The 56,619-nt window shown below is 54.8% G+C and overlaps 1 protein-coding gene across 8 annotated transcripts; it reads left to right on the top strand.

Moving 5' to 3' along the window:
- The first annotated feature begins 11,051 nt into the window (after positions 1-11,051).
- On the top strand, positions 11,052-55,072 carry OSBPL2 (oxysterol binding protein like 2). 8 transcript variants are annotated; one of them, XM_081033417.1, is made up of 15 exons: positions 12,295-12,362; positions 21,413-21,522; positions 28,929-29,102; positions 33,231-33,375; positions 35,890-35,965; positions 39,697-39,831; positions 40,549-40,646; positions 43,943-44,125; positions 45,629-45,736; positions 46,562-46,651; positions 48,503-48,626; positions 50,180-50,308; positions 51,024-51,147; positions 51,992-52,082; positions 53,515-55,072. In XM_081033417.1, exons 3-15 carry the CDS (start codon positions 29,066-29,068, stop codon positions 53,615-53,617), a joined length of 1,443 nt encoding a protein of 480 aa, XP_080889543.1. In that variant the 5' UTR covers positions 12,295-12,362; positions 21,413-21,522; positions 28,929-29,065; the 3' UTR covers positions 53,618-55,072. The 8 variants fall into 8 exon arrangements, with proteins under 8 accessions (XP_080889547.1, XP_080889544.1, XP_080889541.1 ...); XM_081033416.1 differs by having other exon boundaries at positions 12,305-12,362; positions 21,413-21,646; XM_081033420.1 differs by having other exon boundaries at positions 12,307-12,362; positions 21,413-21,646; positions 33,267-33,375.
- The last annotated feature ends 1,547 nt before the right edge of the window (positions 55,073-56,619 follow it).

Genomic DNA, 56,619 nt, shown 5'->3' with positions numbered 1-56,619 from the left:
CAACAACAACAACAACAAAAAACCCACACAAAAAAATGAAAAAAAGTATGTATCAAAACAATAAAGAATGATTAAAAAAAAATCACACATCAACTTATAAAAAATAAATAAATAAATAAATAAATAAATAAATAAATAAATAAATAAATAAATAAATAAATAAATTTTTTTTTTGGAGAACAATGTGTTTCTCCAGGGCCCATCAGTTCCAAGTCATTGTCCTTCAATCTAGTTGTAGAGGGCGCAGCTCACTGTCCCATGTGAGAATCGAACCAGCAACCCTGTTGTTACGAGCTCACACTCTAACCAACTGCATCCAGCTGCCCCAAATGGCACATTTTTGGAGGACAGCAAATCGCCACCTGGTGGCCAGTTGCCCACATTGGGCCCGTGGGTACAGGATGGCTGTCACACACCTGCTGAGAGGGGGCTTGCCTCCCCCCCCTGCCCACTGAGGCTGCACCAATTTCCAGGGCATGTGGAGGCCTGATCCGCGGGTGGGGGACCCCACACAGCCCGTCACCCAGGCTGGGGCCCACTGCCTAGACAAGGACCTGCTGGTTGTGTCGCCCGCTGGCCACACCATCCTGCAGCTGCTCAAGCCAAGGGCAGCGGGACATCCTTCCAGAGGCACAGCAGCGGGGGCCAAGCTGCAGGATGGGCACCACCCTGCAGGTGCTGAGCCTGTGCGTGGCACCACGTCTCCAACGAGAAGAGCATGCGCGTCCTGGACCCAGCGGAAGGCTGGTATGGCCCCACTGGCCCCCCTTCCAGTGACCCGCTGGGGAATGTGTGCCTCTGCCCTTGGCTGCAGGGTTCCGGCCCGTCCCCACAGGCCACACTCTCACCAGGGCGCGCAGAAAGGGTGCGTTGAACTGGGTTACGGCTGCCACCAGGCACTTTGAGCCCCTCAGGCCCAGAGAGCAGTGGAGAGGAGTTGTCACAGTTTGGGGCTTTCTCAGGGCTGATTGGCCTCATCAGCAGGAGGAAGTGGGGCTGGCACTCCAAGCCACCAGGGGACGTGTGGAATTCAGGGCCCTCTTGGCACCAGGGTGCCCCTGCATGCCTGTGACTGTGAGTGGACAGTGCGGCTACCCTGCAGAGAAGGAACAGTAACCAGGGGCTCAGTGCCGAAGGAATGAGGGCGTGGGTCACACCCCCAGGTAGGCCCCCAAAACCTGCAGAGATGACAGCTGAGGTGGGGTGTAGGCTGCAGAGTGGAGGAGGGAGGGGACCAGCTGCAGCAATGGGGCTCACCATCTTCCCCCTCCTGAGTCTCCCTCCAGGAAGAGAGGCTGGGCCACACCTGCAGGAGCCCCCACGTGCAGGGAGAGAACCTGTGGCATGCAGAGGTGTGCTGCTCAGATGTGCCATGCAGTGAAGAGGGCAGTGTGATGGCTCCCAGTTGCCAAATTCAAGGGGAGGGCACTTCCTCCCAGGCCTGCCCCTTCCAGCCAGCCGAGCTGAGCACGGGGGACACGGTCCAGGCCGTGGTGCTGGACTCCCCTACGGCCAGTCTCTGCTGTGGGGCTGGCTGTCAGCGCCCCTCCCCGCCCCCCCCCCCGTCAGCCAGCCCACACTGCAGTGTCACCCAATAGCCTCTGGACCTCATACCCTGTCTTGTCTGCTTCCTGGAGGGCCCAAGTCCACAGAGGCCAGGTTCCACTTTTGAAAGGATGGTCAGGGAGGCTCCACTGGGAAGGAGAGCAAAGACCTACAGGAGCAGCAGGCAGCCAGGTGACGGTCTGGAGGGAGCAGCATCCAGGCCGAGGGGCCGGGAGCGTGTGCGCCTGCGGCTGGAGCAGAGAGCGGTGGGCGTGGGACAGGGCCGATGTGTTCTTCCTGCCATGGGAAGGATGCTGAGTGGGAAACCAGGAGGGTTTGAGACGTTTGACAGGATTCAGTGCACAGAAGTCTCTGGAAGGAGACGGCAGAGGCCGAGAGACCAGTGGGGAGACTGCTGCAGTGCCCCAGGCGAGGGCCCTGGTGGCGGGCCGAGGGCGGCATGGACGCGGAGGCCTGGCCAGATCCTGGGTGTCCTCTGACGCTGACACATGAGAGTGTCAGACAAAGACAGGGTTCAAGGCTGCCCCAGGATTCCGGCTCAAATATGTTGAAGGATGGCGCTCACAGGAATGAGCCGTTGAGTCTGCGGGAGGCGCAGACTGGGGGGCCATGGGGGCAGTTTGATTGCCAATCGGACGTTCTGGAGAGAAGCTCGTTAGTCCCCCGAGGGCCCAGAGACCCTGCCCTGGAATTGGCAGCCTGGCCCAGCAGCGCCCACCTACCTCCTCCTGGGTCTGGAGACACAAAGTTGGGACTTGCCAGCCTCAGGCCAGCAGGACACCATCGCACGTGTCCCATGTGTGCCCTGCATCTAGTACATCGTGGGGCAGCCGGCTTTGCCCCCAGCCATTCTCACTGCACCTACAAAACGTTTCTCCTTCAGCCAACTGCAGGCCCAGCACTGTCACATAGAGTTCTGCCCTTGTGCGTGGGTGCATGGCCCACTAGGAATGAGAAATAATGAGGGCAGCCGGGCAGCCAAGGCCAGCTGCAGGGCAATTGTCCTGCCAGCTCTGGCCACGGCACGTTTCCAGAGTGCTAGTCAGGGCTCTGGGGCAAGCGCCTGACCCTTCTTTAGGGGAATGCTGCTTGCCCTCTTTCTGTAGGAGCTCATGTGAGTACGGAAATGCAGATTTTTCTTTTTTTGTTCCTTGTCTTTTTTTTTCTCTTGGTGACATTCTGAGCCAGCTCCGGGTAAGTCCTGATGAGCTCAGGGCCCAGATGTCATCAGAATGGCTTCCAAGGCCACCAACTTGGAATAAACGTGGAGTCTGATTTCCCCACCATTAGGGACAAGGTTGAATTGGGCCCAGGGTCTGGGTGACAGGAAGGAGAGGGGACAAGTGAACGGGGACATAGTCACTGTGGTTTGGCTACAACTCAAACAGGTCTCAGGAAAAGGAGTGTTTATTGTGGCCACGGCGGAAAAGTCCAGAAGGTGGGCTTCAGACACAGCTGTATCCAGAAGCGGCTTCTTTCCCTCTGTCTTTTGCCTGGGTTTGCCTCATTCTCAGTCGGGAGTGTCTCCCTAAAGTCTCTTCCTACAGCTCCTGGCTGATCTCGTGTCCTCTGGCTCACTCCCCAGGAGGAAGAGGGAGCTGCCAACAGCACCCCAGAATTAGCCCCATTGGCCTGGCTCAGACAATCCTGGGTCCACCCCTGTGGATAATAGAAGAATGGAGGGCGAGAGGTGTCAGGCAGGTGGCACAGTGGTCCCCTGAGGCTGACCCCGGGGAGCCTGTGAAGGGCCCCTGCCTCTTTCCCAAACAGCGTTTTTCTTGGTGGTGCTGAGGGTCCCGGGCATGGTCCTGGGGGGGCAGTGGGCTGGGCACTGACACCTCCTCAGTCTTGGTGGAGCTGCGCCATTCCTTTGTCTGGACTCCTGGCCAGCAGCTGGCCCGTTGCTGGCTGCCACGTGCCTGCCCCAGCGCCGCGTGTGCCTGCTCTGAGCCCTCTGCCCAGCAGAGCCACCATCACACACAGCAGCGCAGGAATGCGTTGTCCCAGCCTGACCTTCCCAGGCCGCCCTCCTTTCGGGTTCCTGCCCCCATTGGACCTCTCCTGCAGTGACCAGATGGAGTGGCCCTGTGACAATGCTGAGGAGGTGAACTGGACCTGGTGACTGCGGTCCATTCTGCAGACCCCACCTCAAACCTCATCAGGGTCCCCTAACCCCTGTCCTCAGGCAAGCTCAGCCCCACCTGACCCCTTTCCCCACAACCCCCCATGCATGCCGCCCTGCCCTCTCAGAAGCCTCGGGGTTACTCCAGGCTCTGAAATCTTGCCTGTGCTGTTCTATGCTGATCCAGAGAGCGTGTGCGCATGTGCCGTGCTTGGCCCCAGCCCCTGGGCAAACGAGCAGCACCCTGACCTGCCATGACACCCTGCAGCCTTCTTCCTCCAGAAGCAGCCTTGGGGGAGTGCAGGGGCTGCACTGAAGGGCCCAGCTGGAAGCTGCTTCCCGCAGGAGGAGACAGAGCCTGGCCCCAACGTGGTGCCTCTGTTTACCCTGGAGTCCCCTGAGGACGCAGGGCAGCTCCTGGGGAGCCCATACTTGTCAGGAAAATAACGAATGAGCCACTGTCTCAGAGCGCAGACTCCGGATCCAACTAATGAAGACATTGCGAGTCCTTGAGGGAGGCAGAGGGGGCCTGGGGAACCCCCAGGGACAGCGCGAGGTGTGTGCATGTGTGTGTGCACATGTGTATGCCCACGTGTGTCTGTGTCTAGTATGTGGCATGTGGGTCTGGCTGTGTGTCTGGGTGTTCTTGTGTCTGTTTTTCCAGTTGCATATCTGCGTGTGTGTCTCTGCAAGTGTGTTTCTGACTCGAGCCAGGGGCAGGGCTCCTGGAAGAAGCTGGCGCTTGTCTTTCTCCCACCCTGTGGGGACAGGGCAGGTCAGAAACATCCCCTCACTCCATGGAACCCTGACGGTAAGACCAGATGGTGAGCCAGGGCAGGGGTCAGCCCCCACCCTGGGTCTGAGCCCCAGTCTTAGCCTCTCAGTGGCTGCACACACTCACACAACTAGAAAACACAGGAAAGAAGCTATCCCTCGTGGACAGTCTTCAGGAAGCATGGGGGCCCACTGGGCAGAGGTGGGGCAGGAGCTCAGCAGGAGGAAGGGGCCAGTGGGGGCCGGGGCTCATGGGGGGCCTGGGGTACCCTGGAAGCAGCCTCTGGGGGCCTAGGAGCTTTGGGTAGCAGGCGGGCTGGTTTGCTCAGTACCCGCCCAGCTGACAGGATGGCAGTGCACTGCCCCCCACAGCCTGGAAAACGATGACCAAAGTCACCAGCTGAAAGTGCAGCCCTGGGTATTCACTGAGGACGATGGAGTCCCAGCCCCCTGACCCAGACCACAGCCCTGCTTTCCACAGGGGCACAGCGGGCCAGCTGGGTTTTCCTACAGCCCTGGGGAAGGGTGCTAGCTACCCCAGTGGGACCCCCTGCGCACTCCCCCACATCCTGGCCACAGTGCACTCTGCCCACCTTCTCCTGGCATTGCATAATCCTCACATTTTCTAAATGTGCTTGGCTGATTCATGCGGACCTGGAAATATCCATGTGACGAGTAACAACGTTCGCTGGGAGGCTCTTCTCTTCCATGTGCTCAATTTTCCCATCTGTACAATGGCGCAGTACTGGATAAGCCAGTGTCTGAAAGCCACCTGGTGGAAACATCTGGGAGGTGCCCTCCTGGGGGGCCCTGACGAAGGGAGGAGGGCTCCAGGGACATGTCCTCCCATGAGTGGAGACCTCGGCTCACCAGGGCATGTGCCTGACAGTGGGCTGGTGGTGTGTTTCCTGGGTCAGGCGTGGCTGCATCCAGGAGCCCAACTGCTCCCATCTTTCAGCCCTCAGCTTAGCCCTTCTCTGCCTCAGGCAGCTGTCCCCTCGCTGTGGCACCTCAGGCTGATGTCCCAGGGCGCTCAGCCCCGGGAGCAGATGCAGGGCCTCGTGCTCAGGCCCCAGGCCCGACTCTCCCAAGCTGTCCCGGGCTGCCACCTGGGGCTAGAGGTAGGTTCAGCCTGTGGGTGGGGGTCCCCGCAGGAGGGTGCGGGGACGTTCACAGAAGACAGCGTGGATGCTGGGCAGAGCACTAGTTGCCCCTCCCACCCTCCAAGTGCGTGCCATTCGGCGTCCTCTACCAGGTGCTTTCACACACGTCTCCTCAGCCTCACCAAGCCCTGGGGAAACTGAGGCTTGGAGAGACCCTGTCCTACTTTTTTTTTTTCTTTTAAGATTTTATTGGGGAAGGGGAACAGGACTTTATTGGACTTTTTTCCAAGTCAAGTTGTTGTCTTTTCAGTCTTAGTTGTGGAGGGCGCAGCTCAGCTCCAGGTCCAGTTGCCGTTGCTAGTTGCAGGGGGCGCAGCCCACCATCCCTTACGGGAGTCAAACCGGTGGTTGAGAGGACACGCTCCAACCAACTGAGCCATCCGGGAGCTCAAATTGAACTGGCAACCTTGTGGTTGAGAGCCCACTGGCCCATGTGGGAATCGAACCGGCAGCCTTCGGAGTTAGGAGCCTGGAGCTCTAACCGCCTGAGCCACTGGGCCGGCCGACCCTGTCTTACTTAGCAAGTGGTAGAGCCTGCACTTGCATGGGGCTGCAGGCTCCACCCCAAGCCCCGGCTGTCTGCCCAGACTAGACCACCCCCGCCCACCTCCTGCCAGCATCCCGGGGCATTTATTGAGCACCTACTATGTGCATCTTAACCAGGAGCCCAGAAGACAGCTTTGTTCCTGAGGCCAGTGAGTGGGTGGATGTTGCAGGCTAGCTTTGTCCCCAGTGTGTGCCTTGGAGAGGACCCTGCCCTGAGGGTCCCCAGAGCCCTGAGCCGTGGAACTCTCGGGCAGGCTGTCCTCCCTTGGCTGGCGCTATGCCCAGGGTGAGGTCTCTTGTCAGCCCTTTTGCCTCTTCCCCAGAACAAGTCTGGCCTGCTTGCCCAGCGTGCCACCCTGCCTGGAGAGGGCAAAGCCACCCAGCCAGATGCATGTCCCTCCTGAGGCCTGAAATTGGAGAGGCAGCACCCCATCAGCCCTGACTCCTGACCTGAACCCTCCTCACCCAGGACAGCTACAGAATTGGTGGGGCCCATTGCAAAGCAAAGTGTGGGGCCCCTCCCCAAAATAAAGAATTTCAGGATGGTGAGAGCGGAGCAGTAAATTGAGCATGAGCCCCATGCAATTAAACATGCTGAACCCCTGTGAGCCATGACACTCCCAGCCCGGACACAGTGCAGCCTGCTAGGGCCACTTCTCATGCCCTCCACTGTGAGCCCTGAGGGCAGGCCTAGGCTGTGCCTGGCCCAGCGCTATGACTCAGCGCCTGGCACACAATTGTAGGTGTCCCTGTCACAGATGAAATGGGAGGAGTGTGCCTATCCCTAGAAGGACCCAAAAGCCTGCCGACTCTTACCCAACTCAAACCCCCTAAACCCACCAGCCAGAGCGTGATGGCGGCTGCTCCTGCAGCCAGCCCCCTCCCCGCTGGCCCTGGCTGCTCTCAGGAAGAGAAATGGATGATGCTGCTCTGGGCCGCCCCCATCCCCGCTCCCCAGACATGTGTAAACTTTGTCCTCTCCCACCCCCATGCCTGGCAGCTCCCCTGGCACCGCGGCTGGCCAGCAGCTCCAGCAAGTTAAATTTAACGCAGCCCAAGCTGTCTTTCCTCCTGCTCCCACTCGCCCCACTGGTCCCCTGCGCACAGATGCGCCCACACCCGTCCCTGACCACGTCAGCCCCTGGGAAGGGTGGCGAGAGCCCTCTGGGCCTGGGCCTACACATGGCGGCACCCCAGTGCCCACCCCGTGTTGGGCCACCAGTGCAAGCACTCAGCAGGTACTGTGAGGAAAGCAGGTGCCAGCCGTCAGGGCACAGCCAGCAGACAGAAACCACGGGCCCGCCATGAGTGATTCAGCAGCCTCCAGGGACAGCACTGGGGCTCCCTGCCCAGCACGGTGCTGGGGCACACAGTAGGGGACCAGACTGTGTGGCGAGAGTGTGGGGGCCGTGAGCTGAGACTTCTGCCTTGCATCTGGCGCTGTGCCTTCTTCCCAGGCAATTATTGTGATCCACACTTCTCAAGGTGTCCACAGTTCTGTGCCTGGCCTGGTCAAAGCTGGAGGACAGCTGGGGATCCCAGGCAGACCTAACCACAGGGCTCTGGTGGTCTCAGGGGTCTCCGGAGAGGCCAGCAGGCAGGTGCAATGGCAGGCAATGCACTCAGCTAAAATGCTGCTGTCCAATCAAGAGTGCCATGGGACGAAGTGCTGGCCAGTGAGATGTCAGCAGAAGTGCCCGATGTATCTTCTGGCACAGATCCTCAGAGGGAGCTGACTCACCTGGCGGGGCAGCACCTCTGCCTTTGTTCTCTCCCATCCTCCTTCTTCCTGATCAAATATGCATGTGATGGCTAGAGCACAAGCAGCTGGATTGGGCCATGAGGTGCCAAGGAGGATGGAAGCCAGCACCGGGAGATACAATAAGGCAGAAACTGGGCCCCTGGTGATGCCTGGTACCCTGCCTAGACTTGTGTCACTTGGGAGACAAGTACATTTCTATTTTGTTGAAGACTCTGTTCTGCATTTTCTCATATATGTAGCTCTAACTCATCCTAAAGGCCAGGCAGCCAAATTGGCCCCAAAGCCCCCACACTCAGACATCCTGCAAGAAATTCTGTAGAAAAAAGCCTCCCAGTTTTAATCAACCCTGGGTCTTCAGGATTTATGAATCTGTACCCTGGAGGCTCCCATGTCCGCAAGTGGGCCCGGCCCTCCCTGGGAAGCCGTGCACTGGAGTGGGACACTGGTTGGCTTTCCCAGACCTACTTGACCATGGAACCCTTTCCTCTGCAACACCTCATAACAGCCAGAGGCCTTGGCATTCCATGGCACTGGTTTGGGAATCAGGGCATTTAGCTGAGACAACACACTGAAAGGGACGCAGACCAGTGCCAGGCACACAGTAGGTGCTCAATAAATGCTAGGACTGCTACTGAAGCTAGAAGTGCAGCCCCATCAGCTCTGTGGGCATGGAAGTTGCGCCCCTGCCCCCTCGTTCCTGCTCCTGCCCTGCCCTTTCTCTCGACTCCTTCACAGCCAGATTTCCTCCCAGAGGCCAGGCAGGGTGAGGAAGCACAGGGTAAGGAGTCGGTGAGAGGCGTGCATGCTTCCGTTTGGCAGAACCTAACCGGTGCAGATTGCTCAGGTCCCATGGCAGAAAGAAGAAAAAGCCCTTTGCCGCTGCTATTGATAACTTGTCTCTCTCCACGTGGTGGGTTCAACACTAAAAATACTCTCCTCCGACGACAGGGTGCCGAGTGCTGTCACGTTGCACAGGAGATTGGAAAGTCGCGTGGGAAAGGATCAGCTTGGGCCACGTGAGGGCCAGGGCTAGGCCTCAGTGGCCAGCTGCACTCTGGCCACCCAGGTTGCATCCAGATAGAAGATTCCCCAGCATTCCATAGAAGGGAGTGGGGACTGTCTGCTCCAATGGCCTGGGGGCCATTGGGAGAGGAGCAAGCCTCAGGCCGGGCTCCCTAGGTCAGGCTGGATGCCCGGCCCCACTGGAGCTCATGGGGCAGTTCTGGCCACAGCAGCCAGAGATAAGAGACCAGCCCAGGCCCAGAAACCTGCTGGCGAGGTGAGAGTGGAGTAGGTGAAAGGGCAGGAGGTTTGCAGGGCTGGCACTGCTGCCCTGCTCTGCTGTGTGGCCCTGGGAAGACCCTTCCACTCTCTGAGCCTCGGTTTCCCCATCTGAAAGGGGAGCAATTGCCTCTGTTTTGCTTCCTTGAGGTGAGATGGAAGAAAGGAGGATAGTGCATGTGAGAGTGCTTCCTCAGGAGAAAACTAGGGCACGCGTTCCCACGTGGCTGGGACCTCTGACCCCAGCACACCAGGCTTCACGCCCACAGGATCTGCTGGCCGCTGAGGGGAGGAAGGGCTGCTTTCCGGGGGGCTCGTAGGCCATGATATCCACTGGCTCTCTCTGAGAAGGAGTTGGGATAGGAAGGGTCTGAATATCTCTGCCTGAGGGGGCAGTGGTCACAGACAGACGTGACTGTGGGGTTTACTTTTGGGTTTGGCCTGGTCTGAGAGCAGTTCCAGTGGTAGCAGACGCTCCTCAAAAAATCTACTAGACCAGCACTTCTCAAACTCTGAGAGCCACACACAGAAGGACCCCTGGGGTCCTGAGAGGCTCTGGGAACTGAGCCAGGCCTGAGTGCTCAGCATGGAGAGGTCACTCTGACAACCCCCCACCATGGGGTAGGTAATCATTCAGTTGATATCATGAAGCATGAGGCCCCCGAGGTGCCAGCTGCCCAGGAACAGCTGGGCGTCACGTTCAGGTACAGATGCTGGCCTGGAAGGAGTGTGCATGACTTGGCCGTTCTGACCACCTCCTGGGCCAGGCCAGGCCGTTGGGTGGCAAGACCACACTGTGCAGGGGCGACTTCCTCACCAGGGGGCAGGGTCTGCACTTCTCCCGCTGGGCTCAGTCTGCTCACCTGGAAAGTAGGAATGGTGACACATAGTATCTCTATTGGCTGCTGCAAATGTGAAACTGGATGAGGTATGGAAATCCCAGCACCAGATACTGTCAGCTGTCATCGTCCTCGAGTCATTATTGCATGGCCCAAATTGCTTTGTCTCCTTTTCTGCTCCTGTCTTCCATGCCATTCCTGGGAATTTTTGCCTCTGGAATTGGCCTCTTGACCTAGTGAAGATCATGAAAACGCTCCTGTGTTGGCCCCAAGGCACCGTTCTTCCAGCCTGTGGAGGGTAGCGGGGAGAGGCAGAGGCTGATAGCCCAGCTTATTGTATCTGTTTAAACAGGGTGGTCCGCGGTCATTCTCACTTGACCCCAGCCTCTCCTTGGCTCCCAGCTCTCTGATGCCGCCTCAGGGCCAAAGGGGGGGCCGTGACGTTGAGCCCCTCAGGAGCCCGTGCTTTGCATGGGGGTCAGAGTCTTAGGGACTTGTTAGGGTGAGAGGCGTGGAGGATGATGGTTTTCGGCAGCCCTGCACAGGACTTAGGCCAGGCATGCAAGGGAAACTGTGAGCATCTCCGTGGCAACCGGCCTTGTCCCTGTCCTGGCTTGGGGACCTGCACTCCACTCCCTTCCCTTTCCTGCTGGAGTGGGTTTCTTCATGGGTAACCATGGCAACGCCTTTGTTTCTGAGTCCTGGCCCCACCTCCCTCCTTGTTTCTCTCTGTAGCAGAGGCCAGTAGAAGTCTTTCTCAGTCCCTGCACGTCGCAGTTGCCCACTGACAGCAGGCCCACCAGTGTGGTGGGCCAGCCCAAGGATGGGGGACCACTGGCTTTCTTCCCCCAGAAATGCTGCCTGGGCCCCACCCCTGCTGCAGAGGGTCAATCCACTCACTTATGTCCTGCTGTTTATAGGGGACACCATCGTCTGCAGCCAAGGCCTACCCCTGCCCTCAAGGCACCCACATTCTGCTAGGGGCAACCTGTGTGTCAGTCCCCCTGTGCCGGAAATGGGGAAAAACGTTCTGAGGAGGGAGTTCTGGGGCTGGCTTTGTGGAAGAGGCAGCAAAGAGTGGGACCTTCAGAATGCGCGCTGCGAGCCAGGGATCTGTGAGTACTCTGTGATTCCCCCTCACTGGCTTAAGCAGAAAGGAAAATGTCTGTAACTGGAAAATCTAGGATAGAGCTTGCTTACAGTGCACCTGGTTCCAGATGACTCAGGCGTATTTGTTCTTGCTTTCCTCTGGGTTGGCCTAATTCCCAAGTGCCCTCTCCCCTCAGGTTGACAGGAGGCCATCAGTAGCCCCAAACTTACATCTTTTTTTCCCTTAGCCCGGTTCTGGAGAGGTCTGCGGGCAGATGGGAGAGTCATTTGACCTCAGCCATCCCTCTGGCTTGAGCTCTCTGACCCCCAGCAGAAGTCCCAAGGCTGACCCTCACTAGCCAGCACAGGCGCACTTGCTTGCCCCTGAGCCAGCCTGGTTCATGTTACTCCACCCACCACAAACCAGATCCATGATTTAAATGGGGTGAAGGTGGGAGACACCTGGCTTGCAAAGGAAAATCTTGGTGCTTAAAGGCTCAGAGAGGTTAGTTGACTTTCTCAAGGGCACACAGCTAGTAAGGATACAAGCTGAAGGTCTGACTCTAGAGCTTCTGGGCTTAACCACGGAGAAACTGCAGGTCAGTGGGAGACCCGAAAGGTTTTTAACAGGGGAGTGAACGGTCAGGGATGCAGCTGGAGGGTAAATCGGCACTGGGTTGTGGTGAGCGGCGACAGGCCAGACAAGGAGGGCAGGCGGTGGGGAATCCTGCAAAGGCGCTTGAGCTGAGGTAGGCAGCTTTGGGAGGATGACTCCCGCTTCTGAGCCACCAGCCTGCGAGTGTCCGCGCCAGGGCCACCTGACTCTGTTTGTAAACTCAGCTCTGCCAGCCACGCCCTTCCTCTCGCCCGCCCGCACTTTTCGGGTGGATATATGTATAACCCCGCCTCTCCGTGCTATGATTGGTTGTCCGCATCGTCACTCCTCCGCGTGGGCGGGACTCCCGAGGGTGGAGGGAGGTGCCGCTCCGGGGAGGTGATTAGCATAGTCCCGCCTCCCGGCGCGGCTCTCGGGCCGGGCGCTGATTGGCCAGGCGGCGGTCGACGCGACGGCGCGGGGCGCAGCGAGTGGGGGGCGCCGGCTGTCAGTCGCCCGGGCGGCCGGCCGCACTTCCGCCTCGGTGTCAGTGGGTCGCGGGCCTGCGGGGTGGGGGCGGGGCGGGCTGCGAGGCTCGGCGGGCGCCGGAGGAGCCGCGGTCCAGGTGAGTGACCCCGGCCCGAATCCCAGCGCGGACCCTGCGTGGCCGGGATCGGCGCCCGGCCTCCGGCGGCCTGGTGTGGGCCGCGGGCGGGCGGCGGGGAGGTCGGGCCGGGGCACCGGAGCCGCAAGCCCCCCGCCGGGCGACCAGGCCCGCCCCGCCCCGCCCCGCCCGGCGGCCTCGGCCGGGAGTCCAGGCCCCGAGGAAACTTGGGAGGAAAGTTGGCGGCGGCGGCGGGGGCGGGGGCGGCGGGCCTGGGTCCCCCGTGGCCGCCGAGACCCCGCGTCGCCAGGCAACTGCAGCCCCGGGCCGGCGCCGCGCCGCACCCGGAAGTCGGGCTCGGGGTGACGTCGGGGGCCGCGCCGCGGGCGCTGTCACCCGGTCCGCGGGCCGGGGCTCCCGGTGGGCTCCCGGGTGGGCTCCGGCGGGCGCGCCTGGACGCCGGCGTCGCGCGCGTGTCGACGGTCGTGGGCGTCGGGGCGGCCGGGGGCGAGGGCGCGGCGGGGATCCAGCCGCCCCCTCGCGGGCGGCCGCCGTGCGCGGGTCCCCGGCGGGACGGTTCGCGGGTCCCCGCCGCCGCGCCCGGTTAGTTCCCTCCGCGGGCCTCCGCGGAGCGCGCGCGCCGACGACGTGCGTCAGGTGCCGGAGCTGCGTGGCCGGAGTCCGCGAGGGCCGCTGCTCCCCGCTGCTCCCCGCTGCTCCCCGCTGCTCCCCGCTGCTCCCCGCTGCTCCCCGCAGCCTCGGGAAGGAGGACGCGCTGTCAGACTCGTTCTCCTGACTTTGGCGTCTGCGAGCCCCGATCAGACGGTCGGGTAACCGCGGATCGGACTGCCCGGTGTCCGCGGGCGGGAGCCAGCGTGTGAGCATCAGCTCCCAGGAGGCTGGGCCCGGTTTGGGTTTTTTCTCATCCTGAAAGGGCAGCGTAGGGCGGACGAGCTGGGGACCGACCGGGAGCCAGCAGCTCTTGCTTGAGCCCCTTTCCTGGGACTGCTTGTGCAGCTGGAGCCGGGTCTCATTCAGTTTGGCCCAACAGACATTTCTGGAATGCCCACCGTGTCCCCGACTGCCTGCTGCGCGATTTCTCCAACCCCCGGGAGATGCGGAGAGGACACAGCTAGAGAGCAGAGGTGTCCTGGGGCCGGCCCAACACCTTCGTCCTCGGGGCCCCTTGTCCTGGCAGCAAAGCCGAGGCCCTTCCTGAGTGTCAGCTGGGCCGTGTTGGCCCCTCTCTCCTGGCCTCGGGTCCTTCCTCTGTGACGGGCTGATCAGAGGTGCCGGTGAAATGACTGTTTCCTGCAGCCCCTGGCAGAGAGCACATGCTTGGAAGGGTCAGTTCCCTTCCCCTGGCTGAGGACAGGAACTTTCTATGGCAGCACTTCCTCCTCGTCCAGCGCAGGGCCGGGCCTGGGGTTGTTCTTAGAACATGATGTTGAGTAGATGTGTGACGGAGTCTCCTCAGAATTTACCTTTCCTGTTTGCCTCCTGTGTCCTGTCAATGGCAGCTCTTACCTGCGGTGCTGATAACGTGCAGCCGTGTTCCCGGACGCCTGGAAGCATCTTCTGTTCACTTTATGCACGTGGTCTCACGACACCTAGGAGAGCAGCACTAACGTGGTCCTTGGTTTATTTATGTGCAAGCTGAGGGCCAGAGAGGTTAAGTGCCTTACTGTAAGTCACACAGTAGTAAGTCATGGAGCAGGGAGGCGGCGTGGCTCCAGAGTGCACACTCTTAAATACTTCTCCATGCTTCCATTAAAACCAAAATTTTCACTTACGATGTCCCCTTAACGTTTTTCTTCAGAACCTTTAATTGTGCTGCCTTATTGCACGTCAGAACGTTGTTTCTTACAGCGTATGTACTAGATTTTCATGTATTTTGTGAGCATGGATGTTTATAAAACCATTTTATTTCTTCTAAAATAAAGTAACTCTCCATCAGGCTATGCCCAGTTTTGCCGACATACCCCAGGGCCTCCCAGTGCCTCGGTAGCGAAGTTGTTGCTGTGCGTTGTGCGTTGTGCGTTGTGCCCTGGGGTGCGTTGGAGGAGGCGGGGTAACGATGGCCAAGTTTGCAGGACGACTGTCGTTTGGGACTCTGCTTTGAGTGAACTTAACGAAGGCAGCATGCAGTCCACCTTCCCTCCTCAGATGGGCGTGGAGGGCTCAGACTCTCGTTTGTTTGACACTTTGATGAGCAGCGTTACTTTAAGGTTTCAAATGTGTTCCCTGACTTCCACGCCAGTGTCTCATCCCAGCCTGCTAGGAGATGCTGGCAAATGAGCCTTGGGTGTGTCCGTTCAGGGCCTCAACTTTTAAAATTTTGTTACATTCGGCTATTAGAAAAGTAACATTTCTTCTTTTGGTGGGGAGATTTTAGAAACATTTTATGTACTCTTATACTGTCTTGAAACCCGGATTTCCACGTGTCTTGCCCACGAGTGCTTTGGCATCCCTGTGAAAAACCAAGGCTCCGTCTTTTCCTGGCAGCATGGCCGCGGCAGGCAGACATAGGCGTGTGAGGCTTCAGTCTTCGCTCCGCAAAAGCAGTGGTGATGGGCCTCGGTGGCTAGTGTGTCCCACTTGAGAGGTTATGAATCTTTCTGAAGGCGGCCTGCGGGTCGGAGGGGAGAGAGACCACAGGCTGGGGCTCCCCGGGTCTGGCCCCTCGCTCTGTACCTTGGTGGGAGGAAAGTTACTTACCCACTCTTGCCTCCAGAGTCTTTGCCTGTGAAAGATTATCGTGGAGAGTGTCTGTGAAGAAATGTAACGGCCAGTGTCTGGTGTTGCGCTGGGTGCTCGGTACCCTTCGGCCACCGAGCCTTGAAATGGACCCCACCCGACAGTGACACACGGACACGCACAAATGCAACTTAGAATGAAGCCTAAGGCGCTCCTGGGGGGGGCAGGTTTGCATTCCATGGAAATGTCGCAGTAAGACTTCTACATTATGACCACTCAAGTGACATACTTCTAAAAAGGCCCCTGGGCCCACGAGGCCCTGCTGTCACTCAGCCGAGGGCCCTGGACGGCTCGCACGGCTGATCACTGCTCTGCTTTCCCTTTGAAGGCTGACGTTCGATTTAGTGTTTAACCCTGTTAGGTGCCAGGCTTAACTCTGAAACATGCTGCATTTCAAGGTTGATTTATAGCTTACTGAGGCGGAAGTAAGTGACTATTTGAACATGACTCGTTATTAAGAAATATTGAAATCCTAAGAATTAATATTTTAGGGGGCGGCCAGTTACCTCCTTTGGTTACAGCGCAGTGCCCTTAACAATAAAGTTGCTGTTTGATCCCCGCATGGGCTGCTCTGAGCTGCGCTCTCCACAACTAGATTGAGACAACTACTTGACTTGGAGCTGATGGGTCCTGGGAAAACACACTTAATAAATAAAAGCTTAAAAAAAAAAGAATATTTAGGCTCCAGTTTGACACTTTAAATGCAGTTTCCATGTACAGTGGTTAATTTGTATTTCTGCTATAATTTCTTTTTACTTTTTCAAAATGTTTTTGCTAATAAATCTCCGGCATTGGTACTGTTGGGGCCAAGCCCCTTTTGGAAACGTGTGGAGGACACACCATACCTGCAGCTGAAGTTAATAAATGTGCCATCAAATGGTCACTTAGTCATGCCCGTGAACTTTATGGCGCTTCTTTCCAAATTCAGAAAACAATTTACGGTCAATTGGTAGAATTTCCGAGCATCACTGTTCTTCCCAATGGACCCTCTGGTAACAAACACTCTGACCTCTGCGAGGAGCTGAATAGTGGGGCCACCTCCAGGACGGTGTATTTGAGCAACATGGATGTGTGGAGACGTTCGCCTGCTGTGTGTGTGTTCTCTCTCCTGGCTTGCCTTCTGTTTGTGTCGGTGGAATCTTGCAGGGTTATTTTGAGATGTTGCCTCCAGGATGGGTGCTGACTGACCTCGCACCTGGCCCTCCGTCGGGGCCTGAAGAACGAGGGCGGTGGGAAGCACCTGCACCTTTGACCAGGGCCCCACGCTCCCATTGCTCCTTGTCTGTTCAGGAAGCCATCGCGTCTTGTCAGTAGTGGGAAGGTCTGAGCGCCTCTCGGTTGGGTAGACCTGTCTGACCTCGAGCTCGTACCTGGACCAGAGGGCGGGACCACCAGCCTTAACAGATGCTGGGAGAAGCGCTCAGGCCAGGCTGGTGTGGGGGCTCTTGGGGAGAGCATGGCCTGAGAACTGTCTGTGGGGAAGTTGTAGTGACTCCAGGTTCTAGAAAAGACGATGGCAGCCAGCAGGGGAGGGCAGGCTCTGATACACAGAGTGAGTGGCTGTGTGTTCTACTGAACAAACAAAAGGCTGATCGTGAGAAAAGTCAGCTGGAATCTGGCATCTGTGCCACCCTGCTGGGCTGGAAAGTGACTTCCACTGGTGCTTTAAAACCGGGGTGACTGTGCCGTGATGTCCGAATGGGAAGCTTTGGCGCGTGAACAGGAGCTGGTGGAGTGCAGTGAGGGCAGCTGTGAGCCGGGCTTGGGGCCGGCTCGGTGTAAGTGAGGCCCTGAGTGTCTGTATCCCAAAGAAACATGAACTGTGGGGAATGCTCCGGGGCCCGGGGCAGGTCACAGTGGGAGGAAGGCAGGGGCTTTCCTGTGCGGTGCCAGCTCCCAGCGTTGCCGGGGGCTCGCCTCTAAGGCAGCTGAGTCTCGTCAGGGTAGCAGGCTCCTGGTGAATATAGGTTTTCACACCTGGCTTCTCATCAGAAGAACCTGGGGAGCTTTGTAAGAAGTGCAGGTTCAAGGCCCCACCCCAGATCTGTGGCCTTCAGGGCCCAGGGATGTGTGGAGAGCATGCCTGCTGTGGCTGTCCTGGGCTTGGGACCCCCTGAGGGGTCGTAACCCTGCTTTGGATCAAGGACCCCTTTAGAACCCAATGAGTCTGACTCTCCTTTCTCGGGATCAACGTGAACACAAACAGAAGGTTGTGCTTTTGTCCTTCTTAATCTTCTCTGTGTGTGGGGGTGGGGCTAGAAATTCATGCATTCCCCCCACACCTTGGTTTAAATCCCCGCCCCCATTAGTGCTCAGGAAATATAGTTGGGAGTGAGCGGGGCAGGGCTGGTGCCAGGAGGACAGATTTCTCAGCGCCGTGGAACCGGTCAGGAGGCTGAGCAGGTGAGACTTGGGCAAGAGCTGACGAGGAAGGGCCTGGAACGGGAGAGGGAAGCAGGTGACAGGGCGAGGCGGGCAGACTGGCCTGGGTCATGATGGGATGGCATCCAAAGCATCCTGCCCGACTGCATAGGTGCCACAGGCAATAGGTGACAGGCCCTGAGGACAGCAGGCTCCCTCCCCGCTCCTGGCTGCTCCCCACCCCCGAAGCCCTGGTTTAGAGGTGGGCAAGCAGAGGGGAGGGTGGCCCTGCTGGTTGTCTGGTTTCTCCTGCTCTCAGGGCTCCGCAGTGCCTCTGGGTGGGTAGATACCCCCACCCCACCCAGTCCTGAGCTTCCCCTCTCTCCCTTCTCTGTCTGTCTGTCTGTCTGTCTCTCTCTCTCTCTCTCTCTGTCTCTCTCTCTGTCTCTCTCTCGGGCTACCTTGGAACCATCTTTTCTGTTACAGACTGACAACAAGGTGGATTAAAACAAACATGTTTGTACTGGAGTTTGGAGGCACTTGGTTCTGGATTACACGATCGTTCGTGTTCCTCGAAGTGTGTGATGTATCTTTGGCTCTCACTATTGAATAATCAGTGTTGTCAAGGGGAGACCAGGGACTTGAGGGGACTTGAGGACAGTGGGGCTCTAGGCTCCCACTTGACCGGGTGAGTGGCTGGCCAAGTCCCAGCAGGAAGTGCGGCTCCCACAGCTCCGGCTCCTCGGGGCAGGCTGGTTTCCTCTCTGCCTGCTTTCAAGGCCACCCTGTTGGGTGGAGAAGGGTAAACAGTGTGTGATTCATGCTGCTGTTGACATAGCAGGTAGGTTCAGGTTCGTTTACCTTCCTCGAGTCTAGAAACTGTCCTTGTATCTTGCATGAGCTCCTAACAAAATCAACAGTGGGGTGGGGAGGTGACACCACGCCCTAAGTCAAGGCCCGTGTGCCAGCTGGCTGAGCCAGGAGTTGGGCTCTGCCCTGCAGTCCCGTTGGTGTCTGCTCGCTGACTCGGGGTTACGCCCACACTGACAGGGCCCACCGGAGTCCGGAGTCACTGTTAAGGCCGCAGGAGGAAAGCACGCAGCTTCTTGGGTTTGCCTTGAGAATGGTGCGCTGTCGGAAATTTGAGGACGGCCCACGTCACCGATTCCTCTGAGTACAAGGAACCAGCATCCAGCAGGTCCCTCTCCATTCCTTCCCGTGGCCGCGTGACGCGAGCATGTGAGAGGGTGGGACAGAGCACACACAGCAGCCTTTCAGACAGGTGCTATTGTGACTAGAGTACAGATTGTTTATTTGATTCTACTGCTAAGCTTTACAGTCGGCTGTGTGAAGGCTTGACTCGCCTCAGCAACGCATGCTTCAGTGAGTTCAAGTTGAGAAATCCAGGCTGGTTTTGGAACTGAGAATAAAGAGCGGATTTGGCCTGGTGTCCTGTACTGTGTTCCATGGACAGGGTGGTTTTGGGGGCCAGCTGTGCCGCTGTCCCCGCCCCCAATGTGCGCCTGGATCTGTGCTCGGGGTCAAGGAACGCCTGCCGGCCCCACTGCTGCCCCTTTTTCATGGTCCTCCTCTAGGGCCGCCCGCTGGGCGGTCAGTGTGGAAGCCTGTCATGGTGTCTGTCCTCCCAGTGCGGCCCTGGCCACATGGACCCCACCCCCACCTGTGGAACAAGCTCATGTATTACATAAAAGGAAACAGTCACTTCTTCTCCCTCACGGGCCACATTTTCAGTGCTCTGAGTCATCTGCGCTGACAGAGCAAGTGAGACCATTTCCACCACGGCCCGAGGGTCTCTGGAGTGGTACAGGTCGAGGCTTTATTTACATTAACTTTTGTTTTTTCACAAGAGAAAGAAACTGGGGACTGTGGCATCACAGGCGCCAGCAGGGCCAGGGTCTTCAGGCATCCAGGTGACAGGTGAGCTTCATTTGCAAAGCGGACATCTAAAAACTAAAATGCTTGGGCGATGGGTGGCTCAGTTGGTTGGAGCGCGGGCTCTAAACCACAAGGTTGTGGGTTCGACTCCCACAAGGGATGGTGGGCTGCGCCCCCTGCAACTAGCAACGGCAACTGGACCCGGAGCTGAGCTGCGCCCTCCACAACTAAGACTGAAAGGACAACAACGTGAAGCTGAACCGCACCCTCCACAACTAAGATTGAAAGGACAACAACTTGACTTGGAAAAGTCCTGGAAGTACACACTGTTCCCCGAAAAAGTCCTGTTCCCCTTCCCCAATAAAATCTTTAAAAAAAAAACAAAAAACAAAAAACAAAACTCATTAAAAATAAATAAATAAAGACTAAAATGCTGAAAAATCCATGACCACAGAGGCAGAATGGCCAAGAAGCACTGTCCACCCACGGTGGCGGTGGCGTTGCTGCGGTGGAGAGGGATGGGGTCCCCCAGAGGCCCAGGCCTGTGTGGCTCGGGCCGCGTGCTTCCTGAGGAGCTGCGGGGCGCTGGCTTGCCTTTCCTCAAGGTTGTTAAAATCACCCCGCAGCCTCAGTTTCACGCTTCCCGGTGTAAGTTTCCTGCCCCATCCTTGTGTCTTTAATGCCTTCTGATAGTTCGTTGTGTTCCTATGTGTTAAACTTTGTGGCTTTCGTGCTCAGAAGTGAGACTGGTTTTGCGGTCCTGGTGGGCACCCTGGACAATAGTCCTCGCACCATGGTAACATTTAAGCATCTTCCCGGGGGTCTGACAGGTCTGCTTGGGGGGACGCTGCCAGGTTGGTCCCTGCCAGGCTGCTTCCGGAGAGGAGAGGCCACATGGGGAGGTGAGGGTGGCTGTGGTTTGCAGTCACTGGCCTCCAGCCCATCACTGGTGTTCTCCAGACTCGGGATGTGTTTGGCCTGACCGTAAGAGACGCAGGCTGCTGAGAGCCTTACAGGTGAGCTGTGCTCCGGAAGTGACCGTGACGGTGGGTCCAGAATACCACAAGCACAACACACGGACTTTGCCACGTGGCTGCTCTCGCTTGGTTCTGTTCTGATTTGTGCTTGATGAGTCCAGTGTCCTGCACCCGGCAGCCAGGCAACTATGCCGTTAATGAGGCTGGCCTCTCGGCTGCGGCCCTCACCATCTGGGTTCCTGTGGCGACCCTGCTGTGTGATGAACTGCGTGTTACCCCTGCGGGCAGGACCAGCCCCCTGAAGGCCTTTCTCCAGGGAGCTTCCTCAGCCCCTGCCTGGGGCTCCACGTCTCCGCTGTCCCCAAACCGCTGCCCTTTACAGCTCTGTAACCCCCAGTGGGAATGAGCCTGGAAGTCCAGGCTGCACCTCTGAACCGTCAGACGGAGGAGGGTTCTTGAAAGGGGACTGCGAGGTGGCTCTGGGTCCTTTCTGAGAAAGAACCCTCTCATTGGTGGGTGGGAGCAAAGCTTCAGCCCGGCATCTCGCTCTGTGCATTGTTCGTTTCCTTTGCACTACTTGCTAGCGCACTTTACCGACGTTTAAAACTGCGATAAAATAACACATAACAAAATGTACCATCTTAGTCATTTCTAAGTGTGTAGTTCGGGGACATTAGTACACTCACTGTTGTACAACCATCACCACCGTCCATCTCCAGGACTCTTCATATTATAAAAGTAACTCTGTGCCCATTAAACACTCACTCCCCATCCCCCCAGCCCCTAGCACCCACCACCTACTTTCTCTCTCTATGAATTTAGCAACTCTAGGTTTCCCATTTAAGTGGAATCACACAGTGTTTGTCCTTTTGTGACTGGCTTATTCCCCTGAACATAATGTCCTCCAATCCTTCCATGTGGTAGCGGGTGTCAGGATTTCCCTTTAAGGCTGAATATTTGCTTGTCCATCACCTGTCAATGGGCACGGGAGTTACTTCCACCTTTAGCTGTTGTGAGTCCTGCTGCCGTGAACACGGACATGCAAATATCTCTTCAAGACCCCGCTTCCAATTCTTTTAGGTATAGGTGTAGAAGTGGAGCTGCTGGGTCGTGTGATAAGTCTGAGGAACCACCGTACTGTTCTCCACAGCGGCTGCACCGTTTTACGCTCCCACCCACAGTGTATGAAGGTGCTGATTTCTCCCCGTCCCCGTCGGGTGTGTGTGGTTTCTTTCTCTGGACAGCGGCCATCCCGGTGGGTGTGAGGTGGGATCTTTGTAGTTTTGATCTGCATTTCCCTGGTGACCAGTGACGGTGAGCATCTTTGCATGGGCTGATTGGCCATTCGTGTGTCTTCTTTGGTGAAATGTCTATTCGAGTCCTTTGTTGCCTGTGTTTGAAGTGGGCTTTTGGTTTTGTTGTTGAGTTTTAGTTCTCTATATATTCTGGATATTAATCCATTAGCAGGTATGTGATTTTAAGATATTTTCTCCCATTCTGTGGGTTGCCTTTTTATTCTTGGTGAGTGTGTTATTGATGCACAAATTTTAAAATGTTTCATAAAGTCCTGCTTGTATGATTTTTTCTTTTAGTGCCCGTGCCTTTGGTAACATATCTAAGAAGTCATTGCCAAATCCTGTGTCATGAAGCTTCTGTACTGTGTTTTCTGCTAAGTTTATAGTATGAGATCTTACATTTAGGTGCTTGATCATTGAGTTAATTTTTGCACATTTTGTGTAATTTTTGTATACTGGAAGGGTCCAACTTCATTTGCCTGTGGATGTCCAGTTGTCCTTGCACCATTTGTTGAAAAGACTGTCCTTTCCCCATTGAGTGGTCTTGGCATCTGGTCAAAACCATCTGACTGTGTATGAGAGAGTAGATTATTGGGTCCTCTATTCTGTTCCATTGAGCTGTGTGTCTGTCTTTCTGCCAGCATCATGCTGTTTTGATTAGCTTTGTAGTAAGTTTTGAAATCAGGAAGTTGAGTCCTCCAGCTTTGTTCTTCTTTCTCAAGATTGTTTTGGCTATTCCAGGTCTCTTGAGAGTCCATATGAATTTTAGGATTGGCTTTTCTATATCTGCAAAAAATACCCTTGGGGTTTTGATAGGGGTGGCATTGAGTCTGTGCATTGCTTTGGGTGGTGTGGGCATCTTGACCATGTTAACCTCCTAGTCCACGCACATGGAACATGTTTCCTTTTACTCATGTCTGCTTTGATTTCTTTCAGCCATCTTCTGTAGTTTTTGTCATACAGGTCTTTCACCTCGTGGGTTAATTCCTCAGTATTTTAGTTTTTTGATGCTATTATAAATGGAATTGTTTTCGTAATTTCATTTTCAGACTGCTCATTGTCAGTGTATAGAAATGCAACTGACTTGTGTTTTGTCTTTTTATCCTGCTGCCTTGCTGAGTCTGCCAGTTCTAACAGATTTTTCTGTGTGTGCTCTTTAGGGTTTTCTACATGTAAGGTTATATCATCTGCAAGCATAATTTTACTTCTTTCTTTCCAGTTTGGATGCCTTTTATTTCTTTTTCTTGCCTAATCACCCTGGCTAGAACTTCCAGCACTATGATGAATAGAATTGGCAAAAGCAGGCACCCTTGCCTTGTTCTGATCTTTGAGGAAAAGCTTTCAGTCTTTCACCATTAAGTATGGTATTCCCTGTGGGTTTTTCATATGTGGCTTTTATTATGTTCTGGTACTGTCCTTTTATTTCTAGTTTGTCGAGTGTTTTTATCATGAAAAAGTGTTGGAGTTTGTCAAATGATTTTTCTGCATCAATTGAGATGATCACGTGGGTTTTTTTTCTGTTTTGTTATTGTGATATATTGATCGATTTTCAAATGTCAAACCATCCTTGCATTCCAGGAATAAATCCCATTTGGGGAAGGTATATCCACCTTTCAGTGTGTTGCTGAATGTGTTTTAATGTGTCCGGTTTGCTAGTGTTTTGTTGAGGATATTTGCAGCAATGTTTGTAAGGGATGGTGGTCTGCAGTTTTCTTTTCCTGTTTCTGGCTTTGACATGAAGATCGTGCTGGCCTCAGAGAATAGTTAGGAAGTATTCCTTCCTCTTCAAGTTTTCTGGGAAAAGTTCGAGAAGAATTGGTGGTATTTCTAATTTAAATGTTTGGTAAAATTCACCAGTGAAGCTACCAAGTCTAGGACTTTTCTTTGTTGAGAGGTTTTTAATTACTGATTCAACCTCCTTACTAGTTAGAGGTCTGTTCAGATTTATTTCTTTGTGATTTAGCTTTTGTAGGTTTTTGTGTTTTTAGAAATGTGTCCATTTTACCTAGGTTATCCCATTTTTTTGATGTGCAGTTGTTCACAGTACTCTCTTATAATCCTTTTTATATTTGTAGAATTGGTTGTAATGTCCCCACTTTCATTTCTGAATTTAGTAATTTGAGTATTCTCTTTTTTTCTTAGTCCATCTAGCTGAAGGTTAGTCAATTTTGTCAATTTTTTCAAAAAACCAACTTTTGGTTTTATTAATTTTTCTGTTTTTCTATTCTCTATTTCTTTATCTCTACTTGACTCTTTATTTCCTTCGTTCTGCAAGTTTCGGTATTTGTTTCTTCTTTCTTTTCTACTTCCTTAAGTTGTAAAGTTAGGTTGCTGGAGATCTTTCTTATTTTTTAATGTAAATATTGGTAGTTATGCACTTCCCCCTAGCACTGCTTTCACTGCATCCTATAAGTTTCGGTGTGTTGTGTTTTCATTTTCATTCGTTTCTAAGTATTTTCTAATTTACCTTGTGGTTTCTTATTTGATCCATTGGTTGGTTAATAGCATGTTGTTTAAGTTCTACAACTTTGTGAATTTTGCAGTTTTGCTTTTGTTCATTTCTAACTCATCTGCGCAGAGACGATGCTTTGCATGATACCTGTCTTTTTAAATCTCCCGAGCTGCATCTGTGGCCCACCTCATGGTCTGTCCTGGAGACTGTCCGTGTGCCCTGGAGAAGGGTGTGTGCGCTGCTGCCGGGCGGTGTGTGCTGCTGCCGGGCGGTGTGCGCTGCTGCCGGGCGGTGTGCGCTGCTGCCGGGCGGTGTGCGCTGCTGCCGGGCGGTGTGCGCTGCTGCCGGGCGGTGTGCGCTGCTGCCGGGCGGTGTGCGCTGCTGCCGGGCGGTGTGCGCTGCTGCCGGGCGGTGTGCGCTGCTGCCGGGCGGTGTGTGTGCTGCTGCCGGGCGGTGTGTGTGCTGCTGCCGGGCAGTGTGTGTGCTGCTGCCGGGCGGTGTGTGCTGCTGCCGGGCGGTGTGTGCTGCTGCCGGGCGGTGTGTGCTGCTGCCGGGCGGTGTGTGCTGCTGCCGGGCGGTGTGTGTGCTGCTGGGCGGTGTGTGCTGCACGCGTCGGTCACATCCAGTTGCTCTCATGTGCTGGTCAATTCCTCTTTTCTTCACTTATCTTCTGTCAGATTGTTGCTTGCTGATGTATTTTAAAGTTATTAAATAGAATTTATATTATTTTGAATGATTTGCATTCAGAATTGGATTTAGAGTTTTCATATTATTAGTGAACTTTTCGTACCTTGTGGAGGTGGCATCTAGGTTGCCTTGCCATTTTTACAGAGAAGAGAAATAACATACAATTCCACCCTTCAGGGACTTGACCATGGAAATTAACCCCCAGGTCCCCAAGCTCTTAGCCAGTCGACTTTTTCCGAAGTGACTAGATCTGTTTTTCTAAGAAAAACGTACAGATGGTATGTAAGGCTTGGGTTCAGGTATTCATAGATGTGGTGGTGGGACGTTGTGCGTTCTGAGCCGGAGTCCTGGAAGTACAGGCTGGCACCGGCAAGAGTGGGCACCTCAGACACAGTGGATGGGCTCTTTTCACGGGAGTGGGCATTTCGTGGGAAAGCGGCAGGCACGATGGGGTGTGCTGAGCTGGTGTCTCCCTGAAGAGCCAGTACTCACTGCAGCCGGCATGCGGGGAGGGCCCTGCAGCAATGTGGGGAGAGGAAGCCCCACATCTCACCCCTTCCCTTGACGTGGCCGCGTCAGCCCCTTGGAACTGCCTCCTGGGACCAAGAGTGGTGGAGGAGGGCGAGGGGCGGGAGGCCAATGAGGAAGTCCCTCCTGAGCTTACTCTTCTGGGTTTTCTCCGGTTAGAAAGGGGAACAGTTGACCAGAAAGAGCTGATTTAACAAAACCAAGTCATTTCCTGGAACACTGTCTTCATGGATCGTTTTCTGAGTGCACAGTACAATCTGAGAAGAAGGACGTACTCAGGAAACAGAAGTTGTGCCTTTTGGTTGATGCTCTTTCTTTAGCGGTTGGCTCCCTGCACGTTCCTCCGCTTGGCGGAGTCCTGAGCCGCAGAGCCTAACTCTCCCGTACTTCCTCCATAGCTCCTTGCTTACAGCCCTCCCTCATTCCCCTCTGCAAGGTATGTTGGCTGGATTGGGGGTGGGGGACCGATGTCCAGGATCAGAGATGACGCGGCCTTCGGGCTCGCAGGGACATGCCATAGGGCTCCTGGGGGTCCCGAGCGCTGGACCAGGCTTCCGAGGAGAGGTCAGGCGGGGGGCAGGTGTGAGGAAGGACCAAGGACCAGGCTGGGATGGGCACTGCTCAGCCACATGGAAATCTGCTGTGCCATGAGCCTGAGGTGCTGGGGTGGCGTGCAGCCCTGCCCTCCCTACCCCTGCCTCACTCACTCTGGCTCAGGTCCAGGGTCGCCCCCTTTGGGGAGCTTGCTGAGGAGAGGACCCTCCTTGGGGCTCCACCCCCTGCTGCCTGGCACACAGTGGCGCCTGGCAGATGCTTCTTGAATGAATGAATAAGATCACTGTTACTTTGCGTTGATAGTCTGTATCTGTAGGTAGTTTATACTCGGTAAAACGAAGAAGATAAAATGTGCGGTGGCTGTTACTGCAACCCTTTCGGGAATTACGTTGAAACTGTGTTGGAATTAATTATTGAACTTATAAAATGTGAGCTGGTCCTATGGCTGCTGTGAAAGTCTTGGCCTTGATCTTGTGGAGGGGGCTCGGGTTCTTGGTGGCGGGCGGTCCACGTGGGGCCTGAGGCAGGGACGCAGTGCTGCAGGCCGAGTCACTGCCCCTGTTGTCGGCCAAGCCGTGTCTTCAGTGTTCGTCCGGCCTACCATCTTACAGCCTCATTTTGAAGACTTGCCATACAGTTTGATCAGTTTCCTTCAACATTAGGACACCTGAGGTGGGTGAGGGAGCAAAATGAAAGGGCGCGTGCGTGGCTTTCACGTGCTTTGTTATGGGAGGTTGGGAGCACACAGAAAGCAGGCAGGACAGCCCTGTGTGCCCATTTCCAGCTCTGCGCGTCTGCCAGCTGGGCACGGCCTGTTCTGTGAACCCCCCGCCCACTCCTCCCAAGTTGTGTGGAAGAAAATCCCAGACATGGTATCGTTTCATCCACGCATGTATCAGTGTGGCTCTGAAAGATAAGGCGTCTTTTAAGAAATGCTATGACCACATCTCTGCCTCGTTTGAGGTGTAATTGATGTACAATAAATTGTACGTGTTTAAAGTGTACAGTGAGGTTTGATGTAAGTGTATGCACGTGAAACTCTCACTTCCGTCAGGACAATGAAGTAGCCCTCCCCCCTCTATTGCTCTTTTCTTTCTAATTATCTGTTGAAGAAGCTGGGTTTGTTCTGCCTGGGTTTTGCTCGTTGTTCCCAGGATGTAGTTTGACATGTAGTTAACGTGACGTGCACCCCTGTGAAACTGCCAGTGTGGGGACATCCTCCCACCTCTCCAGCACACTCTTTTGCCTTTGTGCTTTATTGATTGAAGAAGCCGGGTTTTCTCCTGTTGGCTTTCCTAGTCTGGATTTTGCTGACCGTGTCCCCACGGTGGCACTGAGCAGGCTCCTCGATTCTCTGTGTTCCTTGAGTCGGTACTTAGTTAAAGCTGGAGGCTGGGCCAGATTTTGGCTCGATTCTCTTGGCAAGACCTGTTGGCTTCAGAGGTGGTTGCATGCTCCTCTGCCACAAGGCACATGACACATCTGGTCCTGTGAGGGCAGCAGCCATTAGTGGCCTGCGCGTCAATTCCTCAGTGTCACGTGGCGGCGATGCTCACGCCCTCTCGGTCCTTTGTCATTGTCACTTCTGCAGAGCAACACGCTGACCTCTATCATTGGCCCACACAGCAGCGCACACGGCCTGCACAGGACAAGCAGGGCAGACGCCCGATGCTTTCCCGTTGAGGACTAGCTTTCAGAAGATCGTGTTGACAGTCCCAGTGGTGACCAGTTTGTGTCTTTTCCAGCATCTTTGCGCACCTGGGACGGAAATGTACCCGTCGTGTTTCCGTCTAATACATGGTAGTGGTGCTCAGATTGTTATGTTGTTAGAGGGAGTCTCTGGGGTTCAGCCTGGGTCTTGTGACAGCACCCCGGTAGCTTCTTGCTGCCTGCGGAGGGACCCCAGTCCTGGGTTCAGCCATTTCTCCTCCAGGGAACCCTGGTTCCTTTGAGCGGCCCCTGGAGGGCTGAGCAAGTTGCTGGCAGTTGTAGCTGGGTCCTGGCGTATCAGAGAATTCAAAGTGAGTGGTAACAGCTTCTCCAATTTGCAAAGGAGAAATCCTGCACCCGTGCGTGAGGCTCTGCATGGGTGTTTCCAGAAGCTGCACGGGTGCCCGATTCCCTGGGCCGGGTGGGAAGCTGGGAAAGAAAAAGGAAACTCAGAGCCTTTCCAGGAAGGAGAGATGGAGAGATTAGTGCCAGTTTGCTGTATAATGTGGAAGCTCGTGAGTGTGCTGCAGGACGGAGCCCAGACCTGAGCCACTTTGCAGGTGTCACGAGGCCATGCAGCCACTCCAAGGACAGAGGGTGTGTCCCTGCCCCTTCACTGCTCTCAGAACTGAGGGAGAGCCCTGGGGCCCCCTCTTTATGTTGCTAACACAATTAAAGATAGGGCTCAGCTTACTGTCACAAAAAGCCAAACTTTGGGGACAAGGTTGACCTTTTTCGTCAGGCTCTTGCCATTTATAAAATGCTGCTCTTCCTGAGAAGTTAACATGCATGAGTTCTACTAAAATATTGAGCTAAACTAATTTTGAGAAAATGTAAGTTGATTTCAGTTTGTGCTGATAGCAGCTAACCTATTCAGCAGTCTGAATTCTCCAGAATTGAAATTGGGTTAATGTTGACGTGAAACAAGTATTTCCACATCATTTTCCATTTATTTGTAACCCCTTTTCTACTTCTGGTAAAGATTTGCACCGACCTGCAGCACAGTTCCTGAGACATGTTTGAGCCCCTGAGGTGTAAAAGCCTCACTGAAACTTATCTGTCCGTGTGACTTTCCCCAAATTAACCATTTTATCGTTGTTTTTATACGGTAGGTAATGATTTTAAAATAAAAATAACTTCCAATGATGATTACTCATTAGCTACTGTTCACTGATGGACATTTGTATTATAAATGTTTCCTCCGATGTATACTTTTCGAAATCATGCATTTGTTATGAGATCATTCATGTTATTTCTTTGCTTAGATGTAATTGAGATTGATTTCCAGAATGATGAATGGGTATTGAAAAATGTCTCTACACCGTAAAACTTCGGGCAGCTAAGCATACCATAATGTTCCCCGCCTCAGATCTCCACTACCTATTGGATTTTCACCAAAAAGGCTGCTGGTGTCAGATTGCTTGCACTGTCGGTGCAGAGCTGGTGGTGATGATTCAGTAGAAGACCGCAGACCCGCTGGCCGGCGAGGGAGCCTGGGGCTGAAGGATGAACGGCGACGAGGAATTCTTCGATGCTGTCACAGGTGAGCGGACAGAGAACCGGTCCATCCTGCTCTCAGACGTAGCCTTTGTTTGGGACATGAGGACGGCTCAGGAAGCCCATGCAGGAGGGAGACGTGACATGTTCCCAGACCTGGCTCCCAGTTTGGGGACAGAGCTCAGCTTTGCACCATAGGAGATAAAAAGAAAGGGCAACTGGGTTTTCAGTCTTTCAAAGAGTTGCTGTAGGGTATAAATACTCAGAATTCAGTTATTTTTTGCTTTTCCCATGGCCATTTTAAACAGCAGCACGCGCCTTGTAGTGTATGCCCGGCTGGATGTGCTTGCATGTGGCCGGTGGGGCAGGTGGGGCTGGTGGGGGAAGGGTGGGACAGTGGGCTGGCAAATCACATGTGCTTAGAGCAGCCCCTCCCCCGTGGCTGGGAGGAAGGCCTGACACCCAGGCAGCAAGTACAGTGGTGCCTCAGTTTTCTAACGTAATCCGTTCCGGAAGACCACTCGAGTTCTGTAACATTCAAAAACAGCCGACAGCGAGCCTCAGGATCTTGCACTCAGCGGAAGCCACGTGACATGTTCGACTTCCGAGGCGTGTTTGAACACCAAAGCATTTACTTCCGGGTTTACAGCGTTCAACCAAGATGTTTGTCAACGGAGACATTCGAAAACCGAGGTAGCACTGTATAGCCACAGTAAGCTCGGAGGCCCGAGGTGGCTCTCCATCCCCGTGGTCAATGGGTGGAGCGTCGTCTTGTGGTTCCTGTCGAGGACTCTTCTTGCGGGACAGGGACTTCAGGAGACTACTATAGTCATCCGCTCCTGAAGCAGAGTAGCGGCTTTGAAGTACCACTGCGGGGCTGGATTTCAGTGATGGTCTTTCCAAGTGCAGTCAGAGGGGCCACTTCTGTCGTTATTGCCAAAACGACCTGGTCCCAGCACAGCAAAGGCTGCTTGCTGATGGCGGTCACTGTCCCCATGGACACGCCTTGCCGTCTCCTGGAGCCTTGGCAGCACGCTCTCAGGGGCGGTTGTCACGCACTAGCTGAGAGCTTCTCCCGACGGGGGGATAGGCAGCCCTGGTTATTGACTTATTCCTGTCGGAAACCCCAGGAGAAGGGGACACTGAGTACAGAGCCATCACTCATGCCGGTCGCCTGGTCACCATGCCCCAGGAGGTGGGTCTTTGCAGCCACCTGCTCACGCCTCAGCAGCTAAACTCCCACTCATTGGGATGGTCAGGGCCTGGCCCGCGGGCCACCTGGCTCTTGCAGGGTGGCTGTGTTGTAGCCCAGACAGCCCAGCCTCAGCGTGCCCCCTCCTCCTGGGAGCCCCATGCGAAGTTCCCTGGGAACCAGTGTGACTGAGACCCCTGGACCACTCTGAGCTTCTCCCAGCTCAGAGCTGGGAGGGATGCCGCAGGGATGTTTTCCGGAGAGGCCTGGAACCCCACGCAGCACAGTGTTTGGGGGGACACTGTCTCCACCTGTCCGCACGGTGGCACTTCTCCGTGTGGACCTGACAGAGAGGGGAAGAGGCAGCTGTCCAGATGCAATAATGTGTCACCTCAGTCCTTTGGTTCCAAAACGAATCATGGGAAGAACAATACTGAGTGTCCGAGGGTAGTGAAATGCCTTAGAAGATGCAGTGTGCCCACCACATTCCTGCCCAGAGCAGCGAGTTCACCTTGGAACGCGACATAGAAAGTATTTCAACCCAGCAGTTATTAAATGTGTGACTTCAACAGGCAGTTCCTTCCTCCAAGAATCTGTACTATTAAAGTGAAAGGTTTTTGGGGTTTTTTTTAACAGGACTTTATTGGGGAACAGTGTGTACTTCCAGGCCTTTTTTTCCAAGTCGTTGTCCTTTCAGTCTTAGTTGTGGAGGGCGCAACTCAGCTCCAGGTCCAGTTGCCGCTCTCCAGTTGCAGGGGGCACAGCCCACCATCCCTTGCTGAGTTGAACCAGCAACCTTGTGGTTGAGAGGACGCGCTCCAACCAACTGAGCCATCCGGGAGGCAGCTCAGCTCAAGGTGCCGTGTTCAATCTTAGTTGCAGGGGGCAGAACCCACCATCCCTTGCAGGACTCGAGGAATTGAACTGGCAACCTTGTGGTTGAGAGCCCACTGGCCCATGTGGGGATCGAACCGGCAGCCTTCGGAGTTAGGAGCACGGAGCTCTAACCGCCTGAGCCACCGAGCCGGCACTAAAGTGAAAGGTTTTAAAGTACATGAAAACCATGTACAGACTGAGGGCTACAAAAATTCACGCACTGTCCTGTTAAAAGTGGGTATCTTTGGGGGTGACTGGTTATTAGTTCAGTTGGTTAGAACATGGTGCTAATAACACCAAGTTTGCCGGTTTGATTCCCGCATGGGCCACTATGAGCTGTGCTCTCCTTAAAAAAAAAAATGTGGGTATCTCTGAGTGATCAGATTGCAGATGTTTTCAGGTTTCTCCTTTGCGCCTGTGTATTTCCTTTTTTTCTACAATAAATATCTATTTGCATAGCATCGGCTTCATTTGAGACAGGACTTCAGCATGAGTGTCAGTGACGTGTGGCCTTGTTTCCGGGCGCGGTCCAGCTGTAATTTAAATGACCGGTCTACATAAATGCCTTAGTACTGAGGGAGGTCCATGGAGACCAGACACCCAGGGCCAGAGCAGGGGGCCCAGCCCACCGGACGGGCATCCTTAAGTTGAGAAGCTGCTCAAGCTCAGTTTAGGGTAGGAGTGAAGTAGCTCTTGCTTTCGGGAACAGTAGCAAAAAGTCGAGGTGACAGGCTATTTCAGAAAAGAGGGATCCTTTAAGAGTTTCATTTTTAATATATCCTTTCAAAATCATTGTGCAATAAATCTCCATGCTACGTTTTGTGAATCTGACCCATATAGAAGATTATGAAAGGAGATGTTTTTGCTTATTCTCAGGGAAGCTTAGCAGCAGATTGGTTTACGTTTTGGGGTCTGACAGCAATTAACCCCCGGCCTTGCGCCCTGGGCTTCACCGTCCTCTCTGTGAAATGAGGGCTGTTGTGGAACCCTGAAGTCCTGTGAGAGCCATGTCCCCCAAGACTTGAGGTCATCACCGAGCGAGCGCCAGCAGTCTAGTAGCGCCCTCCCGCAGCTGGAACAGAGGCGCCCCGGCAGCCGCAGTTCCCCTTGTAGCTCTGGAGCAGAAGCTGAGTGTTCATTCCACTGGTGTACTGTCTGTGGCGGGAGGAAACGTGTTCTTTCCCTCCGGAGTCGCCTGCTCTTTTGAGAGAAAGCCCCCTTGGTGAGAAGGGTCATGGAGCATGGCCTAGTAGGTGGCTGTTACTGGGGTAACTGGATGGTCCAGGAGAACATACTCGGCTGAGTTTCACAGAAGTCCCAAATAGTTTATTTCCCCCAGGTTTCTTGTGCCATGGAGTGCTCCGTAAGTTGCACCGATTACTCACTATTTCAGTGACTGTCCTGCATCTGATGGGTTCTGACAGTTGCGTGGTGCAGTGTCCTTGTGCCTTAGGAGTGAGTTCAGCGGGTTGGGACTTAGAACCGATGCAGAGCATGACTACAACCTTGTGCAGGGACACCTGCCGCCCCCGGAAGATGGAGCTGAGTGCGGGGGGCGGCCCGGGACGGGGAGGCACTGACGACAGGCCTGAGAAACTGTCCTGGGCCCAGGGCTGTACCTTGGGCCAGCGGACAGTCCCCTCCAGGCCTGGATGGAAGCCGCAGTATTTGAAGTTCAGGTTTGAGTAGGTATTCTCGCTCAAGAAGCTCCCTGCAGTGTCCCTGCCTCTCTGCTCTTTCTTCAGTCCCTGGGGAACTGATGTCATTATGCTAAAGGTGTTCATAATAACCATTGAGAGCAGGGGTGTCCAAACTGCGGCCCGCAGGCCAACTGCAGTCTGCAATCCATTGTTAATTGACCGGCAGCAAATTCCAAAAATATATTTAGTTTACTTAAATAAACCAGGTGAGGCAATACGTACTTCACCTCGACTGAGTGGCCCGGCTGTTTGTGTATTTTACCACATATGACCCTTGGTGAAAAACGTTGAAAAAAGTTTTTCTGATTTAGACCTTCGGGTAGTCTGTATAGTCAGGATTCTTGGAGGCAGACTTTTTTTACCTTCTAAGACCTGTGAAAATTACCATTCTGCTTGTCTTGTGCAGGCTTTGATTCTGATAACTCTTCTGGGGACTTTTCAGAGACAAATCAGCGAGTCACTGGAGTGACTCATGTGGACACCAGCCAAAGTAATGGGATTGGAAGAGCTGGGGAGAGGCCCCCTCAAGAGAATGGGATTCAAAAGCACAGGTATGTCGTCCCACGTGTGTGTTTTAGAGTCTTCCAGTGTATCTGTAATGACCCCCTGACATGCCGCAGGCGCCCCTACAGCTCTCAGAGTCATGAGCGTCCCCCAGGCAGGCCCCTCCTGACAGCACCCAGTGCCTGGTCAGCCAGAGATTTGAAGATGCGCTGCCTCTCCTTGGCTCCTGGAGATCAGTGATGGCGCGTCTGTGACTAGTGATCCCGTCATCCGTAAAATTATGGGGACAGCCATCCCTGCCCGGCGGGCGGCCTGAGCGCAGTGGGTGACCCGGTGCCATGCACACGGCCAGCACTGCAGACGTGCCCTCAGCTGCGGCTGATTTCCGGCGCGTCCATCTGCGTTGGCCTCACACCACTTTGAGTTTGGAGTAAGGGTTGTTGAGTGCTGCCAGGCTGCATTCCAGTCTCCTCCCCTAGCGTTTCATTGTCACACAAGCAGATTCTGGTGCCAGTGATCTGAGTGTTCCTCAACAGAAGTGGGATCACAGGCCGGCCAGGTTGTCAGCCGGCAGTGGCCCCCGAGATGGCGCCGGTGGGGAGATGGCGCCGGTGGGGAGATGGCGCCCGTGGGAAGGCGGCCTCCGTCCTCCCCACACTGATTTGCATGTCGGCGCCAGCCAGCCCTCCAGCTTCACCCTGACCTGCTGTGAGCGCTAGACCCAAATGCCCACTGATTTCCCCTTCCAGAGGACTCACGCCTGTTCGTTGGCGCACGTCCTCCTGCTCAGGCAGCCTGGCAACCCGCAGACTGGGCTCCCGGGCTGGCCCTCTGTCGTCAGCCCCCCCAGTATCCTGTGACTCCGGTCTCTAGCCAGGTGACCGCAAGTCAGCCGGGGAGCCTCCCTCCTCCCTCCCTGCCCGCTGCCGTCAGCCGGCTCTGACACGCCGGCCTCTTCAAACACGCCTAGGGGCCCTGCAGCCCTCCTGCCCCCCGTCACATCCCTGTCCAGCCCACACCATGCTGTGCCTCCGGCAGTCACTCTGGAGCTGCGTCTGTACCCCTGCCTCCTCCTCCATGCTGCGGGCAGCCATTTTTCCAGAGGACAGTTCTGACCCCTCACTTAAAAGCCTCGGGCGGGTGTCCACGTGGTCCCGAGCCGTGCTGATGGCACCACCTTTTCCTTTCACAAGCGCCTCAGTGTGGACAGTGAGCTCGAAGGTCCCCCTGCTGGGACGAGAGCCAGCAGCCTATCCTCCCGCCCTGGCCCCTCCCCATCAGGGCTCTGCCCCTGCCCCCCTCTGCCCGTCCCCCTCTCCAGTGCCTACTGTTCCCTCCGGTCTCCATGCTCCCTTCCCTCCTCACGACACCCCTGCTCCCGACTGTGAGTTTTCCCTCCCATGTCATTTCCAGCTGCCTTGTTCTCTCCTTCTTGTCCCACCCCAAATAAACAGCATGCCCTGACTCAGCTCCCCTAATGTGACGTCCCTGATGGAGAGCTCAGGTCTTGAGCAGGCGAGGACACGTCCTGAAGACCAGAGTGCTGGGAGAGAGGTGGCCCAGCCACGTCACGGGCCTCCGATTGCAAATGCAGACACCACTTGACAGCTGCTTACACAAAATCGGAATTGTACAGGGAAACCCAGAGTGGCTTCTGGAACGCAGGGCAGCCGCGGGGAACCAAGGCCCCACACAGCGCTGCCTAGGCCACGCTGCTCTCCTGCCAACCAGCTCTGTCTGCAGTTCATGGGCCGGCGTGCCTGCCCCAAACCCCAACCTACATCCCACTTTGGTGCCCCACCCCCGATTGAGCCAGTGTCTCATCCCAGCCAAGTGTCCAGGAGGGAGATCAGGGCACCCCTTGGGTCAGGGGTCCCTTCATTTGTGAGCAAGTGTCATGGTGCAGACATGGCTGTGGGCTTCCCCTTGTAGCAGCGGGGAGATGGCCTGAGATGGATTGGCTCAGGAAACACAAACACATGTTTAAAGGGGGTTGAACAGCTGGTTTCCGAAAAGGTTTTCTTAATTGGGTCCCTTTTGGTGTTCTCTTGGCCTGGCCTCTGTCCATGGTCCTGCTGTGCTCCACTGCCCCTGGGGAGGGACCCATGACCTTGCTTCCTGCTCCTCTGATGCCCTGCCCCCAGCTCTGTGGAAGGAAGGTCGGCTGTGTGGTCGGTCACGGGCATTACATCCCAGGAGGCCCTCGAGAGTCCGTGCAGAAACCGTCCTTTGGGACTTCAGCAGCTAGTCTTGTTTCTCCCCAGGCACTGCAGAACGGAGTTGCTAATGTTTAGATAGAAAAAGGAAAGGGAAAAGTGGCCTTGAGGGCGGCCGGTTGGCTCCGTTGGTTAGAGCGCGGTGCTCTTAACAACAAGGTTGCCGGGTGGATACCCGCGTGGGTCACTGTGGGCTGTGCCTTCTGCTTGACTTGGAGCTGATGGGTCCTGGACAAACACACTTAAATAAATAAAAGTTTAAAAATTAAAGTGGCCTTGAGCAGAATCGCCTGTCGTAAGCGGCTGTCCTTGGGCTCACGCCTGCTGTCCTCTCTCACTGCTCAGGACGTGCTTGCCGGCCCCCATGTTCACCAGGACCGACTTCAGTGTGTGGAGTATACTGAAGAGATGCATTGGCTTGGTGAGTGCCCTGGGCTCGGCGCGCGCCCGCAGCGGCACCGGTGCTGTGCGTTCCTGGCCCCGGCGTGTTTATAAACGGCACGAAACAGACAGTGGAGTAGCGAAGGCGCAGATGCGGAAGGGGAAGGGTGGAGAAGCTAAGTTGTTATGGCCCGTAGGAGGCAGTTCTGTAGGCTCCACTCCGGGCGTTCCCCTCGGGGTCTGTCATGTGCTCCTAGTCAGCTGGCTCCCGGTGACCCGCGTGAAATGGGGGCTTTCTGGGGTTCCCGGACACGCTGAGCGTCCCCCGCCCATCCACACGGGGCTGCAGGCAGAGCTCAGGTGCTCAGCATCTGTAGCAGAAGGAAGAGTTGGGCAGCTGGTGTCCAGAGGCCACAGGCTCTCTTTGCTGGTCTTTCCCACCTAGAATCCTGCTGTGACTGGGGCGGGGCACCCCAGGAGCACGACCCCCCTGACTCTCCCATGGCCTTGCTCCATCTTGCTGCTGCGGTTACTTTTTGCTGTTCTCCACTCCAGTCCTTTGTTCCCAGAGGAAACTTCATCTTTCTTTAACCTTTTTGTTTTGAAATGATTTTAGACATATAGAAAGTTGTGAAATAGCACTGTGAGTCCTGTAAACTTCACGCAGCTTCCCATAATGTCACCATCTCACCTATAACCACGGTGCAGTGACCAAATGAAGGGCATCTGTGGGAACGTGACTGCTCCCTGAGCCACACACGTGACCTGGCTTTCCCTGCGTTTCCTCATGTCCTTTTATTGGAGGACAGTGTTTAGAGACCAAGATGTGGCCACTGGTCGTGCTCACCAGGCCTGGGTGGCGTGCCCCAGGCCTCCCGCAGACTGGAGACCTCATTAGCGCCCTGCGCCCTGCTTGCACACACGCACACGTCTGCACCCCTCTCGCAGCACTCTTCAAAAACATGTTCGGGAATTTTTCTGAGCAGTATCACCTCCTACATTTTGACTGACCAGTTCAGGTCCAGACAAAATAGTCTGACGGGATCTGTGACGAACGCGACAAGCTCCTTGATCCTGACCCTTCAGAAGTCTGGTACCAAAAGCATCTTTTCAACAGTGACGTCATGGCAGTGCACTCCCCACGGGACTGATGGATTTCCATTAAAGCTGAATGTAAACACGGGTTGGCCTGTTCTCAGAGCCACCGGGCAAGGTGACCTTGCTGGGTCGCCCTGCACCACTGGACACATTCGTCACTTCCCCCTTGAGGTGCATATCTCACTGCACACCTCTAAAGAGACTACACCGTCTTCTTACTACTTAACTCACTAAACAGGAGCAACAAACGAGTTAACAGAGTTTCCAGCTGTCGCTCAGGGCTGCTTAGGCCTCAGCCAATCCCCTTCACTTCCCTCCCTGGGGTTCTAGCGGGTTCCAGACATTCTTTTCTTTGTAGATATTTCTTATGTGTTGGACAGGATCGGATTCTTTTTAAAGACAGCCACAACACTGTTCTCCTCCTTTAAAAATAACAATGCTTTAGTATCACCAGATAGCCAGCTGCCCCAAACTCGTTCTCTTGGGTTTTACGTCTGTGTGTGGCACTTGTTTGGATTCTGCTGTCCTTGACCTTTTGTTGCTCTTCGGAGTTTACGAGCTGATGCCCAGCGCCTAGACCCACTCGTTCACTGTCACTGTTCATTCATTCCCTGGGCTGCGCCTGCAGTGAGGAAGCCCTTCCTCTGCTGGGAAGGTGGTTTGTATAAGACAGTAGGGTTGTGAGTGCTTCTTCCTGTTTATCAGTTTTCACATAAAGTGTCGGGCTCGCTGGCATCACCCAGCATGGACAGTTTGTCTCTTTATTGACTTTCGAAGTCAGGGCGTTGAGCCTATTTGCTGTCGCAGGCCGTGGCTGGTGATGGCCCCTCCAGGGGCCCACAGTCCTTTACAAACGACGCTCCTGGCTCATGCTGTACTTTACTGTCTGGCACCTGCAGTCAGCCACCTGTCCAGGGAGAAGACTCCGGACCACAGCTGGGCGGGCCCCGGGCAGCTGCTGGATTGGTCTTGTTTCTGGATCTCCTGAGGGGAGACACTTAAGAACCGTGTTCTGATTTGTTTCAATGATGCTTCCGATCTGGGGCGACGGGATTTATGGAACCACCATCGTGTGTGTGTTTCTCCCACACCGACCGTGCTGGAGGTGATGGACGGGGACTGGCGCAGAGCTAAGGGCTCACTCACGGTATCCCCCACACGCTGCTCTGGGGAACACCAGCTCCGCTGAAAGCCGCGTGTTTATCAGAACAGTGGTCTGTTGGCTTCCGTGGCTCTCTCGTGTCTAGTGCATCTCCAGCCACTGTGCTCGGAGCGCGTCTGCACTGGCTCCTTCACTGGGGGGCTGTGCCCGTGGGATTTCACGGGCTCATTTGTTTCTTTTTATGCTTGATGCATGGAGGTTGCTTTTCTAAACTTAGTTTTGTTTTCAAATTGTAAGTCCAAAGTCAAATCTCCCAAACAAGGTATAGTCCTAGATCTGTCTGTCTATCATCTATCTATCCATCCATCCATCCATCCATCCATCCATCCAGCTCCTTGTCCCTGTCCGCTCCCTCCTGTACTGTCCCTTCCCCTAGAGGCAACCATTACAAAATCTATAGTCTGTCTTACCACGCCTCCTGAACTTGACCGTGCATATCTCCTCCCCGTTTCTTTGGGTGCACGATAGGCTCCCCACACCTTTCTCCATCCACAGCATGACGTAGCTGCTTCTCATTCTTTTGGTCCCTGCGTTGTGCTGCCTCTGGGGCGGCCAGTATTTACTGACCTGGTCTGTTGTGGGGCATTTGGGGCATTTCTGACCTTTGCCGTGTGTTTGTTGGAGGGTCTCTGGGATAATCTGGCCCTTGGACCCCAGGATAAGTGCGTGTGCAGTTCTGATGCGGCAAATTCCCCGGGGTGGGGGTGGAGGGTGTCGCACTTGCAGTGCCACCTGCAGGCGTGGGGCAGGCGAGCAGCTGAGCAGTGGAATGTCACGTCGCTTTATCTCTTTCCTCCTGAAGTGAGCAAGGCCTGCGCTCAGGGCTGCCTGTGTTTCTTTCTGTCCCTCTCCTCTGGCGCCCTCTGCCCTCTGGCCCCTCACCCTCCAGTCCTTTCTGACACCCTGCCCTGCTCAGCAGGCTTCTTCCTGGGAGGGCCTCTGCCGTATTCCACTCTGTCAACATCTGCTCCATACACACCAGCTCTCAGTGCCCTGTCACACTGTCCCTTAGTGTCCCCCTCAGCCTCTTCCTGCCTCCTGCCCTGCACTACTCGCTCTGCCCATCTGACCCTGAGTGCAGGTCCCAGAGGGAAACACCGTGGCCGGCTTTGAAAGGCCTCTGGCCGCAGCACACCGGGCTGCATTGTGGAATGTCTCACCTGCCCGCTTAACGAGCCATCACCCCTGATGTGCTGGGAAGCTAATGACTCTTTTGAATGATGCTTTGGGACCACCAATCTGGAGGTGGCCTGAAGGACACATTGGAGTTGGGGGCAGGCCACTGGAGGTGGCCAGTCAGGGCGCTCCTGCACTCTCGGTGGTCTGGAAGGGGGCGGTGGGCGTAGACAGAGGAGTGGGGGGGGCATTGCACAGGCAGTTGGGGGGCAGCGGCTTTACCTTCCAGGGGTGGGGGGTTCACATCTGTCCAGGAAGGGGCCCTCTGCGCGGGGCGGGAGTGGGCTGTGCTTCCTGGGGAAGCAGCCCCTCATGGTCCTCGCTGGCTCTTGAAGGAGCTGTCCAAGATCACCATGCCCATCGCTTTCAACGAGCCCCTGAGCTTTCTGCAGCGGATCACGGAATACATGGAGCACGTGTACCTCGTCCACAAGGCCTCCCACCAGCCCCAGCCCCTGGACAGGATGCAGGTGGGTGCCAGAGATGGTTGTGAGTGGACGTGACTCCACGTGACTGGCCACGTCATGGTTGGGACCTGGCCCCTGCCTAGTGGACGTCCGGGAGGGGAGCCAGCAGAGCTGACCCTGAGTGTGGGTGCTGTCTGTCCTGCCTGGCGGCCGTGGTCTCATAGGCCTGCATCTCAGTCCCTCCTGGGTCCTTTCAGCAGCACCGTCCATGTGGGTGCGTGTGGGTGCCTACGTGTACCCTGTGTGTGCATGTGTGCCATGTGTGTACCTATATGCATGTCATGTGTGTCCGTATGCATGCACGTGTGTACCCACATGTATATGTGTACCCACATGCCCACGTGCACATGTATGTTGTGTGCATGCACTGTGTACCCATGTGCATGTGTGTTGTGTGTACCTGACTGCGCTCACTCACGTGTGTGTGCCTGTGTGCGTGCACAGCTGGGACAGACAGGCTGCCCTTGCAAAGGGCCTCCAAGAAGTCCAGGCGGGGCAGTGTAAACAGCGGGGAGTTCCTGCTCCTCTGGCTTAGAGGAAGTGGTGGGTGACACAGGCATCTCCCGGAATCTCTGTAATCTCAGACATTTACACATGGAAGACTGAACAGTCACCAGAGAGTAAATAATGACCCAGGGAGTCTCGGTGCCTGAACCGCCCTGCAGCCCTTGGCTCCCGCCTCCTGCTGGAGACCCGCTCACGCCTGTGTCTTGTTTGCAGTGTGTGGCCGCCTTTGCGGTGTCAGCGGTGGCTTCCCAGTGGGAGAGGACTGGCAAGCCATTCAATCCGCTGCTGGGAGAGACGTACGAGCTCATCAGGTAAGGCAGACCCCCCACAGCCTGTGCGCGGGGTGCTCTCGTTGACGGTGGGCCGGTTCTTCTGGCAGCGTGGATCTCTCCACTCTGAGGAGTTTACTGAGGGCCTGGAAGACCGTGGGCGAGAAGATGTTTCACGTACGAGGAATGTCATGTCAGTAACAGAACAAAACCCTAGTGAGGAAAAACAGTTGAAAACAGGGCAATGTTTTCAATTCAGGAATGGAGAGAGAACGTGTGTGAACGTGCTGGACAGAAGCGTAGGGCCGTCCGCTTTGAGCTAACGTGGATGTCGGCCCTAGTACACACACTGGTCCATTTCCCAGCACATCGGTCGGTGTTGTGCAGAGAGCGGGGGATTTAAACAGAACCTACGGGAGGCCCTGCTCCCAGCCTCCTGACCACGCGCAGCCTCGTGTGGGCTCTTAGGCGTGGCCGGTGCTATGGCACAGTGACCCGCCCACACCTTGTCTTAGGTGCCACTGAAGTTCCTTCCGATGGTGTCTCTCGCAGGAAGCTTCAGCAGGGAATGTCCTTCCCCACGCCACCCCCAGCGTCCCCCCAGTCCTGGAGCCCGACACACACACCAGGGACTCGACCCAGGGCAGCCTGGCCGTGTGTGGTGCTCGCCACCAACCTCACTGCCCCACAATTACCCGTGCGCCAGCTGGCGCGGCGAGCGTGCCACCCAGAGCACAAGGAAAGAGTTCACACTCAGCTGAGCTGTGGTCTCAGCTGTCAGGTCCGCCGGGTCGCAGAGTGAGCACAGCCTGCGCCCGGGCTCCGCCAGCGTTTGGTGACATGTGCAGCAGCACACGTTCCATCCACTTTTGGACCTGGTAGGAGCCTGTGGGGACGTTTTATTGGACAAAAGTTTGTTTTAAGTACAACGGCATGCTTTCTCTTGAGAATGTGTAAAATTGAGAAAAGTGAAAAAGAGGAGTCAGACATAATCCCATGAAAGACACTCAGTGTTAACATTTTAGTAGATTTCCTGGGGGTGTGTGTTTACATGATGTGACATGGTTAACTTGTATCCTTTTTCATTTAACACTATGCCACATTCATTTCCCCCACGATATTAAAACCTTTTCCTAAGTTACAGTATTTTACTGATACCACCACACGTTTTTCGTGTGTTAGCGTTTCTGCCTGTCATAATTTATTTGGCGGCATGTTTTCTTTCTTTGGTAAAATAAAACAAGGGTGTTGGTGTGATCAGTGGCCTCTTGGGTTCAAAGAAATGTAGTTTCTTTGAAATTTCTGACTGTGGTTGCCGGGTCCCTTGTCCCATGTGTTAGGATGATCTCGGTGAGGAAACTGTGGTGGGATCTGGGTCGATCTGCTTCCAACAGGCAGTCTTCGGGTGTGTAAAGAGGCTGAAGGTGTATGCCAGCTCTGGTTTTAGACCACGGGGGGCAGAACGTCATCTTTAGGGACGCAGGCCGGCCTGCATGTGTGCAGTAAATCACTCCCGGTTGGGCAGCGACATTAGGCCGGAGCTGTGAATTCTAATCTGGCTTGGCCTGGACGCTGCCGCTGCCGCCCGATTTCTGGCCCTCACTGCTGGCCTGGGAATGTGACTTCACTGGCCCTGAGTGGTGGAGCAGCTGGGCTTAAAATCTCATTACTTTGGAGAGAGCTGGACGCATTAGGATGCCACCACTGGGCTTCTCCATAAATGACACTGGTTCAGCAGGTGATGTCACAGCAAGAGGGACGGTAGGGACAGCCCACATCTTCAGTTTAGAGATGGGGGAGGTGAAGCCCAAATGAGGGAAAGACTTGCCCCGAGAGTCAGTCCTAAGGGAATCTCTGTAGTGAATTGACTAGAGGGTTCTTTGTAGGTGTTTCTCCTGAGCAGGTTTCTTGCTCCGGCCCACATGTTTTAGTGCCAGGTTCAAGATGCTGACTTTATCTAGCTTTTAGCAAGTTATTACAATTTTAGTTTATTAAAGAGCGTCAGTAAAATATCTTGAGGGGCAGCTGGTTGGCTCAGTTGGTGAGAGCGCAGTGCACATAACAGCCAGGTCTCCAGTTTGATTCCCACATGGGCCAGGGAGCTGCGCCCTCCACAACTAGATTGAAAACAGTGACTTGACTTGGAGCTGATGGGCCCTGGGAAAACACACTGTTGCCCAATATTTCCCAATAAAAAATTAAAAATATATATATATCTTGAAAAGAGAAATCAAAGCATAATATGAATAAAATTCTAGACAGCGGGAAATAAGCAATACAGATTAAAAGAATCTGAACAGCCCAAGTGCCGATGGCTGTGTGACAGTCCTAATTTTTCACCTCATCCAGGAGCTTCATTCTGGATTGGACTGAAGTGTCACAGACTGATAGAAAAAAACTAACGTTCTTTCTAAACCAGTATACTTGGTTTGTCATGTCTTTGTCCCCAGGTCACATGCATGCCCAGTGTCCCTGCACGTTAGGCACACAGGACCTGCTCAGTCTTTCTGTTTGGGGACCAACATGACCAAACCAAGTCACTCACCAATGTCTCTGTGTCCTCCCAGATTGCTCCGTAAACTAAAAATAGCACTTTCTTTTCTTAGACAAGTATTCATTTTGTAAATTACATACCTTGGTAGGCAACCTTTTAAAAATCTAATTTTCAACTTTCTTTCCTCTGTAATGATTGGAAATTCAGATTTCAGTTAAGTTAGTAATTATGTGGTTTAGCTTTTATAATTGCTAATGACTACAACTGTAGGTGTATTCACAGTTCCGGAACAATTAAAAAAATGACATTTTTATTGAAAAAGAGTGCACCAAAATCCTATTTCCTGGCCAGAAATATCTCAGGGCATAAGACACTTTATTGCAAAACTTCCAGGAGCCTCAGAAGAAGGCTAGAAAGGAAACCTGTTTCGGAAAGGCTGGACAGTCATCCCTCTTGGTTTTGGGGCAGTGGGCGTGTCTTGAGACTCAGTGACAGTCTGGTCTCAGGCCTCTCAGTCACTGGTTGTGAGAGGTGCTTGCTGCAGACCTGCATGTGCTCAGGTGGTCCCGTGGAGGCAGTTTATGCGTGTGCATGTGTTGTCGGCATTAGGCCAAGTGTGACATCAGAGCAGGTGTTGGATGTTTCTCCCACTGGTGGCAGTGGGTGTGGTTCCCAGTTCCCAACGGCTCTCCCCGACACGAGGGCCCTCCACTCGCAGGAGCGTGTGCCACTGTGGCTGCACTGAAAGGGCCGCTGGGCGGCCCTTGACGGGGCTGCTGTCACTAACGTGGCTCCTGCTCTGTCTCTGCCGCTCCCCTCCTTTCTCTCTTGTTTTTGTACCTAGGGAAGACTTGGGGTTCAGATTCATATCCGAGCAAGTCAGCCACCACCCCCCGATCAGTGCATTCTATTCCGAAGGCCTCCATCACGACTTCCTGTTCCATGGCTCCATCTACCCGAAGCTCAAGTTCTGGGGGAAGAGCGTGGAGGCGGAGCCCCGGGGCACCATCACACTGGAGCTCCTGAGGTAAGTGGGGCCGCCTCCCGCAGACCCAAGGGGCAGGAGCATGTCCTCACTGGGAGGGAGGCTTCCTGTGCTGGCGGCCCAGGCCCTTCTGCTGAGGCGGCAGAACCCTTGCAGTCAGACCGCTCCCCCAGGTACCTGGTGGGGCTGGCACTCCTGGGAGGAAGTCCTCCGTCTGCTTTCCCACGGGGTCTGGACATGCTGTGGTTACTGGTCGGAGCTGCGTGCCGACCCCGCACTCGCAGCACCAAACAAGCAGTGTTTGCGTCTCCCGTGGTGTCCGGGCAGCCGGTACCTGCGCAGGGTCCCAGGAGGTGGGCCAGGCCGGGTCCTGGGTAGAGTACCTGCTTCCACAGCAGTTGGCGCTGGTGTGAGCCGGAGCCCCAAGGGGAGAAGTCTCCAAGAGGGAAGCCATAGCGTGACCCAAACGCCTCCCCTCTGCCCGCCTGTGTGCTGTGGGTCACTCAGACCAACCTTGGCCTCGGCGGGAGGGTTTGAATTCCAGGATGTGAACATGGAGGGGCCGTCCTCAGGCTGCCCCCACACCCATGCGACCTGAATCTAAATGCTGAGCCGATGTTGATCGGATACTACGAAACAGAAACAGAGTCTCTAGCAGTCGCCTGCAAAGCCACTGCAGACGCAGTCCAGATCGTGGCAAGCAGCCTCTTCCCAGGTGTGAGGCCGGCTGGGGAGCAGCACTCTGCGGCAGACACGGCTCGGAGTTGTCCCCGTCAGAGGTCCACGAGGACCTGCGGGAGCAGGCTCTCCCCGGTCCCGTCCCTGCGTCCCACAGCTGGAGAGGTCCCCTGGCCCAGGACGCAGCCCCTCTGGGAAACGGGCCTGTCCAGGTGGCCTTTGCTTTTGGGAGAGGCACGTGGAGATGAAAAGACGCACACCTCACTGAGTAACGTGTTTGGATTACACCTGGGAAATTCAAGGAGTTGCAACTATTTGTCATGAAATTTTTCTACACCAAGCTGCCGTCTGCCCTTAAATGTGGCTGCTTTTCGCAGCCTCCCTCAGGACACACGTCCTGCAATCTCACTTCCTGTCTGTGGGGGCTTCTCTCCTCCTTGGGTCAGGCCACTGGGGAGCATGAGGAAAGGTGTTCACAGTGTGCTCCAAGCCACAGGCCACCCCCCCGGTCCTGCCGTGCCCTGGCCCCCAGCTCCCCAGGCTGCGGCCGGACGCGTCCCATGGGTGTGTCTGCTGCGGCCGTTCTGCGGGCAGCTTCACAGGAGAGCTACTCTCTTTGTCTCTGTTCTTTATTGCTTATGAACTTGTCTTGACATTCAAGTAGAAAGCTTTGTTGAGGCTACAAAGGAAAGAAGACATACATTTCAAACAAATGCTAAATAAATAGCCACTGTCCGGGGGAGTTCAAAGCAGTGTTCTCTCACACAGGTTTTCAGGCAATTATGGTTCAATCCCGTCTGCTGCCTCGCTTCTGCGTCGCAGTGTCTGCTCTGCTGTCTGACTCCTTTGTTTTCTGGTGTCTGACAGCCACGATGAGGCCTACACCTGGACCAACCCCACGTGCTGTGTGCACAACGTGATTATCGGGAAGCTGTGGATCGAGCAGTACGGGACCGTGGAGATCCTGAACCACAGGTAACGGCCGGGACCGTGGAGATCCTGAACCACAGGTAACGGCCGGCGGCTGTGCGCGCCATGGGCGGCGGGGGCCTGGCACACCCTGCACGTGCGGGAGCCCCGGCCCAGCCCTGGTGGCGCCGAGGCCGGCATGTTGTGTTGGCACTTACCTTGTGTTTAGTCACAAGGGTTAACTTATTTTGAAATTTTAAACAACAGTAAACAATGGTGATTCCTGGGCGAAAATATAGTGGCCTTTCTCAGTTATTGTCCACTGTCCAGTCTGTCATTCCTTATTCCTGGAGATTCACGACTGATTGACTGTGTTTTTTAATAGCTTTCCTGACATATAACTTACATGTCATAAAAACTCTCCATTTAAAGTGGACACTTAAATGGTTTGTAGTAAATTTACTGAATTATGCAGCCATCACCACAAGGCAGTGATGGAACATCTTCCTCAACTGGGAAAGTCCCCCGGCAGCCACTACCCAGTGCTGCCCAGTGCAGCCCCTGGCAGCCTCTCATCTGCATGGCTCCCTCCCTGTCCCTTCCTCCCTCCTCCTTCCTCTCCCCTCCCTCTCCCCCCTCCTTTCCCCCTTGTCCCCCTCCCTCTGCCCCACCTCTCCTCCTCTCTCCCCATCCCTCTCACTCCTTCATTCACCCCTTCCCTCCTCCCTCCCTCCCTATCCCTCCTTCCTTTCCCCTCCCCCTTCCTCTCCCTCCCCCTCTTCCCTCTCCCTCTCTTACTCCCTCCCTCTCCTTCCTTCCCTCCCCCTCCCCCTGCTTTTTCTGGATGCTCCTATCCCACAAAACAGAAGCCTGTGTTTGTTTTTCCCGTAGAACTGGAGATAAGTGTGTGCTTCACTTTAAACCATGTGGGTTGTTTGGAAAAGAGCTTCACAAAGTGGAAGGACACATTCAAGACAAAAAGTAGGTCCGCATCTGGCTTGGTTCCCACTGTGCTTCTGCAGCACGCGCACGCCTTGCAAAGGACATCGTTCAGCTGTATGTCCGCTCATGGTGCAAAGTTATGGCTCTTGTTTGGGAGAAAGCATGTCATTATTGAGCATATGAGGAGACAGAGGAGCAGTTTCCAGTGTCATTTCTAGGCTGGTGAATGATTGGAGCCCGTCCCACCCTCTCTTGAGGGTAAAAGATCTGGGTCTGTTTTCCTTTGGTAAAATGGGCAGGAGGAAAGGAGACCCTCCAACGAGAGATCGTCTCCAGATTTAGAATCTCACCCTGCGTCTCCCTCTCTGCACCAGTGTCCATTGCCTGTTGTCAGACCAAACCCAAGCGTTAGCTTCTGTAAGCACTTTCATCTGACTCATTTGCTCCGATCCATAATTTAGGCAAGTTGAAAGTTTTTTTGAGCAGAGAAGTGGTCAGTAGCATTTTAACAAATTTTCTGGGTTCCCCCCACCGTTTGGGTTAGTTATCTTACGTTTTGGGTCTCAAGGTTCTCATTTTTTGCCCTATAAGTAATTTGGGCCACATAATGTCACAAGATTCCTTTCAGCTCCTAAAATCTATACATTTTCAACTAGAAACAAGTTTCCAACGTAAAGTAGCATGTGCTTTTGTTCAGACCCACTCTGTTGGGTTCCAGAAACCCACCTGTTTAAACAGCCTGGAAAATACCTTCACATTTAAGCCTCCACCCACTTTCCCATTGAAATCAATTGGGACTGTATGGACTTTACAGGACAGTAGTCTCATGCTTAAGCGGCGGTGACCAGTGCCGTGAGCCTCTCCCTGGTGGACTCACCCGGAGAGAGACTGCAGTTAGCTGGTCGGTTAGCTGGTCCGCCAAACCAGCTGTACATGAAGAGGTGGCCACACCCTCAAGGTCTCGCTCAGCAGCCCTCAGTGAGCATGTGCAAACCCAGGTCCAATTTTCGGTTTTTCCACCCAAAATTCGAGTGAGCTCTGCCCTCACACTAGGCCTCTTGGAGACAGAGTGTCAGCCAAGCTGTCTCTCCAGAGTGAGGACTGGCCACGCTTCCCTGCCAGTCCCCACTGGCTGTCCTTCCAGGCTGAGCTGCTGAGACATGGGTGCCCTCCCAGGGTGTCACATGGCTGGCAGGGCAGTGGTCAACTGTGTGCTCTCCCCCTAGGAAGATGCACAAAGAAAAGGTCCAACACTTGGCATGGCTCCTTTTGGAACCGGCAGGAAGCTCTGGTGGCTGGTCTGGAAAGGTCTCCAGAGGTTATTGTTATTAAATGAGAAAAGATGGCGGGCAATCATAGAGGTACCGCACATGTGGTGACAAAGAAACAATGTTAACTGAGCACAAGAAGGCTTGTTTATGGAATTTCTAGAGAAAGGGCTGAAGAACATGAAAATTCAGTGTATTTTAAAAATCAGATAGGTACATACAAATTTAAGTAAAGGAGCATTATTAGAATGGATCCTAACAGCACATGTGAAAAATACTGAGAAGCCCAGAAGGGGCTGTGTATTATCTAGAAAATATGTATGTCCACACTTTGTCACTGCTTCTTGTCTCCCCAGCACTGTCCCCCACCCTTTTAGGTTTTCGAACCTTCATTTTCTCTTCTGCTTTGGTATATTAGGAGTATGAGTGGTCTCAGGTGGCACAGTTAGAGATCACAAAGTGCAGTTTTCCCTTTGCATTTTTGTCCGGAGATAGGCTAAGATTTACAAGAAGACAAGCCAGGAGGGGTATTTATCCCATAGTCAGAGTGACGGTGCTGCGTGTGTGAAGAATGGTTTACCATTGCTGCTAACTTGGTTTTTGACGCCCCCCTTTGGCACAGCAAAAAGAAGCTCTTCATCATCTACGGCAAATGGACAGAGGGCCTGTGGGGCATAGACCCGGTGGCTTATGAGTCCTTCAGGAAGCAGGAGCGGAGAGGCGACCCCCTGAGGAAGGCGAAGCTGGTAAGGTGCTGCTCGGGCACGTGTCCCTGCGGGCAGCCGGCGGGCGGGGCCAGGGCTTCTGGGAATCCAGTCTGCCTCCCCCTCCCCCTTCACGGCCCCTGCTGGGAAAGGCTGATGCGTAGACTCGTCTATCCATGAAACTGGTCGTCCTGTGGACTCTGGATTGGCAGTGGAGTTTATCTGCCTTCTGATGCTGTTAGACCCCGTGGGTGCACGGGATCCTGTGTCACAGCGGCTGTCCCCCTGAGCCGGGCAGAATCAGGTGGCACCTCCACTTCTTCCTGGAAACTCCACGTTCTGCATACTTCTTAACAAACCTGCCTTCCTGATCTTGTTAGCTTAGACCTGTTAAAACAGCAAGTGACTGTCCTTGCTGCATTTTAGTTCCGAGAGCAGATAATGGATTCAGCCGTCGGGAAGTAGAGAGAGTGGTGCAGCTTTCTGCCCTGGAGCTTTGCAGTACCGCTCATCTGAAGACTGTTCCAGCGCTGCAACCAGCAGTGATAGTTCATGTTCAGTGATAGTGCCATGTTTTAACATACAGCCTCCTCTGGCTTCTCCGTGTTTTTCATATGTGCTGTTAGGGTCCTTTCTCATAATGCTCCTTTACTTAGAAACAAGTAAAGTTCCATTTAAAGGTTCTTTTTTTTTTAAATTTTTTTTATTGGAGAACAGTGTGTTTTTCCAGGACCCATCAGCTCCAGGTCAAGTCATTTTCAATCTAGTTGTGGAGGGCACAGCTCACTGGCCCATGTGGGAATCGAACCCATGACCTTGGTGTCACGCGCACTACACTCTAACCACTGAGCCAACCAGCCGCCTCATTTAAAGATTCTAAGACCTAGAATGTTAAATCCATTCAGCAACGCCTTTTCATGTGTTGCCTTAGCTTCCTTGTTCCTTTGGGTAGCCTGGAAATCAGAGTCTTGTCCTCATTTAGCTCTGGCACCAACCCACCGACCTGTGGAGCCTGCAGTCAGGTGGGAGGCCTCCAGGCTGCGTTTGTGACATTTAAGTGTTCTCCCCCGATGGCTGACTGCATGAATAACCACTTTATTCTTTCTCCGGTCCCCTTCCTGGATTCTGAAAGCTAAATGGGGCCATTGTCTCTTTGTACTGAGATGCGGCCTCCAGATGGGATTGTCTGGAGGTGCCGTGATGCCCCGGAGTCTGCCAGATGGACCCCTTGATTGAGGCAGCCTGTGGGAGGGGCTCCGTCTCAGACACAGGTCGTCAGAGCCACCCTTAGCTTGGATGGCAGGTGCTGTTGTAGACGGTGCTGCCGTCCTCGGCTAGTGGTCAGACTCCAGAGTGCCGTCTTTATGCTGCCCGCGCTCTCCCACGGGAAAGTGGTGCCCCCGCAGGTGGGGGTGAGCTCTGCAGAAGCAGCGCCCGACCCTCCCTTAAGCTGAGGGACAGACAGGTCACAGAAAGGGGTGTGGCGGCTTCTCTTTCATTAGAGGGCGTCTGGCTGTGCTCAGGGGCTTGGAACTGGTGTGAAAGGCGCTGGCACCACTCCCCGCCGGCGAGCACACCCGTGTGCCCTGTTCCAGGACGACGCAGCCGAGAAAGCCGACAGTACCGTGGCGGACGCTGTGCCTGCGGCTCAGGAGACTGTGCAGGTCATTCCAGGCAGCAAGCTCCTCTGGAGGATCAACTCCCGGCCCCCCAACTCTGCGCAGGTCGGTGCCCCCAGCCCCCGCCGGCCGCCTCTGTGCATTGTCCCTGCGTCACCTAATCGCACTGAGCTTCTGAGTGTGAGCCTCCGAGCTTCCTGTGCCCAGAGGCACTCCCCAGCCCCAGCTGTGGCGTGTTGTCTGCACGAGTGGCGGTGACATGTTGACGCATGACTGACACGCAGCTCTGTGCACACATGGAGTGTTATAGCTGCCCCAGGCGGCACCCCGGGCAGACTGGCAGGAGGGGCAAGGCCCAGGGGCTAGGGGCATGGTGGGGGATGGGGCTGCAGTGACTCCACCCCCACTCGGTGATGTGGCCGCTTGTTGAGATAGACTGCAGGGGTGGGGACACAAGCAGAAGGGCAGGCCAGGTGGAAGGCGCGGCCCCAAGTCCAGCCATGTGGGGTGTACTCCGTCTGAGATTGCTGTCATACCCCAGGGATGTTGGGGGGACAGTCGTGGAAGTCAGGAGTCAAGGGGAGGGTGTGGGGCCCCGGGACGTCCCCCATGGGATGGAGAGGAGCCCCCAGGGGAGACCCAGGCAAGTGCATCTCAGGCTGGGGGGGGGGGGGAGCGCCTGCCCTGAGTGACCTTGACGGGAGCTTCTCCAGGGAGCAGGCGCCCCTGGCTGGGTTTAGAGTGTGTCTGCCGCTTCCAGATGTGCACAGTGCGCAGGCGTGAGCGCCGTCACAGGAGCCGGTTTCTTGTGTCCTTGCAGATGTATAACTTCACCAGCTTCACTGTGAGTCTCAACGAGCTGCAGACTGGCATGGAGAAGATCCTGGCACCCACAGACTGCCGCCTGCGCCCCGACATCCGAGGCATGGAGGATGGCAACATGGGTGCGCCTGAGCGTGGGGCCTCCGCGGGCGCCGAGCAGGAGCAGGAATGCCCACACCTTTAGCTGCACCAGCGAGCAGGCCTCAGCCCTCCTAGCACAGAGCCCCCAAACAGTCTGTGCCGAGCGGGTTTAGAACTCTCCGGCCTGCTGCAGACCAATCCTCCTGGGAATATAATCTAATTACTGGAAAAATGAAATGAAAAGGAATACGTGCAGAACACTAGTCCCTGATACTTTTATTACTAGGTGCATTTCAACAACTAGACATGTTGTTCATGAGAAGTCCCATGGGCTGTCCGTGTGGGGGGCCACTGCTGCGGGCGTCACTTGTCTGCAGCTGTGACGAGACAGTCCTGTGTCCCACACCTGGCAGCACACGTTGGGGGACTGCTGTGCAGGGTGGCATGGGGGGTTCAGAGTGAGGAGCCAGCTCGCCCCTTGCTCACGACTCTAGGTCAGGTCAGCGACACAACTCCGGGTGTTGTCCCCATGGCGTGTCAGTAAAGAAACCACTCGGGCGGTCCGGGGCCTCGTGTTCAGGATCACTGTGGTCCTGGGAACAGGGCTGCCACAGACCCTGAAGGTCAAGGTCAGATGTAACCAGTTTGCGAGGGAACTAGCACCTGGGTGTGACACACTGTGGGGCTGGTGCTGTCAGCGCCCCACTGTTCCCCACGCGGCTTTGCTGAGGTCTGCACATCCCCACGTGGTCGGCAGTGGGGACTGAGCCCTGTGGTGGGTGTGGTTTCCTAGTGGCAGAATTTAGTCTCTGTGCCTCCCTAACGGTGACTAGGAGCCTCACTGTCTGCCCCGACTCCTTACCCATGCCTGTGCTTGCACCCTAGACCTGGCGAGCCAGGAGAAGGAGCGGCTGGAGGAGAAACAGAGGGAAGCCCGGAGGGAGCGCGCCAAGGAGGAGGCCGAGTGGCAGACCAGGTGAGGCCCCGCGGGGCGTGGCGACAGTGAGGAGCCCCACGCCTGTGGCCGTGCAGAAGCGATTCCTGGCTCTGTTACCAGGGTAGCTGGCAGCCCAGGCCTGGCTCTGGACCCCCTATGCAGATGGGCCGCGTCTCCCAGAAGTGAGTGGCCCCCACCAGGGAGAGGCGGCCCACGTGACACAGGGCTTTGCTGCCGCCCTGTCCCTGGCATCGTCCACCCTGAGCGTCTTCTGAAATAGGGCAAGTTTAACAAGGAAACGCAGCGTGACTGAAGGAAAGGGTGCTGTGCGTCCAGACACCATGGCCATACCACGGCCTCCCCACCCGCCAGCGCTCCCCCTATGACCGTGGCGATGACCTTCGCCGGGCTCCCGGAGGGAGTAGTTAGGTGACGCTGGCTGCTGAGCCTGCTGTCCCGTTTTCTTACTGAAATGCCTCAGATTACTTGTCCTTTGTTGTTTAATAGTCATAATAGGAAAATAAGTCATTTAATAAGGATTTCATCAATTAAGTACTGCAACACTTAGGCAGAATTTAAATCTGTACATATAAAGGTTCGGATTTCAGACTTAAAAGCTCCTGGTGGTTCAGAGCTGTCCTTATCAAGCTAGATTCGTTGGAGTCATTCTTTTCAGGGCCCAGTGACATCACCTCGTGACTTTTATGTGACCAACAGTTTTAAAACCAATTCTTGATTCTTGGGCTTCCAGTTTCATTTACTGTTATGCTTTTAATAGTTTGATAAATGGAATTTGCTTTTGTTCCAGAAAAAAAACAATGGAAATAGTGAAATGTCCTTCATTGTTTTTTAAGTAGTCAATTTAAAAAATATATTGCGAAAAAAATATTTTGTCCTGAGAGGACAATTACTTGGACCTTGGGAGTCCCCCCCAGCACGCTCCCTGCTAGGCTGCAGGCCTCTTAGTTGTCTCCGTGTCCTGAAACAGATGCCTCTCCTGCCCCCCACACAGGTGGCATTGCACTGGTGCCTGTGGGAACCGGTGGCAGAGACTGAACTGGCTGATCGGATGACCTGGGGTCCCTGTGACCCCTCTGCCCATGATGTGTCCCCTTTCCCCAGTTAATGACACACAAACCTGGCCTGCTTGAAAGGAGGGAAACTGAGTGCCATGACGGTTGTCACCCCGACAGGCACGGGGTGACGTAGGGTCAGTGACCCTGCCCTGCTCACCACCCGGCCTGAGTGTTTTCTGTGGAATCCTCCATGTTTTGTCCGGAGTCAGGCTGCCATCATGGATGTTTGTGGGGAGAGCATTTGAGTGAAAGTGGATTAATGCTCGCCAGTCAATGTGGCCGCGCGTTTCACATGCGCGTTGATGTGATCATGCCCAGTAGAGGTGTTGACCGCGGCGAGGCCCCTGGCGCGATGAGTTGGTGCCTCTGGCTCCCTTTCCCTCTTCTGTTTGCAGGTGGTTTCGCCAGGGCAGGAACCCGTACACTGGGACCCCCGACTGGCTGTACGCAGGCGGTTACTTTGAGCGGGATTTCTCAGGCTGCCCGGACATCTACTGAGGGCCTGACTGGCCCGGGACCCGGACACCTGCAAGGCTGGGCTCGTCGACTGGCTCCTCGGAGCTTCGGTCATGGCAGGACCAGCCTTTCTAAGGACCGTGTCCACGGAGACAGTGCCGTCCCTGGTGGAGGACTTGGTCCTAATTAACTTCTGATTGCCAAACCTTATGACTGTTTGCAGTCTCTTCATAAAGCTCCCTTGGGATCATCATGTTTTCATTAAGGTTTGAGAAGGAAATTCTTTAATTCCCTCTTATGTGACAGCAGTTAGCTGGGGCTAGCTTAGCTGACAGCACTCTCTTAATTATGAAATTTATAACTAAAGGAAGTCACAGGAAGGGGACCACATTCCTCCTTAGAATGAAGCATCACAGGGTTTCTGAATGTATTTTAAATTTAAACCAGTAATAGGAAAAGATGGATTTTGAAAGGAACCCTGTGAAGAGCTTTCTGCGGGCGAGGAATTGCTTTCCAAATTATGGTAACACGAAAGCTAGCGTTTTCAAAGCATCAGACTGAATGATAATTGTCAGATTCTGTATTTTTTACCAGTCTTCAATAATGTAAAGATTACTTTTAAAATATTTAAGTTCAAACTACTTGAATAGTATTTGCCGAAGAGCAAGCCATGCATTACTCACCAGTTGTATGCTGTCCAACAGGAAGCGTTACTGTGGCAACCCAGGGTGACCAGATGCACTGAGAGTTGTTGACCAAAGGCCCCCAGACTGCTCCCAGCCTTGAAGGGAGCCCCGGCTCTGGCCATGCCTGCTCCTCTTGTCACAGGCCTCACTGTCACTGCAGGCCAATCCCCTGTCACAAAGTGAGAGTCACTTCCTCAAACATTAGGCCTGTACCCACAGCACTGTGTCCTTGTTTTCCCGCATGCATGTTTAAAATACAGGAGTCCAGGTGAGTCAGCCCTGGTGTGCACTGTGGAGGGTCAGAGCAGAGCCTGCTTCCAGGTGAAGTAAAGTTATTGCGTAAAACACAGGTGGACGTCTTTATCAGGGGGCTATTTTCTTTCAGTAGAAATGTCAACGCTGTACATCATGGTACTGCTCTCTGAATCGAAGACAGTCTGCTGTGTGCACACGCACAGGCACACATACACGCGCACACACAAGGCACACACATAGGCACACGTACATGCATGCACACACATGCAAGGCACACATACACATACACACACACACTCAAGGCACATGCACGCACATATACACATATACACACATAGGCACACATGCCTGCACACTCATGCAAGGCACACACACGTACACACGTGCAAGGCACGCATGCACACACAAAGCATACACATGCACACGTAGGTACAGGCACACGTGCACACACGCACACACAGTGGTACGGAGCAGGGGGTTCCCAGTGAGAGGGCGTCATCGTTGTGTGGCCAGGCTTCAAAATCACATTTGTAATTAAAACACTTTGAAAAGCGAAGACTTGTCCTGAAAGCTTGATTTTGTAGCTTCGGAAACTGGAAGCCACCATGTTGTGACAGAGCCCTGAATGCAGCGCAGGCACACACAGGCGTCTGAGCGTCTCTGACGGACGGATTCGTAAAGGGGGTGTTGGAGTGTCCGCTGCTCAGACAGCCTGTGTGCCTCTGGCGGAGGACCACGAGCTGTCAGCCTCTGCGACCCGGCGTGTCAGAGGCACAGCTGCAGGGCACGGGGAGGACGGCTGCATTCAGGGTCGTCCCTGTGTCACTCCCGGCCTCCAGTAACCAGCCGACAAGATCTGCATCCCAAGTCCTCTCCTGAGGTTGGGGGTCCAAGGGGATGGCGCGACGCCGCTGCCTCGGGGCGGAGCTGGCTCCTCACTCAGTTTCCCGCCCGCTGTGCCTGCAAAGCCAACACACAAAAGCCAGAGCCTCCGATTCCCCGCCCCCAAATACCGGGTGTCAGATGTTTGTCTCCATCAGAGTTTTGCAGTGGAAGCCACTTTCTAGAAGACGACCACCGACACTGACGTGTGTGGCCCGTGTGGAAAGGACAGCCTTCTTGGCCACACCGTTGTGTGACTGTGGCTTTGACAGCGTCCTCGGGGGGAGCAGAGTGCACTTTCCCCAGAGAGCGGCACATTAGGGGGTGGGCCCTTTGAAGTCAGGCTGGCTACATGTCCATTGATTCAGTGCCAGTTTTGGAGTCAGTCGCAACTAGACGCCGATGTCTCGGAGGGTGCTTTATGTGGAGTGTAAGTGAATGTGATGGGGCCCACTGGTGCTGACCGGATTTAAGAGGCGCCCAGTGTCGGGGCAGGTGGTCTTTCCCAGGAGTGCTGCTGCCCTCCTAGGCGGGGTCAGGGATCAGGGCTCCTCCCCAGTGTAGACCCGCTCATGAGAAGGTCACTGAGAAGCAGGCCCTGGTCCCTCACGGGTGTCACAGCATATGTCACTCCAGGCCGCGGCAAACACCAGACCCCCCAAATCCTTGTCTCCGTCGGGATGGAAATGAGACGAAAGTGCCCAGACGCCCCTCGACTTCTGTGTAGACACACGTGCTCTGAGTGGGGAAGTGTGCGAGACCGTGCCATCAGGGCTTTCCCCATGGATGGAAGTGGCCTGGGCAGGACCCCTCTGAGTGGTGCCATGGTTGTCCTGGTCGTTCAGACTGTCCCCGAAGCTCGTGCTGCTTGTGCCTGAGGTAGGGTCAGCCTGCAGACCTGCCAGACACACGATCTAGTTCTGGGAAATGGATGTCAGACCCCCGGGCCAACACTGGGGAAGGAAGAGCCAAGCACAGTCCCCATGGCCTCCAATGGCCCCAGCAGCCCCCTTGTGCCGAGGGACTCGGAGCTGTCCAGCCAGGGAGGCGTTCACCGACCTCACACCATCTGCCCACTTGCTTCTCACTGGATCACAAGGTCAGGGGATCGGAACAGGGTACCCGGATACTCCCCATGAACCCGCCAGCCCTCCAGGCCGCCCCGGCAAGAAGCTTCCTCTCAGGAAACCTGCTCTCTGGGAAAAGAGCTCCCAGCAGATG

Source organism: Rhinolophus hipposideros, assembly GCF_964194185.1.
Source record: "Rhinolophus hipposideros genome assembly, chromosome: 22".
Lineage (NCBI taxonomy): Eukaryota > Metazoa > Chordata > Mammalia > Chiroptera > Rhinolophidae > Rhinolophus > Rhinolophus hipposideros.
This window is presented reverse-complemented; position numbering and strand designations above follow the sequence as displayed.

Excerpts from the sequence above, each read along its gene's own strand:
- OSBPL2 (XM_081033418.1), top strand. The coding sequence starts at position 29,066 with ATGAACGGCGACGAGGAATTCTTCGATGCTGTCACAG. Across the intron at positions 50,309-51,023 it reads GGCCCCCCAACTCTGCGCAG|ATGTATAACTTCACCAGCTT; the intron begins GTCGGTGCCCCC and ends GTGTCCTTGCAG. Across the intron at positions 51,148-51,991 it reads CATGGAGGATGGCAACATGG|ACCTGGCGAGCCAGGAGAAG; the intron begins GTGCGCCTGAGC and ends CTTGCACCCTAG.